The sequence below is a fragment of the Malus domestica genome, chromosome 13, assembly GCF_042453785.1.
Source record: "Malus domestica chromosome 13, GDT2T_hap1".
In the NCBI taxonomy this organism is placed as follows: Eukaryota; Viridiplantae; Streptophyta; class Magnoliopsida; order Rosales; family Rosaceae; genus Malus; species Malus domestica.
In genome coordinates this window covers 32,893,207-32,965,295 of record NC_091673.1, presented here as the reverse complement: position 1 = coordinate 32,965,295, position 72,089 = coordinate 32,893,207, and the positions used below count along the sequence as shown (strand labels likewise).

The following is a 72,089-nucleotide window of genomic DNA, read 5'->3' as shown; positions in this document are numbered from 1 at the left end:
CCAAGGGCAACTCGGGGGTTATGACCCGTCGACATACCAGTGAGTGGGCTTTTGGTTTTCAGTATATAGTATATACTCGATATTTTACCAGAAATATGTGTTTTAAATGATAGTAGCCATAAATGCCATGCATACAAATTATAATTCAAGTATGAATTGGTATGTGATACGTTATATATATAATTGTGGTGCTGTGGACGCTAAGGTAAGCCCAGGTAAGTTATGTTTGGTTATGTTTGGTTATATGAATCATCGATGATTTGATATGTGATTAAATAATGTTGAGCTTATAAAACTATACTTAGGGTGATTGTGATTTAGCCATAGATATGGCACATGCCTGTTTATTATGTCACCTCTTGCACCATATGCTCATATTGGATCCAATTTAGGTGCACAGTCTTGTTGTACAGACCTTAATTATGGTTCCGACTCGTAGGTGACTGGCGATTTATCGCCCAACTATTATGTGAGAATGGTATTTAACATGTTTATATTACACCCATTATTGTCGTATAGACCTGTTTGTTTGGTTCCGACTCTTGTGCAGTATGTTGCCGTATAGGCCATTGTAGTGACTCCGGCTAGAGTAACTTTGAGCTATGAATTCAAACGTATAGATTACCTTAGGGGCTCCAGCTCACATGTTTTATTCCTATGAATTTAATCTTACCTGAATTGCTTACTCTATTATATCTTAGCATCGTATACATATGAAAATGATTATGTGAAGCATGAATTGATATGATTTCGTATATATTTATGTATACGCTTATTTCTTAATTTTGGGAAAAATTATACATGTTTTACAGCGAGGGGTTAGATATGTTGATAAATGAAATGGTTTTGTAAAACATTTGTTTTTGCCCACTCACGTTTTCTGTTTTGCACCCCTCCAGGTTTTAAGTAAGCTTGTTGTTGGTGGCTTAACGACGTCAGCAGTTTTGACCTATCTAAATAATAGTAGGACATTCCTAGTACTGTATAACTAGTACTTGTCTTACTAGACTGCACATAGACTTATTATGTTTGATTAGGAGTGTTTACTGTTGTAACTAACTCCTATCACTTCCTGTTTAGTTGTGCACTCTAGTTATTCAGTTTTTAATTATTCGTATAATTCTTATCTTTATTGCTTCTGCACTGTGCACATGGCTACGTCACTCTCACATGATGGCCAGCATGCCTTGATCTCGGTCGGGGTGTGTCAGTTTGGTATCAGAGCCTATGTTTAGCAGTCCTGTATAATTCTTGAATGTTCTAATCCTTGTGATGTCTTATGTCAGAACTATGTTGCCTCGGATAGAGCTTCGTCAATCAGCTGAATCTAGTTTCCCTGATATTGCTCAATTAGGGGAAGCTATAGTATCTGCCATTCAGTCTGCATTCCATACTCCCCAAAGAACACCTCTTGAGACAGTTTATAACCTGAAGTTGACTCATTTCATTGGAAATGAAGGTCATGAGGGGGCAGAAAAATGGCTTAATCATATTAAGAAGACCGTTCAAGTGATGCAGAGTCAGGGGAATCTTCCTCCTGATAGGTGGGTCGAGACGACTACCTGGTTTTTGGGAGAGTAGCATGCATCCTGGTGGAAACAGGAGTCATACTAGTTGACCCCAGCGGAGATTGCGGACTGGGAAGTATTTAAAGATCTGTTTCGAAAAAGGTTCATTCCTCCTGAGTACATTGATCGTAAGAAACAAGAGTTTACTCATTTGAAGCAAGGAAAGATTGGTGGAAATGTGCCCTAAAACCAATCATATGATGATACTTTACGGACATTTCACATGTTAAACTAATCTAGTTTAACTATAAAGGGCAAACATTATTGTTTGAGCCGTCTCATATAAATGTTATATGCTTAAACGATAAAGTCCAAGGAATATGTGATTGGGAGAATACGATCTAAAGAAGTTAGATTCATGAGACAATTCTTTCGTAGACACATCCTAAATGTTCCTGATCATAGGATTGCCAATTGGGCATTGACAGTCCGTTAAGATCAGTACGTACTGTGTCTTCTCTCAGGGAGAGTGACTAGTCTCGAGTCATTGGTGTGTGTGACATCAAGACAAGTACGTAGGTGCTCAATAGAGAATGAGTTCACTGAACACGATCAATGAAGAGTTCTCATATTCATGTCACATGAGAACTCATAGTTGGGATAATGCAAAGTAGTCCTTTGACCTGAGGCATCATAGATGTCTAATGGTTAGGTCCTTGATCTTTGATCATGTCAAACGGCATTCCATTGGAGTGTCCACGGCATTGTTGGGGTCAAGCTATCTAGTCATGTAAGCATATGAATGTGCAACAAGGGATCTCTAACCTTCAAACCGTTTGAGGGAGAATACTCTATGATATGATTAAGAATCTTTGGCCAAACTATGAATGAGATTTAGGAAAGCGTTCCAAATCACATTCAAGGTAATCATATAAGCACACGAATCACATTGGATAGTAGACATGAATAAATAAACTATCAAACCAAACAATGTGGTCAAGAGTATTGTATTAGAGAAAGACCGTATTGCATTTGTAATCCTAAACTGAATAGGTTCTCCACCTCTTCTGATTAGCTTGGGTAACCATGATATGCTGCTAGGTGTCACTCATGGTTTGTGGAAGCCCTAAACGTGTGTAATCACTAAAGGGAGAATTGAAAGTAAGTTTCAATTCACAATCGATTTGAAAGAGTTTTAATCGCCCACTGCCTCGCTAAAAGGAACCTAATGGATCGTACACCGTGTAAGGTGAAGATTGAAGAAACAATGGAGATGAGTAAGAATGATTAAATGGTTTAATTATTTATTAATGGCAAGGATTAATTAATATGTTAATTAATCAAACGAATAAGTTCGTTAAAGACCTCGGGATAGTTTTTGGACCTTAAGGCCCAATGGGCTTCGAACGTCAAGCCCATTGACTTAAGTTGTATGACAACTTAATGACTAAATATTCACAAAGGCCCAAACAACCCAAATACACCCTAAGGCCGGCCATATTGTTAAGGGTTGTGAACTTGGACTTATTTACAAGTTTGCCACTCAAATGAATAAAGGTATAAATATGACTTTATAGCCAAAATTCATTTAGGGTTTGTTTTGGAGAAAATTGGAGAGAACATGTCTCTCCATTTCTCTCTAAAGAGGCCGGCCCCTTGGAGGGTGCATCTAGCAATCCCACTACTCCAAGGTCACTCATTTCTTCTCCAATCTAACCTTGGTGAAGAGACTTAGAGGTTCTCAATTTTGGGAACTTGGAGAAACCTTTTCATCTATCCAAATCCATAGATTTAAGATGCAAGGAATGAAGGCCCTCTCTTTGGGTGATTAGCCTTTGCTTATGCAAAGAGGAATCTACAAAGGTATAAATCTCAACTCACTTTGTTTTGAGTTGATTCTTGGTTCACCAATCTACTAGGCTTTGAATTTCTTGGTTAATGTTTTGTTTTTAAGTGCATGCAAGCATGGTTCCGCCTTTAATTGTTAATTGCATGCTTATAGATGTTGCTTAAATGAACATGTTTTCACAAAATATTCCTTCAAGTGGTATCAGAGCCTAGGTCTAGTAGTTGGTGAATCCTTTTGGGTTTTGATGTTCATAGTTTTGATTTAAAAGTTGTAATATGTTACAAGCTTTATTCTTGTTTCTTTGAATGTAAATTTTGTTAGAAAATTTGCCATCTCAAATGTTGTAGATGTAGTTCATATGAGCATGAATATTGGAGCTAAAATTTGGTGCCATGCTTTTGGGAAAATTCGGCCAAATCCAAAGGGTGGATTTTTGGGTTCTTGTTTGACTTGTTAAAAGTGTTTTAAGGTGACTTTTGGAACCCCTATGTACCCTAGTTTGGTTAGATGTTATTTCCCTAAAGTTTGAATGGTTTTGGAATGTTTTTGGGTGAAAAATGTTCATGGAAAAATTTTGGGTTTTTCATGAGTGTTCTTCATTGTTCTTGACATTTTTGCCAAGAACATAAGGTTTGATGTTTTGATTCAAAGTTTTGGTTAATTTCATAAAGTCTTTGTTTTGTGTTGGTTGATGTGAATTTTCTATCACCAAAACATTTATTTTGAAAGGTGATAGAAATTGTGATGGGTGTGTAACACTTACACACCTTACACACCTTACACACCACATGCATGTTTTTATGATTCACAACAACCAAATTCCACTTGCAAGGCTTTATGACATTATTGAAAAAATTTCCAAATTTTTGTGGACTTATCTCCACTCCCTTTTTCTCTTCTCCAAAACCGGCCCTCCCTCAAGTGGGAGTACTTTTGGGGCTTCTATGCAATTACATAAAGTTTTAATACTTTTGTGTATTTGCACTTTGGCCCAAAAGTTTACGTTTTTACGTTTAGGTCCAAAAACGCTAAAGGACAAATTGTTTTGCTCCTTTAATGAAGTTTTTACATTGTTTAAATTTTGGGTTCTAGTGTAATTACATGAAGTAGTGGACTTTTGTGTTCTTACAAAGTGACCCCAAAAGTTTATGTTTTCGCAATATTGCCCAAAAAGTTGTGGTTATTGCATGATGGCCCAAATAGTTTGAGAACAAAATTGTTTTGTCGCTTTAAATGAGAATTGGATTTTCATTTCATTTAGCTCCATTTAAATCAATTTTATGGATACAAAAACCAAATGAAAATGTTGCATTCAATTAATTAGTTAAAGTGTTAATTAATTAAAAGGGTGATTATGAACCTAAGCCTACGATAATTGAGCTATGTGATAGGCCGTTTCAAATTTGTTTGAACCATGGGAATGTGTAGATTAGATTTTGGTTGTAATTTGATTTGATCAAATGTTGTAAAAGGGCATAAGCCCTTCTTTACTTTAAGGTAATTTGTTTTATGCAAATGTTGTAATGAGCATAAGCTCACCTTTACTTTGAAGTACTTCTTTCTTGCTTTATTTGATATGCATGAAAATGAAGTAGTTGGGTCCAACGCCCCTAAGACAACACGCCTTAATGTGATTAAACGCGTAACTAAAATCAATCTCCATCCCTAGACCGAGATTCAACACAAGGCTCGTGTTGAATCTAAACAAAGGTTCATAGTCATCCTAAGGCCCTAAGGCAACTATATAGTCCATCAAATGAATGCAAAAGTTTATGTTAGTAGTATCATATACTCTTGCTTTAAAAACCGTTTTATAAGCATAGTGGGAGTATTATATACAACTAAAACAATCAAATGGACCAATAGTTGTAATAGGACCAAAATTGTTTTAATATAGATTAAAATGAATGTTTATATGTGATGAGACCTAAAACCCTCAACCAAACCATTATTAAGTTGATAAGCGTGAGAGTGCTTTGAACACTCTTTCGTGGCCTTCCACCATGGTAGCTCCAATTGTTTATGACTTGTACACCGCCTTCACCCTATCATGGGGGAGTGCAAAGTGCATGCTTATACTCAGGAGGAGTCTATATACATACTTGATGAGGTGAGTGTAGGCAACGAGGATGGCCGATATCATATCATTGTGAGGCTATTCTTGAACCCCTTCATGAACTAAACATGGTGGGAATGACTTAACTAAGTGCAATGGAACCAATATCATATCATTGTGAGGTTACATTCTCTAGAGGCCAAATTAGATGGGTACTTGCAAGAGATGCAAATGAGTAAGTGTACTCTCTCATTATTATTAATGCTAGCCAATATCATATCATTGTGAGGTGGGCTTGGTAGTAGTGAGCCTCCCATACCCTACTAAGAGTTTCATCCAAAACTCTCGAATTCCAATGAGGGATATGGAATTTGCCAAAAATAGTGGGTGGTGCTATTTGATTTAAAGACCCGAATCAAATGGCTTAAAATCAATCAATTTATATTTGTTATGTATTTGTTTACCAATATATTTGCAAACGCTATCCAACACTTGACAAATAAAAGCCGAAAGCTTTAGTTTCCGGACTTGGTACTACAAAACCATAGATTGTCTTTAATGGCTTGTAAATGTACCTAAGTAGTCTCTTCCTCACAATCTTCCTATTGATAATGTATCATTAGAAGAATATGTTAGAAAAAGTCTATCATAAAGAGGACAACACTTTTAATGTCATAATACTTCAAATACAATTTGTTGTATGAAGAAATAGGAGTTGCTTTGAACAACTCTTAGTCAATGCAAACACTTAGTGCTTGTTTCTTTGTTATATGAACAAAGAACTTGAGAAGAAAGCACAAAGGCATGGACACTTAATGTGCCATGATTCTTCACTTACAAATTGTTGTATGAAGAAATGAGAGTTGCCTTGAACAACTCTTGAAAGTTTGTAATTATGTTTAGAACATAATGGTTGGTTGACAAAAATAATCCATCAACATGGACTTATGATGATTTTGAATCATTGAGTGTTGAAGTGATAAACCACTTAACGAGACGGAAACTAGGCAAGGACTTCACCTTTGTTTCCCTATCCTAATGGTTCACTAAGTTTATTGTAAACTATGTAGTGAACAATAACCACAAGCTCTCCAAATTGTTTGATGTGTATAACACAATTGAAAAAGGTTTCAAGAGAGATAGTGGGAGTTTAGGGATCATGACTAATGTAGTCTAAGGTGAAAGTCAAATAAAGAAGATAAAATTAAACTCCAAGGGAACAAACTTTCTTTATGAAAGGATGAACATTGGAAGGGGTATTTGCAAGAAATGTCTTGCAAGTGTCAAGAACACACCTTTCGAAGGTGTTGTAAATTGTTCTTGAATAGTTCAAAACAGTTGGTTCTTCTACTTGAATGCTTGATTCCGTATTAGTAACTATGTTTTACAATCGTTGTAAAAGTGTGGCTAATAAGAAGTAGAAGATTAATGAGAGAAGAGAAAGTACTTCACATTCGAAACGTGAATCAAATGTAGATCTCTGCGAAAGCAGATGGTACTTACTTCCTCATATGAACTACCAAAGAAATTGGAAAAACATAGATTGTCTTTATATTCCAATTTTAAGGAATTTAATTCCGTCACTATAGTAGAGATGGATGAATATTTTGTTTGACAAAACATTGTTCTTTATTAATCAATGATTGGATTATGGTAATCTAATTGATTGTCTCTATAGTAGAGATGATATGGTAGTGTTAACTGTTTAGAATATAATGATGCTTAAAACCCAAAAGGTTGCAAGGTAGTGACTAATCCCAACTAAGTTGTGATACCTCTAAAACATAAGTTACGAGTTGGTGAAAGATGGATGCTTTGGATCGTTAGATCCGGATCCAATGCCTTCTTGTTAAAATTGTAAAGAGGCGAAATGTTCGAATCTTTATTCTTTTGGAAAGAAGAAAGAATCACAAGGTTGTTGAGTTTAATTCACTTAGATGTTAGTGGCACTTGTCCACAACATAATACTACTCATGTTGTATGACGTTCACCGAAGATCACTCTCGGTTGGACTATAGTTTATTTTGAATAAACACAAGTCCGAATACTTTGCAAAAGGTTTCAAAGAATTCAAGAAATGTAAGTTGATGAGTAAGACGTCTAAAGTATTTACATCCTTAGATTTGATCCAAGGAATGGTAACACTTTAGAATAGTTTTCTTGAAAGATATCAAGGAAAATAGCATCATAAGATAATGAATTTCTCCTTGAGGAGAAGAACGAACTCGAATAAGATTTAGTTCGTTAGATGTTATCTATTACCCATATATAGGATATATACTTCTAAAACAATATGATTGTAAATTAGAAGATCTTCCAATATTTTCATGACTCCATAAGATGTAGTTGGAAAGAAAGACAAGTCTCAAGCATGTTAAGATTTGGGGTTGTGTGCTAATAAGCAATATTTGTTTGATAACAATCTTGTGGGATATCCTTAAATTAACTTTTGGATATCGCTTCTATAAACCAACTAACAAATGTTGTTTTGTTGGGTAGTTCATTGTAATCTTACAATGTGATTTGCCTAAGAGCAAATGAACGAGAGATAGAACTCAAAGAATGGGTTCTTTGAGAGACAAGAAAGTAATCAATAAATATAACAACCTAGTTCCTATACCAAAAGCTCCAAGGTAGTCGAGAAGGATTTATAAACCGTCTAAGTTGAATGGTTTGAACTTTATGACTATGTCATAGAGTTGCACCTCTTAATTCGAAAGAAATAAGAATGAAAATCCTTATGACTACATTAAGTGTATATATGATATATACTCAAGGAAATGGTAAAGTACCATTTGACCCGAAATAATGAAACCTTCATAAGCTAATTGGTAGCTTAAGGTAACTACAATCAAAAGGATGGTTGACTTTGAAGAAACCATTTTTTGACGTAGTCTTGGTTTCAATTAATTCGAAGATAGCTAGCTACAACTAAATGGTGATTCAATGTTTCGACATAATATGGGTTTTCGAAACCATTATTAAGATAGTCTTGATAATATATGTCTAAAAACTATGAATCACAAGACATGTAAGTTGTAGAGATCCATCCATCATGAATCTTAGCAAGCTAGTGGGAGCTATAAGCGTCTTATGAGAGAAAGGTCAAATCGTTTGATTTCTCATAAAGATGTAAATGAATCTTTTGTTTACTAGGTTTACAAAAGATTAGTGGGAGTTAATCATATTCCTAAATTTGTATATATATATAAATATATATATGATATATATGAATATATATATGATATATTAATTTTGGAAATGAAAAGAATACTTCTTCGTTAAAGTTATGACTTTAAACATTCTATAACGATAGAATGTATATGGGAGACATAGTCTATATACATGGGATAGAAATCTATAATGATAGATTTTTTAGGATATAATTGGATTATATCAATTCCTAATAATAGACAAAAGATGCTAGGAAGTTTCTCATATGATGATAAACTTAAATTAGAAGGATGACTCTAGTGTGACTAGCAAGTTGCCCTTCTCAAAGGGAACGTGCCCTTTTGACTCCCAAAGAAATAATGCGTAAATAGAATCCTTTATGCATATGCATAAAGGTGATTTATGTATTTCATATTGTATGAAAAACATTGATATGAGTTGTACCTAGAACGGTACAAGACGATATCAGTGCAAGCCTAGGATCAGAACCATGGCAACTGTCAAGTAAGTCCTTAAGTATTTAAGAAATACTAAAGGATAAATTCCTCAAAGATCGAGGAAGAATTAGAGTAACGTAATGGAAGCTTAAATGTATTAGATTATGAATCTAATCCATCATTGGATGTTTCTTCATTATGAATGAAGAGATAATCAAATATCTCTTTATTATGACTAAAGAGATATTTGAATGGAAACATTAAAGTAATGACTTTAGTGTGTTCCATTATGAATGCAAAATATATTGCCATATAGAAGTTTACAACAATGTTGTTTGGATGGGAAAGTTCATTTATAAACTCTCTATTCGGTTCCAACTAGAAAGTGTTTGACACTAATGGGGCGATAGCTCAAGCCAGGGAATCAAGGTCTCATCAAGGTCCGAACTCAAATGAGAGACTGAACCACATGATTAAGAATCATGTATAATGGTGACGTCGATATTCTCAAGGTTGCTTCTATGGATAATGTGGAGCCAAAAATATTCACAAGGCGACACGTGGGTTTTTTGGACAAAAAGGAAAAAAAATACCCTTGCAGTACAACGAGGTTCCTACGCGCAAGCTGCGAGCAACCCTCTTTCAACCAAGACAGAAGTGCCCAAAATAGGTAACAATTCAAAGTCCATCTCATCAAATCCTTTCTACAAGGTAATTCCCAAACACATTCCTTTTAAATTATGTTAATTGGCTAATTAATGGGTTTATTGCCTAATTAACCCATTAATTCTCAATTAAACCATCCATTATATCCAAATAACCACAAAATACAACCAATTCAACCCTAAAACATCACATGGCCGGCCATCCCCTTAAGCTTTCTACCTTCCCTATCTTTTCCCACTTTACTACCCCAATTAAGCTAGCTAATTGATTCTATAACCATCCATTTATTCCCTTTATGTTTAATTAGCAAATTTATCATAATAAATTGGCTAATTAAACCTAAATTAAACCTAAAAACCGTAGCCACCACCTATCCCTATAAATATACTCCCATTCTCACCAAAAAGCTAATTCCAACACTTTGGCAAAAATCCCAAAATTCTCTAAACACTCTTTCTCTCTAAATTCTAACTTTGGCATCGGAGGTTCTTCGGCCAAAGCCCCCCCCCCCCATTCATCGTGGGCGCGTGAGGCTCTTGGCCTTAACCTAAGGTGTTAATTGTTTTGTAGGTGCAAAATCGTCCAAGATCGAGGAGGAAGAAATTTGCATCCACAAATTGGTGCTTTCATTGAGAGTTGAAATCCATACTCGTAGAAGACTCTCGCACAAAAAGGTTTTTGCTTTATTTTTTAGTCCATTTGAATATTTTTCATACGTTCTTATTATTAGAATTTTTTACTTGCAAAGGTTCTTTAATAAAACGTATAAGCAAAATATAATGGCTAGAAATTTAGAAAATTCCACAAATGAAAATTCTAATATACAAGAAATGGGATTGCGGAGATCCATGAGGCAAAATGCGACAATAAGGGGAGCGGCATCACCACCACGAGTTTCCACCATGGGAACCACCGCGGTGGCTACCTCGGTAGCCACCCACGGCGAGGTCCATGGTGCCTTCACCACGGCCACCATGGGAACCACCGCGGTGGCTACTTCGGTAGCCATTCGTGGCGAGGTCCATGGAGCTTTCTCCACGGCCCGAGCCGTGCCATCCAAGGCTCACGGTACCAAGACCACGACCCAAGCCGTGCCATCCAAGTTTACGTGGACCCAAGCCCAAGCCTCGCATTCACATGCACCGCGCATTGAGCAGCCTGCTTTCGTTGAGCAGCCCACTCCCGTGGCCCAGCCTATTCTCGTGACCCAGCCTGCTCCAGATGAGCAGCCCACTCCCGTGGTCCAGCCTGCTCCCGACGAGCAGCCCACTCTCGTGGTCCAGCCTGCTTCCGTCGGGCAGCCCAATCCCGTGGCCCAGCCTGCTCCCGCCAAGCAATTTGCTCTCGCGGCCCAACCTGCTCCCGCCAAGCAACCTGCTCTCGTGGCCCAGCCTGCTCCCGACGAGTAGCCCACTCCCGTGGTCCAGCCTGCTTCCGTCGAGCAGCCCACTCCCGTGGCCCAGCCTGCTCCTGCCAAGCAGCATGCTCTCGTGGCCCAGCTTGCTCCCGACAAGCAGCCCACTCCCGTGGTCCAGCCTGCTTCCGTCGAGCAGCCCACTCTCACGGCCCAACCTGCTCCTGCCAAGCAGCCTGCTCTTGTGACCCAGCCTGCTCCCGACGAGCAGCCCACTCTAAAGGCCCAGACTGCTCCCGTGACTTTCCAAGCAGCCCAAGTCGGCCCAAGACTATCTCAACCATCTGAACCTACCATCGAGCCGGGGGCATTCTCACCACATTTTTTCGCAGATTTGACATTTCCCAACTCAAATCTCGCGCCCGGAGTCTACCATCCTTCCACTGCCCAAAGAGGCGCATTCCTTCCAAGCTCTTCCAATCCAAATGGCGAACAACATTTGTCTCGACAAGTCATAGAGTTGACGAGCGCCCTTGCACAACAGACAACCTTGGTGAATCAACTTTTGCAACGCATCGGGATCCAACGTGCCCCGGACGAGGTATCCCGAAGTAGGACAAGGGCAGACGGACATTTCCAGCAGCGTCCCGGCAAGCAGCCACTCGACCAGCCACGAGCCGAACGTTTGGGCAGTGTACATTCCCGTCTTAGAGCGCGAAGGAGCATGCACTCTCGACTAGGCCCACGGAGGAGCATACATTCACGGTTGGGGTCATACTCCGATAGTCAACATGAGCAACCTTCCGGGCAAAGTGTCTATTTGCAGCTAAGCCCACAAGGAGCGTCCTCCACCTCACATCAGAGTAGGCAGCACGACGGACGGAGAGAAGCAGTCACTCAATCCAGCTCAAGTTCAACCAGCAGCCTGCGAAGAACTCGCTCGCCTACTAGGAACACACCACATGCACTGCATCTGCGGCATAGACGAGCCAAACACATGGAAGAGCAGCCTAGACCAGCAAGTCATGACTGGGGGCAGCCGAGAGCTCCGCTACCCCAACAAAGGCAAATTCAGGAAGAAGTAGAGAGACTCTTGACCAAGCGATTGCATGATTTCCAACGCAACGAGGTCACCGACAAGGCACTACGACGGAACATAACCAACATAAGCAAGTCACCCTTCATAGAGGAGATCGAGCAGGCAGAGCCTCCACGCGAGTTCAGCATGCCACATTTCACATCTTTCAAAGGGGATGAAGACCCGGAAAGACACTTAAAACGTTACCAAAGTGCAATGATCCTTTATTGAAACAACGATGATCTCATGTGCAAGATATTCGCCACCACTCTACAAGGCGAGGCGCAAGATTGGTTCTACACCCTGCCGCCACAATCCATCCAGAATTTCTACGAACTTTCTTTGGTTTTCACCAAAGAATATTCATCTTATCGCTCGATCAAAAAGAAGTCTAACCATTTGTTCGACGTCAAGAAGAACCCAAAGGAGTCGTTTCGCGACTATGTAAGGAGGTTCAAAGTAGAGAAGGCAAAAATAGTCGGATGCAACGACTCGATAGCTAGAGCAGCCTTCCAAAAAGGACTTCCAGCAGACCACTCGCTATTCGGAAAATTGATCATGAAAGAAGATCTAACTCTGGCAGACTCTTTTGCTTTAGCAGAGAAGCATGCACTTTGGGATGAGGCTCGCCAATGCACATTCAAGGACTTGAAGAAGTACCCGACATCACCTCCCTAGAAGCAGCGGAGGACTTATTCGCATGTTTAACGGTATCTAAAGTAGCAATAAGCTCTACCATCATGCGAGAAGAGCTGGAGGCCCGACTACCTGTATTCTACAGTTACCTGCAGTCATCATCATGACGCACTATTCCACCGAATCCAAACCGGCAACGATAAAGTCGTAGACCCTGGCAGATGCAAAGTTTTCCGACGAACGCAACAACTTGGCCCAACGATGCCCCGAAGGCAGTCGAGCACACTTTAGCCGCACATATTCCCTCAATGGAGATTTCTGGCATTCGCATGTCAATGGCGCATCCAACTACAAAGGCTCGCGAGCAGCCGTGGTTCATGGCAACCGACTACTTCACCAAATAGGTGGAAGTAGAGCCCATGACGACCACGATTCAGACGGACATAGAGCGCTTCATATGGAGGAACATCATTTACCGATTTGGCATCCCTTAATCCATCGTCACGAACAACGGTCTGCAATTCGTGGGCAAATATTTGGCGAAGTTCTTCCAAAAATATGGCATCAAGTAGCATATGTCCATGCCGAGATATCCTCAAGGCAATAGGCAGGCCGAAACATCCAAAAAGATGGATCTCATCTGGGAAGGTCCGTACAAGCTCAGCAGAATAGGCGGCAAGAGTAATTATACCCCCGCTACCATGAAACGATAAAAAGATCGAAAAGTAGTGGAGCGCCTACAATCTGAAGAAGTACCATGTGTGACCTCCTACTACATCAAAGCCCGAAGACTCAAGAAGCTCGACGGGCACCACCTCACAAGTCGAGGACTATCCAGTTGTTATGCAGTTCCTACCTTACAGCTAAGTTCTCGTTCGTTTCACTCGTTTTTGAATAAGGAATTCAGAAGTAATCACAACTTGGCTCGGCTGCATGCTTACAACAACTGATCACTCCGGCACTTCAACAGAAGACTGTGCCATTCTTAGGGACCCATCGCAGGAATTACGCCCCCCGAGGGACCAACCATGCTCTCCAGTGCGAGAGGGTAAACCAATTCCCCGATACCCATATGGGTAAACTCTCCAAGACGGGAGGATAAACTTTACACTCCGAATATCCAGACGTGGATGAGCCTGGCTGCCCTAGTATAACTAGATGCACGATGGCTTGCGCCGGGATTCCTAGAAGTAGCCGCAATGGTCTTTTTCAAGGCTTAGCTAACTGAAGGATTTTGGGTCTCTTGGCCTAATCCGTGGGGAACCGGGCCCTAGAGACGGAGAGGGCACATTACGCAGTACATCCAATGGACGGCTGCCCTGGAATCCTAAAGCTGCTACCGAGTGCACTAAGGTAGCCTACGGATTCCGAAAGACTACCTACGGCTTGCCCTTCAAGCAGTAAAGCCGCGCTAGACTTATACAACCGCACATTCTTGTCAAAGGTTAAACAAGCTAGCGCTCATATACGAAGTTTTATCAACTGCCAACATGCTACGTAGTCGATAAGCTTCACCTCTGCCAAGCGCGGAACAACCTACACCAAGTCCTAAAGTGTTGTGATACTTGCTACGCAACCTACGGAATTGAAGAAAGTCAAGGTTAACAGCCTAGTGGTTACGCGGACTTGTCTTCTTCTATAAGTAAGGCATCCGGCTGCCAACCCTATGGCTAACAACTTTGCAAAGTTCTACACCAACACCTACGGCTGCATAGGCTACGCGAGCTTGTCTGCTTATAAAAAAGTAGCATGCCTGCCACTGGTCTATCAAGTCTAAAGGTTAGGGCATGAACAAAAGAAGTGAAGATGAAGAAAAACGAAGGAAAACATGTTTATAAACAACTAACAAAGGCCGAAGGAGTTCAAGCAAAACAAGAGCTACAAGGAAAAACAAAGAAAATCCTAAAGGCTACCTAAAATACTACACTACAGCAGCTTGGACATCCCACGACTACTCGGTCGCCACACCTTCAACAACCGTAACACTCTTAGCAACGGCATCATCCGGCGCTTCACCCCCGGCTGCCCCAGTCTGGGCACTAACTTCTCCAACTACTTCACCAATGGAAGCCTTAAAAGTAAAAGCAAGCAAGTCTTTCGGAGAAATAGAGAAGGTCTTAAAACCTCAAGCCTATCATTCTCACCCTTCAGCTGCTCATTCTTCTTAAGCAGACTAACACAGACGCGCTGCAGCTCATCCACTCCCTTCTTAGCATAAGCAGCGAAACGAAGCTCAGAAATTGCAAGCTTAAGATCTTGAATCTGAGGCGAATCAATCTCAGCAGCAAAGGGAGCAGGCTTTGGCGCCACTTTAGCAACAGAGTCCACCTTACCACTCTTCATAATAGCAAGTCTCTACAAAGGTGAATCGGACTTGGCTCCCAAAGAACGTCCTAGTACAGACTTCGGCACTGGGGGCATGATAAAACCTTTACGCTGAGCAATCTTATCCACAATTGTACTAGCCATTCTCAACATGGAAGACGCCACATGCTATGATCTAGCAGCCTTATTTTTCTTCCTATTAGAAGAAGTCATGTCAATCACATACCTCTCGGTAGCAAGCGGACCCTCATGAGCAGCAGAAGAAGTCTTCAGTTTTTTCTTAACTAGGCATCTCATGAGCAGGCGGGGAAGATCTTTTCTTTCCATCTTCATTCATAGTAAGCTCCATGACAGCGATCAGACGAGCCAATGCATCCGCCTTGATCCTCTTTACCTCATCTTTCTGGAGCAGCCCACATTTCTTTCAGCAAAGAAGACTAAGCAGCCAACGACATTCATGGTACTCAGCAGGGGAGCTCAACCCAGCATTCCAGCAGGCAGAAGGCCTGCATGCCCAACATTCCAGCAGCCCATGAGACCCGCAATCTCCTTATTTCTCTCAATCGCCAGCCTGGCCCGAGTCAGGTCCAAGAGCCCAAAGGACATGAGCCATGCGGCTCGCCTAACACTGTGCCCTAGCGCCATAATCCTCGACCCCAGCTGCACAAGCTGCCCTTGGCTCAAGCCAAGCCAAGCTACTCAAGCAGTGGTCCCTGCCATGACATCTCCTCAGCTCATGCCGAGCCAGCTCCTGGCCCCTGCCAGCCGATGTGCCGCACCACCCCGACGGCTACCCCGCAATAACACTATCCAAGAATAAGGCAAGAAAAATTAAAATTTTCTTACATTGATGCGGCACGAAGAAGACGAAGAAAGCAACGAAAGACGGTCCTTTGCACGGGCAAGATGTACAAGATTGCTAGAGGAGGGGGAACAAATATCCTCTAAGCTATCTCTCTCTTGTAGGGTAGAATAAATCGCTCTCCAAAGTTGATTTAATAACCCACTTAAGGTGGACTTAAATAGGTTTGAGAGAAATTTATTTCCCTTTCCTAGAAGGATCTAATTTCCTATTAAAGAGAGAATCTACATCAAAATAGGAAGCAGTCCTAAGTTTCCTACAGCAAGAAAATCTCTACACCTGCCGCCCTTTTCTGCGAGCAGCCCAACAGGTGTGGGGGCATTTGTGGAGCCAAAAATATTCACAAGGCGACACGTGGGTTTTTTGGACAAAAAGGAAAAAAATACCCTTGCAGTACAACGAGGTTCCTACGCGCAAGCAGCGGGCAACCCTCTTTCAACCAAGACAGAAGTGCCCAAAATAGGTAACAATTCAAAGTCCATCTCATCAAATCCTTTCTACAAGGTAATTCCCAAACACATTCCTTTTAAATTATGTTAATTGGCTAATTAATGGGTTTATTGCCTAATTAACCCATTAATTCTCAATTAAACCATCCATTATATCCAAATAACCACAAAATACAACCAATTCAACCCTAAAACATCACATGGCCGACCATCCCCTTAAGCTTTCTACCTTCCCTATCTTTTCCCACTTTACTACCCCAATTAAGCTAGCTAATTGATTCTATAACCATCCATTTATTCCCTTTATGTTTAATTAGCAAATTTATCATAATAAATTGACTAATTAAACATAAATTAAACCTAAAAACCCTAGCCACCTCCTATCCCTATAAATATACTCCCATTCTGACCAAAAAGCTAATTCCAACACTTTGGCAAAAATCCCAAAATTCTCTAAACACTCTTTCTCTCTAAATTCTAACTTTGGCATCGGAGGTTCTTCGGCCAAAGCCCCCCCCATTCATCGTGGGCGCGTGAGGCTCTTGGCCTTAACCTAAGGTGTTAATTGTTTTGTAGGTGCAAAATCGTCCAAGATCGAGGAGGAAGAAATTTGCATCCACAGATAACATATAGATATCCATTGTCTAGGCCTACTACTCAGCCATTTATGAAATGACTACAGAAGAGGTATCATCACTGATGACCAAGCTGATTGGCTCTAGTGCAAGTGGGAGATTGTTGGAAATGTGCCCTAAAACCAATCATATGATGATACTTTACGGACATTTCACACGTTAAACTAATCTAGTTTAACTATAAAGGGCAAACATTATTGTTTGAGCCGTCTCATATAAATGTTATATGCTTAAACGATAAAGTCCAAGGAATATGTGATTGGGAGAATACGATCTAAAGAAGTTAGATTCATGAGACAATTCTTTCGTAGACACATCCTAAATGTTCCTGATCATAGGATTGCCAATTGGGCATTGACAGTCTGTTAAGATCAGTACGTACTGTGTCTTCTCTCAGGGAGAGTGACTAGTCTCGAGTCATTGGTGTGTGTGACATCAAGACAAGTACGTAGGTGCTCAATAGAGAATGAGTTCATTGAACACGATCAACGAAGAGTTCTCATATTCATGTCACATGAGAACTCATGGTTGGGATAATGCAAAGTAGTCCTTTGACCTGAGGCATCATAGATGTCTAATGGTTAGGTCCTTAATCTTTGATCATGTCAAACGGCATTCCATTGGAGTGTCCACGGCATTGTTGGGGTCAAGCTATCTAGTCATGTAGGCATATGAATGCGCAACAAAGGATCTCTAACCTTCAAACCGTTTGAGGGAGAATACTCTATGATATGATTAAGAATCTTTGGCCAAACTATGAATGAGATTTAGGAAAGCGTTCCAAATCACATTCAAGGTAATCATATAAGCACACGAATCACATTGGATAGTAGACATGAATAAATAAACTATCAAACCAAACAATGTGGTCAAGAGTATTGTATTAGAGAAAGACCGTATTGCATTTGTAATCCTAAACTGAATAGGTTCTCCACCTCTTCTGATTAGCTTGGGTAACCATGATATGCTGCTAGGTGTCACTCATGGTTTGTGGAAGCCCTAAACGTGTGTAATCACTAAAGGGAGAATTGAAAGTAAGTTTCAATTCACAATCGATTTGAAAGAGTTTTAATCGCCCACTGCCTCGCTAAAAGGAACCTAATGGATCGTACACCGTGTAAGGTGAAGATTGAAGAAACAATGGAGATGAGTAAGAATGATTAAATGGTTTAATTATTTATTAATGGCAAGGATTAATTAATATGTTAATTAATCAAACGAATAAGTTCGTTAAAGACCTCGGGATAGTTTTTGGACCTTAAGGCCCAATGGGCTTCGAACGTCAAGCCCATTGACTTAAGTTGTATGACAACTTAATGACTAAATATTCACAAAGGCCCAAACAACCCAAATACACCCTAAGGCCGGCCATATTGTTAAGGGTTGTGAACTTGGACTTATTTACAAGTTTGCCACTCAAATGAATAAAGGTATAAATATGACTTTATAGCCAAAATTCATTTAGGGTTTGTTTTGGAGAAAATTGGAGAGAACATGTCTCTCCATTTCTCTCTAAAGAGGCCGGCCCCTTGGAGGGTGCATCTAGCAATCCCACTACTCCAAGGTCACTCATTTCTTCTCCAATCTAACCTTGGTGAAGAGACTTAGAGGTTCTCAATTTTGGGAACTTGGAGAAACCTTTTCATCTATCCAAATCCATAGATTTAAGATGCAAGGAATGAAGGCCCTCTCTTTGGGTGATTAGCCTTTGCTTATGCAAAGAGGAATCTACAAAGGTATAAATCTCAACTCACTTTGTTTTGAGTTGATTCTTGGTTCACCAATCTACTAGGCTTTGAATTTCTTGGTTAATGTTTTGTTTTTAAGTGCATGCAAGCATGGTTCCGCCTTTAATTGTTAATTGCATGCTTATAGATGTTGCTTAAATGAACATGTTTTCACACAATATTCCTTCAAAGATATCAGCTATTGAGAATTACAAGATGTTTACTGATCTGTCGAGATATGATCCGGAGGTTACTACTAACTCGGTTGAGATGTTCCGCCGTTTCAGATTGGGTGCTAAGAATAAATGGCGTTCCATAGCGACATTGACTCACTGTGCCACTTACCAGGAGTTTTATGAGATTCTACTTAAGATTGAGGACTCATAGAACATGCCTAGTGAAAGTGAGGAGATGACAAATGAAAAGGGCAAGCATTTCAGGGACCCCGCAAGACCTAGAACTTTAAGAGGAGTGGTGGCAGCTCCAGCTCTTCTAATGGATGATTGAGTACTAATATGCAGAGGAGAGGTGGTAGATTTACTAGAGGCACTAGGCTCCAGAGGTAGAGAGATTTTGGTGGTTCAGGTGGATCCAGTGCTCCCTTATGCCGCATATGTAATATTAGGCATTTTGGGGAGTGTAGGAGAGGCAGCAGTGGATGCTTCACTTGTGGTCAGATGGATCATAGGGTTGCTCAATGCCCTCAGAGTCAGCGGAGACCCCAGCAGCCTTCCTTTCCACCACCTGCACCTACCCAGCAAGCTTCAGGATCTGGTGGTTATACTCAGACTGGACGAAGAGGTGCCTACCACTATCAAGGTGACGCTGCTCCCTACATCTCAGGACAGCAGCAGTACTATCAAGATCCTCAGTATCAGAGTGGGTACCCTCAGTATCAGGGAGGATCTATGTCTTATCAGCCACATTCAGCCGGAGGATCTCGGTGGTACCAATGAAGATAGCCCCAACAGGGAGAGATTGCTGCTAGTAGTGTAGGATCTTCGAGGCAGTCAGGTCAGCAGAGGCAGGGACGCGATATTCATGCCAACAGAGGTCGTGGTGGACGACAGCAGAATCAAGGGCGTATCCACAACATGTCACTGCAAGATACCCAGAATAATCCAGATTTAATCATGTGTACGTTAAATATTCTTGGTCATTTTGCTAAAGTATTGATTGATTGTGGTGCTACATATTCTGTTATTTCTCATACATTTGCTCAAGTGACACGACCCCATCCTACACCTTTAGGATATAATTTAGAATTTTCTATGCCTAGAGGGGATAGATGTTTTGTGGATCGGGTATATCCAGGATGTCCAGTGATAGTAGAGGATGTTATTATGTCGGCTAATCTTATGCCGTTGGATATTATGGATTTTGATGTGATTTTGGGCACTGATTGGTTGCACTATAATCATGCCAAGATAGATTGTTATGGAAAGATAGTCACATTTCATTGTCCTGGATTACCTGAAGTTACATTTGTAAGAGAACCTAGTGGGGTGAGACATGGTATTATTTCAGCCATGGAAGCAAAGAGATTGTTGTCAAAAGGTTGTCAGGGATATTTGGCTCATGTGGTATTGAATGATGATGCTCCTAGTAGTGTGGAGGATGTTCGTGTGGTCAGATATTTTTCGGATGTATTCCCTGAGGATTTGCCTGGATTGCCGCTAGGTTGAGATGTGGAGTTTGTTATTGATCTGCTTCCAGGTACGAATCCTATATCCTTGACTCCTTATATAATGGCTCCTGCTGAATTAAGGGAATTGAAAGTCTAGTTGCAAGAGTTAGTGGATAAAGGTTTTATTCAGCCTAGTACTTCACCTTGGGGAGCTCCAGTTTTTTTGTGAGGAAGAAAGATGGAACCTTGAGGCTGTGAATTAATTACAGGCAACTGAATCGGGTAACTATTAAGAACCGTTATCCATTGCCTCGTATAGATGATTTATTTGATCAACTTAGAGGTGCATGTGTATTTTCTAAGATCAATTTGAGGTCAGGTTACTACCAGTTGAAGATTAAAAGAGAGATTTCGGAATTCGAGAATCGGATAGTATGCTTATGCAGGAAAGCAGAATGTATGTGCTGAATAATGTTGAGCTCATAAAACTGCACTTAGGGTGATTGTGATTTAGCCATAAATATGGCACATGCCTGTTTATTATGTCACCTCCCGCACCATATGCTCATATTGGATCCAATTTAGGTGCACAGTCTTGTCGTACAGACCTTAATTATGGTTCCCACTCGTAGGTGACTTGCGATTTATCGCCTAGCTATTATGTGAGAATGGTATTGAGCATGTTTATATTACACCCATTATTGTCGTATAGACCTGTTTGTTTGGTTCCGATTCTTGTGCAGTATGTTGCCATATAGGTCATTGTAGTGACTCCGGCTAGAGTAACTTTGAGCTATGAATTCAGTCGTACAGACTACCTTAGGGGTTCCGGCTCACATGTTATATTCCTATGAATTAAATCTTACCTGAATTGCTTACTCTATTATATCTTGGCATGGCATACATATGAAAATGATTATGTGAAGCATGAATTGATATGATTTCGTATATATTTATGTATATGCTTATTTCTTAATTTTGGGAAAAATTATACATGTTTTACAGCGAGGGGTTAGATATGTTGATAAATGAAATGGTTTTGTAAAACATTTGTTTTTACCCACTCACGTTTTCTGTTTTAAGTAAGCTTGCTGTTGGTGGCTTGAGGACGTCGGCAGTTCTGACCTATCTAAATAATAGTAGGACATTCCTGGTACTGTATAACTAGTACTTGTCCTACTGGACTGCACCTAGACTTATTATGCTCTGATTAGGAGTGTTTACTGTTGTAACTAACTCTTATCACTTCTTGTTTAGTTGTGCACTCTAGTAATTCGGTTTTTAATTATTCGTATAATTCTTATCTCTATTACTTCCGCACTGTGCACATAGCTACGTCACTCTCACATGACGGGCAGCATGCCTTGATCTCAGTTGGGGTGTGTCAAGCCTAGTATTTATAGGTAAGAGATTGAGTCTTATTTTAGAATTCTTAATATGGATCCCGTGATTTGTGGGAGTGATTTTATTTGATTTAAATTTGAGCTAATTATTTAATTTAGCTCTTAACTAAATTATAATTTTTATTAGGAAATTAAACCTTAATTGATATAATTTGATCAAAATAGGATTAATATGACCATTTTTTTTATTTGATTTGATTTAATTTAGACTTGATCAATTAAGGTTAATTCTCTTTTTGACTTGATTTGATTTGTTTAGTGAGGATACCAGATGTCGACACTTGTCACACTTGATAATTCATCCCAACTTTGATGAGTCATTTGCCATGTGTGCAATTTGTGCGACTTATGGTATGTGCCACGTAAGTCCCAACGAGTCAAAATTTAATATGTTGGTGAACATTAGTTTTACCGAAATTTTGGATGTCTATAGATTCTTCACTTACAAATAGTTGTACGAAGAAATGAAAGTTGTCAAAAAACAAATCCTGAAATGTTTGTAATACCAAGATAATCATTAGGGACTGTAGTCCGGTGATACGGACTAACAATGACTTGAGAAACAATTCTCTTAGCTTTAGAGAGTAGAAGCAAAGCTCTCTACTCTTCCAATAATCTGTTTCTCTCTTAGTTTCGCCTCTAGGGTATCGCCTTTGATCTTAAACTTAGGAGTCTACTAAGAACTACGGTGGTTTGATCCATGTGCATTGGTACAAGGTATGTAGGCAATCTAGATGGGCTAGATGCAACTGAATCCTCCTTTTGGTAACATTCTTGTTCGTGATTTGTATAGTGGTTCGTAGGCAAACAACAACGTGATTGTATCATTGCAGTTAGGATTTGCTATTTTGCGGTATATGTGTGGAGAAAACCTAATTTAAGGATGCTTTAAAATGATCTCCTAATGCGTAGTTTGAGGAATTATGAAATAGGGCTTTTCACTCGTTGTCAAAAGTTGAATTGGAGATGTTTATCTAGTATTTAACAAGAAGTGTGAAGGGGTGGACAATTAATTTGGAAGGCTAAAATCACTCCTTGCTGAATTCATACAAACCAATAAGGAAGAATCAATTGAGTAATTGGAATCCCCTTCTTACAATTATATTCAAATTGAATGTTTCCAAATATGGAGTTGGTAGTGTTGTTGGTGCCATCATTAAAAATGATTGGGTGAAATTGATGGTGGTCATGACTGTGACGAAGTTATGGCAGATATTTTTGAATTGCAAAATTTCTTATTGATTGAAGAGAGTCGAGGTGCTGATGGGCACTGAATTGATGAAGCTAATAGGCTGATGGTTTAATTAAATGTAAGTGATTGAAACTATATGGTTCACGACGTTGTAATTTTGTTGCTCATAGATTGAAATTTTTTCTATTTCATGTAATTTTTGTAATTAATGTGTCCATGGAGGAAGCTCCTCCATAAATGGAGGCTTATCTTCTTGAGGTTATATCTGATCCTAATAAGTTTCTCTTAATGTTTTTTCTTTTTTGTTGAAAAAAACGGATAATGCTAGAATGATTCTATTGTGTAATGCTATATTGTGTAACATGATCATACCATATTATCATACCTTTATTATAGGAAGATGACTTATTTGATACACAGGGATTCCGTGCTAATAAAATAAAGATATGTGTAAGTTTTTATTTACATATCGTTGTTTCATTGGCACGGGGGATACCACATGACGATGTACATGTGCTATATAAATTGTTCTCTTATAGAGGTCCCGTACATGATTTTTCACGAATGTGCGAATGAGATTTAATTAGGAGAGCAAAGTTGTATAGAGGTGATAGAACATGTACAAATAACTGTATATTCTTATTATTTTTCTTAATAATTTTGTATGTAAAGTAGAAGACAAAAAGGTAAATCATTTATAATCTAAGAAATTAGTGGGTAGTTAACTTTCCTCTATATCTTTAATTTTTAAATAAATAAAAATTTAAATAAGAAAGAAAGAATAAAAATTATAAGTAAAGAATAAGATGTAGAAATCACTTAGTACTACGGTCTAGTGTATTGTTTTTCATTCGTAACTGAGAGGTCTTAAGTTCAATTCTCGTTAAAGACAAATTTGAACCACATTATTATAGTTAGTTCATTATTATGGTTAATAAGATAGGGTAAATTACACTTTACCACCTCAGATTTGGAGTCGATTTCAATTCCTTACAACATCTTTAAAATATTTCACTTTCATATCTCAAGTACTATTTTATTTCAATATAATACCTCATTTACATTTTCCATCCATTTGTCTGTTAAGAGCTAACGTGGCTGCCACATTTGTGCCACGTGGCAAAAAAATTATTTTTTATTCATTTCAAATATTATAATATTTTTCCCTATTAAAAAAAAAAAAACTCTCTTCTTCCCGTAGCCTTCCCCTTCCCTACAACCCAAACACCCCATCCCACCCCACCCCCCCCCCCCCCCCACCTCCCCCGCAACCCCTAACAACCCTCCCTACCTTCTCACTCCATGGTCGAAGCCCCCGCAACCCCCCACGCCATCACAAACCAGGCCGACGCCATTTCTCACTTCTTCCGAAATCAGATCTCTCCTCTGTCGACTCCAATGGCTTCCCTCACCCAAGCTTCTACTGCCCTTTCCACCTCCTTCATGCCCGCTCTGGTAATTGGATAAAGTTTCCATCTTTCTTTCCCTTGTTTTTTTCATTGTTTTGTGTTTGGGTTTATGGGTGTAGATTTGGATCCTCAGATTGTGGAATTTGTGAATTTGGGTAGATTTGTTGAGCTGAGTTTAGGCAATCGTCTTGCGGTTCGACGACGGTTGGGACTTTCAAGTTCGAGATAGTTTGGCAATAAAAGTGTGGTTGATGCGATTTTTTCTGGGGTTTTTGGATGGGAGCGGGATAGGTCTAGGTGCGAAGGCAGCGGGAGCAGAAAGTTGTCGTGGCGGAGGTTCGTGAAGGAGTTTGAGGAGAGAGGATGAGAGAAGGGGTTAAGGGACGTGAGGTCGTCGACGTGGTCGAATTCGAGGGATTCGGGGTGTGAGCAGTCTAGAGTTAGGGTTGCGGAGGAGGTGGGGGTGGGGTGGGGTGGGATATGGTGTTTGGGTTGCAGGGAAGGGGAAGGCTACGAGAAGAATAATGGGTTTTTTTTTTTTTTTCTTTTTTTCGTAATAGGGAAAAATATTATAATCTTTGAAATGAATAAAAAATTATTTTTTTGTCATGTGGCACAAATGCGGCAGCCACGTCAGCGCAAATGTGGTAGGCACGTCAGCTCTTAAAGGATCAATGGATGAAAAATGTAACAGAGCTATTATATTGAAATAAAATAGTACTTGAGGTATGAAAGTGAAATATTTTAAAAATATTATAAGGAATTGAAATCGACCCTAAACCTAAGAAGGTAAAATGTAATTTAGTTAATATTGTTTGTTAATAAAAAAAAAGAAAAAAAGAAAAACAAGAGGACAATAAGGTGGAATATAGCGTGAAAAACACACAAGCCTTAGCCACTGACTAGTGAGTGTGAGAGCGACTGCGACCAGCGACAGAGCAGACACACAGAGGGAAAGAGAGGGAAAGAGAGGGAAAGAGAGGGAAAGGGGGAGAGAGTTGAGAGCAGCAAAAGATAATAATGTTGATAACGCTCAGAGGAGCCTTTTCTTCTTCTCCGCTTTGCTTCAACAACCCCCATAGCCGTAGCCATAGCCATAGCCGTAGCCATAGCCATAACCACAGCTTCTCTCATCTTACTCCCTCACCCTCTACAGCACTGAAAAGATCGGTCTGCAAAACCAGCTTCTCCGTTCGGAGAAAACCCAACTCCACCACTACATCTTGGAAGCTTGGCGTTCTCTCCAGCCGGTAATTTCTCATTTCCTTCTTCTTTTGACGGAATTCTGGAGTTTTCTCCCACTTGGGCTTTTGGATTTTGGTTTGTAACGCATGTTTTCAGTGACGATTTTATAGTCTCTGTTTGTTTCTTTGTTTGTTTACACTTTTCCATTCTCAAGTGCAGCAGTTAGAATAGCAAGAAATTTAAATTGATGGTTTGGATTAGATAGAATTGGGATTCGAAAATATTGATAGTATTCCCTCTCAATTTGCAACCTCAAGTGCATATTTGACCATTGAATCTTGAAATGCATTCAATCAAAGTGAAAGCTACGCGATACTGTATGAATTCAATTTGTTTTGTGTACAATTTAAAAGAAAAGAAGAAAAAAAGACGGCTTGAAGTATTTCCTAGAACTATAAAGCTGAATTATATAGATATGAAAGTTATCGAGCTGATTTAAGTTATTTTGCAGCTCAGAAGCCTCAGTTTTTGATCCCTTGGGTATAAATTCAGATGTCAATTCTGGTGTAAATGCTACATGGGAAAGTTTCGTAGGCATATTATCACAAACGTTTGAGAGTGCCTCAAGTTCGAAGAAGGAGAAACCCACTTCAGCTAGAGGCTTGGCAGGTTTGTTTCGTAAAGAATAAGTAATATAGCTTAAGATCCTTAGATATTTTCAAGTTGCAGTTAAAATTTGTAGTTTACAGCAGTTGATTAGAATACTTTGACATTCACAGCTGCAATAGAGGACAGTTCCATTGATTTTGGAGACTTCTTTAAAGGCCCATTACCCGGAAAGTTCCTCAAGCTGTTGGCATATCTGGCCTTGTCTCGACTCGGGATATATATACCTCTTGGTGGGGTTAACCGTGAGGCTTTTGTTGGAAATTTGGACGGTAATAGTTTATTGAGCACCTTGGATTCTTTCTCTGGAGGAGGCATTGGAAGACTTGGGATATGTTCACTTGGTATTGTTCCATTCATCAATGCCTCGATTGTCTTCCAGCTTCTTGCACAAATTTATCCCAAGTTGCAGGATCTTCAGAAAAGAGAAGGAGAAGCAGGAAGAAAGAAAATTCTTCGGTATACTCAATATGCTTCAGTTGGGTTTGCCATAGTCCAGGTTAGGGAGTTAGGCCTTTCTTTTCAATTGCTGCACTCATTAATCAAAATGATAATATATGTTTTGATGACAACATTTGGAACTTGCAATCTATTTGCATGTATATCATTGTTTTGCTAGAAGTAATTGAGGATTCAGTTAAATATCTAGGGAAAGAGTTGTATTGATAAGCACTACAACAATAGTAGTTGCTAGTTATGGTGGCAACACAGGAAGTACTGATAGTCAAGGACTCAAGCTAGAATGATGTGGTGATACAAGTGGCATGATGGTGGTGTTGATATCATCCCAGTGATAGTGACAAATGACAATAGTACATAAGTGTTAGGATGAAACGTTGGTATTCATGAAAATATGGTATCGTGAGAACTCAAAGTAAAAGTAATGAAAACTGAGGGTAGTTCGGTGTCTGATGGTTTTGGGTAGTTTTTATTAGGAAAAATGGTGAATACTCTAGATGAATCTGGAATCTAAGTATGCAGTTCACTGTAAGATATTGGGGCAGTCTGGAAGGTTAATATGTGCACCCAGTTCTGAAAATTCCCTTGTGTACATCAAAATATAACTTTTGAATATGCTGTCTGTGCATGACTTTTTAAAAATTATTATTTCTTGAGATATTCTTGCAGTGTGCTTATATCTGCCTCTTTTTTAATGGAAGGCAATTGGCCAAGTATTCTACCTTCGTCCATATGTCAATGACTTCAGTACAGAGTGGGTTATCTCTTCTGTTACCTTATTGACACTTGGCTCAGTATTGACAACTTACATTGGCGAACGAATCACAGACCTAAAACTCGGAAATGGCACATCTCTTTTGATATTCACAAGCATTATCTCATACTTTCCAGCATCCATTGGTAGGACTGTTGCGCAGGCATTTCAGGATGGTAACTATGTTGGACTTGCCACCATAGCTGTCTCCTTCTTTGTATTGGTCCTTGGTATTGTATATGTTCAGGTAAATGCTTCTTTTAATACAAATATCTGCTTTCTGGATGTCGAGAAACATTTGCAATAATCTAAACAAAGGGTTTCAGGAAGCAGAAAGGAAAATTCCACTTAACTATGCCTCAAGATATAACACCAACAGAGGTGGAGGGCTTCAAAGATCTGCTTACCTACCCTTTAAGGTTTGTATTCTTGCTTCTTAATTTTCTGAAGTGGTAGAATTTCAGAGGATTTATGGTCATAATGCTAATGATTAGAAAATACTAATGTGGACATACTTGGAAATATATGTAATTCTTTCCCCGCCAATTCAGAGTGGTTTTGATCACTTAGACCCCCTTATGGGACAGAATCTCTTCGTTCGCCCACAAAGGTCAGCAGAGAGATGTTTTAACTATGTCACCATTCAGCAAATTTATATGTTCTATTACTAGTTCTTGCTTACACATAAGTGTACTCTGTTGGAGAGTCTCCTCAATACCTACTTGGTTACAGTGCCAAGAAATTGGGTATGCCTGTCTTGCAAGTAAGACTACTACCATTTTTTTCTATTTTATTCCCCTCTAGTTGATGAGGGTTCCCTGTCATACAGAAAGAGAAATAATTTTTATATAAGCCTTTCACTGCCTTACAAGCATTCCTCAATGTGATGTTTCTTGTCAAAAGATGGAAATAGAACAACTGGAATGATACCGTATCCATGTTCATGCGTTTTGGTAGTGTTATTCCACTATCACCAAATCTCCAGTCTCAGCAGTAGGTTCTTTTATCACAACTTTTCCCCCTGTAGGAGTATCCTTTCTATGAAATTGCCACTTTATGCATGTTCTGGCCAATTCACTAATTATTTTCTGATCATTAAGATGTGTGCATAGTACATACTCATTTGCATGCAAATGTGTGTTTTGTGATTGAATAACCTTTTTCTAGCAAAAAAACTAAAAAACTCTTTCCACACCTTTGTAGGTTCTGCCTTTTCTTCTGTTTTTATTTTATTTTCTGCTTACTCATGCAGTATTCATGAATAGATGTATGTCGTGCTTATGAATATAGGTGCACACCTCAACTCAGGAAACAAAGTATAGGAAGGTGATTAGAAAAGTTTCATTTTACTATTCTGCAACATCTAGGTTTATTTCATATGTTTTATAATATCATCGTGCATTCTGTATTGGTATAGCCTTTATGATGAACTGAGCCTGCCTCTGGTGTACTCACTATCCTTTAGTATCCTTGATATTAGGTCAAGTGATTTTCTGTAGATAATTGTTGTTACCTTTGGCTTCTAGTGTTACCGAATACATCATATTCTTCTCTTTCTGATATTTCCATTTCTTTTCCAGCACCCTAGTTTCAAGTATTCTATATGTAAGATCTTTGCCAGTAACAAAGTTCCCTTTCCATTTTATGAACATCACTAACCAGTGCTATGGTTGCTTCTCAAAAGTGCTCTCCTTTTTTTTGTTCAGCTTATGTTAATGATGATTTATTTTGAATACTGCTTATATTGACGCTAATTTATAGATACACTTTTTCCGTCCTTATGCCCAATCATTTTTTCCCCTAATATGTAGCTTATCTAAATAATTCAACTAAGCAGGTGAATAGTTCTGGAGTTATGCCAATAATATTTTCTACATCATCATTAGCTCTTCCTGGTACTATAGCACGCTTCACCGGTTTAGCTGCATTGAAGAACGCTGCAGTGGCTTTAAATCCAGGGGGTAAGAAGCTGCAATTTTTAGTGGTAATAGGTGTTGGAGTTGGACATAAAAGTTGAAAAGAATAACAACTATGTATTGGCTTATATACTTATACACTATCTTCATTTCAACCTGCATGATTGAGCTTGAAAACCTGCCACATTTTTTCCATTATTCACCTGTATATACATCTAGTGCATCATCAAACATATTTTATCGTCAAAGTCTTCTGCTTTGAATTTGACAATCTTCTTGATAATTAACTACAGATTTCTTATTCGTTGTCAATATTAAGTGATGACTGGACTTGGGCTTTTAGTTATTTTGCTTTTTGGTTTTGGTTTTATTATGGTTATCTAGAGATCCTATGGAGTTTTGAGATGAAATTAGATTTTTTGTCATTTAAATTATCATTAATTTCCTTGGGGAAGTTGTAACGATAGTATCGATTACAGATGTAGGTTAATAAATTGAATGACAGAAGAGGAATAGTTCCATCGTCTAATTAGCACTTATATTCCATTTTTAGCATTTGGAACATCTGTTATACTAAATGTTTCCAGTTAACTTTTTGTAGGTTCTTTCTATCTCCCCACCAACATCCTTTTAATAGCCTTCTTCAACTACTACTACACTTTCCTACAGTTGGATCCTGACGATGTAAGTGAACAGTTGAAGCGCCAAGGTGCATCAATACCACTTGTACGACCGGGTAAAAGTACGGCTGCATTTCTTAAGACAGTAAGTTTCTTCTTTGTCAAAGAAATATGTGGCTGATTATTTGCATTACTACCATGGATGTGTTTAATCAGTCAGTTTGATGCTCAATTAGCCATAAAACTCTTTTGTAGAGTTAATTGTGATGGGTGCATAAATCGGCATGTTTCCTTGGTTTGTCAAGTAGCATCGAATTTAATAAGTAGCGAATTGCCATCGAACAATCAACCTGTGATGCTAAGAGTGAATATTAATAGCATCTTCCTGTCTTAAGTGTCCATTTTGTTGCCAACTGTATCAAGTTTGAAAAGGTTATTATGAATGACTCATGCAGCTTTCTTTATATTGGTTTTACTTTTTCAGAGATTGGTTATGATTTCCAAATAGAAGTATCCAGTATTAAGTTATCGCTTAAATGTCTTAGCTATTTCCCTTCGTGAGTTTTCTTGAATGTCCAACGAGAATAGATTGGAGTCGGTTCTGTTGACCCTTGAAATTACAAAGCCTACGTGGCGTGCAATGCTGAGTAATTATGAGCTAACTACGTAATTCGTGTGAATGAGAGCGTGCCAACTCTCAGCTGAGCTCAGTCGCACAAGTAGAATAGATGTGGCGGTGGTGGTGTTGAATGCAACTGTACTCGAGCGATTATGGTAGAGGAACACATTTCGACCTTGGGTTCTAGAACCTAAAGACAAGGTTTCCTAGATCATTGTGAAGCTTAGGATGGCCTACATCATCTTCGGTCACCTCAACTATATTCGTGAAAATATAGGTGCGCCAAATCGGTATAAGGCTGTAAGGACACAAGTATTCAAAAGAGATGAGCGTTTTTATGGTGAACGTAGTTCGGCCGTCTAAATGCTGAATTGCGAAAGTGCACCGGAGAGTAACCAATCATAGAACACTGCACTTCGCTGGGAAGCTGATGAAGTGACCTCTTTCGATGCAAAAAGTTCGAAACTCTACCAGCCGAGACTTGGATAGATAACCAACTAACTAGAAGCTGTGCTGTTCACTTGTCCGAACTGAAAGTGCTCCTAAAGCGCCTAGTTCTATGACTCTAGTGCTATTCACTTATTTGAACTAAAGATGTCCCCGGTTGCAAACACAATGTTGTTCACTTATCCAAACTGAAGATGTATTGGCAGGAGGGTTAGGATAGTTAGTGTTTTTCCTAGGGATGTGAGAAGGGGCTCTCTACGTTGCAAAACCTCTTGTATTTATAGGGATGAATTCCGTGATGGCCAAGTCTACCGGATGACATAATTATGATAATATTCTGATTCTTCGGCATATTTACTGAATATACACATAATTATTCCGGGTTGAAATATTCTGATTCTTCGGCATATTTACTGAATATACACATAATTATTCCGGGTTGAAACTCTATTGCCTCCAAGTCTCGTCATCTTCGACCAGGACTTTGAGGCTAGATTGATCATGTGATTGATTCGAACCTTTATCTGGAAACAAATCATGATCCTCAATATTTTTCTCATACAACAACTTAGAGTATATGGACCGAGTGCGTGCTGGGTCCAAACAGGTCCATATTGCCAAAAATAAAAAAACTAAATGAGGTTGATTGGTGCATCTGTTTTTCCCCTTTCCAGTAACTTTAATTTATGTCTTGAGCGGTGAGGATGTGGAAAAAAAAAAGCTTAATTTCAACAGACGGAACTTAAGATATTTGGGGTTACCTCTCTCTTATTTAGTATAATAAAGACATCTGATACTATGCATTTGTTTTTATTCACGGTAATGCCAACTTGTATATTCATGGCTTTCAAGGTTGATTCACAAAGCATTTTTATATGCATCATGCTGATCCAGTGAACTTCCTTTTACTTTTATTGGGTTGCAATCCAACTTTCCATTGAAGAGTATTGCAAAATAGTATATTGCTTCCAAGTTCTTTCCATTATATCGCTTTTTTCCGTATATGCACGGTATTCTTGATATTCATTAGACATGGAGTCCTTGATACGTATTTCTGGTTACCCTCTCATATATTTATGACTTCAAGGATTGATTCACAACATAGCATATTGTTTTTAAGTTCTCTCTATCATATTCCATTTTCTTACTTTTTCTTCTTCTGTGGATCTCCGTCAGAAAGCATGAACTTAGTATTAAATGTTAGATCTTTTCGTCTTAAAATTGAAATGAATTATTAATGTCTTTCGATGGTTGGAGGCAGGTTCTAAGTCGAATATCAGTGCTTGGTTCAGCCTTCCTGGCAATCCTGGCTGCTGGTCCTTCAGTAATTGAACAAGTGACGCACCTCACTGCATTTCGTGGATTCGCAGGCACATCTGTTCTCATCCTTGTTGGTTGTGCAACTGACACAGCAAGAAAAGTTGAAGCAGAGATAATATCTCAGAAGTACAAGAACATAGAGTTCTATAACATCGATAAGTATGGCCCGTAATGCATGACAGATTAAAAACTTAGCCTGCTGTACAAAGGATGTGTATGCAAAGGAAACGAGTAGGGACGAGGGGATGTGGTTTGGCATGAATAGAGTTTCATCTGTTAGACATGTACGAGTTGAGATACTAGAGATCGATTGAGGCTTGTACGTATGCTGCACCGCATCCACCAATTTTCTTGTAATAATTGAACAAGACGTTTGGAAATTCAAAGGGAAGCCGAAATGAATTTGTAATGCTCAGGTTCTTACCGTCAAAACTTAAAAGCACGGCTGATTTAGAGGTGGAAAAAAAACCGAAAATTCCAAACCGAATCGAAAAAATCCCGAAACCAAATCGAAAAAATCTTAAACCGAAAATCTCGAAAATTTTGGTACCCAATACCGAATTGAACTGAAATTAAAATATATATATATATATATATGTATTATTTAATTTTAAATATATATTTAGAATTGGAACAGCCATTCGATTTTGTTGAGATTTATTCTCAACTGTTGATTCCAAATAAACCCTCACTCAAAAGTCTCAGACTCTCAGTCACTCTCTCTCGACCTCACGTCACCTCACCCTCCTCGTAGTCCTTGACCTCACCCTCACTCCATCACTCTCTCTCTCGACCTCACCTCACCCTCACTCGGTCACTCTCTCTCATGACCTCACTTCCTCACCCTCCTTGCTGATTTCTCTCGATCTCTCTCCTCCTTATTTGCCGTCTTCGAATCCGGCCACACCCACATCACACAAGTGGATCACCTCTCTCTGGACTGACCTATCACCTCTCTGATCTCTCTCTCTCTCTCTCAACTTCTCATCCCTCACTGTGCACCGATTCTCGATCAAATCAGGTAAATTTTGGAATTAATTTAGGGTTCGAAATCTAGATTAGGGTTTGTGAAATTTGTTCATGTTTTGGATTGGATGTTCATGATTCCAGCCCTAATTTAATTTCTATATTTATGTTTACCATTAGGTTAGGGTTTATGAATTTTTTTTCCTATTTAGGAATGCTATTACTGGAATTTGCAAGGTAAAGTTTTCTGGGTTTTTACTTTGTTGCTCCAAAAGGGTCTTAGAAAGTCTAATTCTTTAATACATTTGTGTGGGTTTTGTTCAATTGGTGGGTTGTAAATCTCTTATTGATAACATCTAAATTTTCATTTTTAATCCAAGGGTTTTGCAGCTCCACATTTTGATGTGCTTTCTGCTCTACTTTGTTTATTTTTCATGAAAGTTTTGTATATTTTTCATAATAATAATTTTTGTTGCTTCTTCTGGCTTTGCATCATCTAATTTTTGATTTCAGTAAATGGAAAACCAGAAAGTAAAAAAAGCATGTTTTGATGCTTTTTGCCTTCAAATTTTGGGGCTTTGTAAGGTAAATTTGTTAATTTTTTTCTCGTTTCTAAGATTGTAGTATTTGTATTTGCAGGACCTCTCCTGGAAGGTTTCATATTTGTTAATTTTTTTCTCATTTCTAAGATTGTAGTATTTGTATTTGCAGGACCTCTCCTAGAAGGTTTCATCCTTTGGAATTCTACTTTGGTGGTTTTAGGGTTTTCTCTCTCTCTCTCTCTCTCTCTCTCTCTCTCTCTCTCTCTCTTTCCCTATATATATATATGTATGTATGTATGTATGTATGTTTAGATATATTATTATACAGGGTGTGTGTGTGTGAGACTTATAAAGCTAACTCTTAGTTAAAGGATTTGAGTTTAACTTCTAGGTGAACATAAATTTATAACTCTTTTTCTTTTTATTCAGATTACATCTACCATTTGAGTTCATATTTGGTAATCTGGGTTTTGTTTTCTGAGGTTTTTTTCATTTGGTTAACACTTACAAATTACAAATAGGAATTTTGATTTGAAACCGGTTTGAGTTAGTTATAGTTTGGTTTGTGGAAGATTAGCTTTAAAACCCACCAAAAGATGTAACTGATTAAAAGCCCAAAAGCCGAATATGTCAAGTTTCAACCCAATAGCCCTAAAGCCCAAATTTAAAATCTAATCCCAATTTGTCCCGAAATCCCGAAAATATTTCAGGATTCCCGAAAATTTGGTTTGGCATTGGTCTTGAAATTCCCGTCTTGAAAAATTTCGGTTTGAGATTCGGGATAGTGTTTTCGGTTCGGTATCCCATATCGAAGCAGCCCTAGTTGATTATGGTTTTCTTTATAAAATTTGCCAATTTTAGATAACATTTTAAAAACAAATTATTCAAGATTCCAAATGAAAGAAAGAAAGACTAATGGAGTGAGAAAGGGAAAGACGTCGGTGGTGGACGGTGGTGGTCGATGGTGTGACGTTGGAGAGAAAGGGACCGAAGAAGAGAAACAGATGCAGTGGTCTATGATGCTGATGGTGAGTGACTGGATGCTTGAAAAAAATTGGGCAAACATTTGATTTGACACCCGCCCCCGTTCTTTTTTATTGGCAAAATCTCACTCCCATTCTCGAATTGGGGGGAAATTAAAACGAAAATGAGCACAATCAATATTTTAGATTGTTGAAGTGGCTAGACGAATTCCCCAGTGTTCTATGGGCAATACCTCACTACCAAACGATGAGCAACTAGTGAAGCTCCAATCTCCTTGGCATTCGGTTTAGAGGCGATAATCTCTCCCGACGTCATCGTCTTGAGAATCAGCATTATACTACCAAGTTCAGAGCAGAACAAGAAGAAAATGGCCTCCAGCCTAGACTTAGTAGAGGAAGAACATGTGAAGTTTGCCACCCCATCGCAGTTTACCAACAACTCCTCTCTAGTTATAACAAAAGGGCGAAAATCCTGCAGTTCCAGCCAAGAGATCTAATCCAAGAAAAGTTTTCATCTCTGCCCTTAGGGAAGGCTCTAAAAAAAGGAATCCCGCATTTTGTCACCATAACCTGGACTCGTGCAGGCCTATTGAAGTTCGATGTCCCAAGCAGATCGAGGAACAAGACCTCACAAGTCGAGAATTATTTAATTTGTTTTGCAGTTCCTACCTTTTAGCAGAGTTTGATATTCTTTTATTTTCGATGAAGGTTTGAAGAGTTATCTACAGCTTGCCTCAACTACATGCTCACAACAGCCCCCATAATCTCTAATGTGAGAGGGTAAACTAATTCTCAGACACCCTTTTGGGGTATGCTCTCCTTCTGGGAGAGGTAAGCTGCTTGAATATCTAGGCATGGATGGGCCTGACTACCTTGGTGTAATTGGGTGCACAACGACCTACGCCAATATTCTCGTAATTAACCATAATAGTCTTCATCAAGACTTGGCTAATTGAAGAATTTCAACCCCCTTGGCTTAATTTGTTGAGACTCGGGTCTATCTACCAGAAGAGGAGTAATGTGTTCCCTGAACCTCTGCCCACGAAGATCCATACAACTGCATGCCTTCGATGTGATTGCCCACAAAGATTCATACAAATGCATGCTTTTGTTGTGACTAGTTAGCAATCTTCGTGTTCATATAAGAATTTATCAGCTGTTGACATGCTACGCAACCTATAGGTCATATGTACAACAAAATGCAGGACAACTCTTTCAGTAACTGCTTATGAATTTCTAAACAATTACACAGTTCTACTGTGGTAAGTTAGCGATTTTCATGTTTACACTAGTCCTTAACACATGCTACTAGCTCACAACCCATTGGATTGGTTAGATAAAGTGCATTGCATTCCTTGAATTATTTCCCATAATTTTTTTTTTTTTTTTTTTCGGTAAAAAAAAAAAATTATTTCCCATAAAATTCCAAACGAGTGCATACTTATGATGTGATTAGTTAGCGAATTTTGTGTCCAAATGATCTTTATTATATTGTGATTAGGCTACGCAGCTCAAAGGATCGCATACTTGAAGACCAGCTAAGCAGCATATGGTCAGGGCGAAACCGCTCACAACAAGCTCAGCTGCTTAACGCCTTAAGAAGCCAAGACTCACGACCATAGAAGTTACATGGACTCGTTTGATTACTTCAAAAGTAGTGTGCCCAATCGCTAGTCCTATTGCTAAAAGTTTGCAAGTTTTTAAGCTGGAGGTCACGACAATAGAGATTACGTGGACTCGTTTGCTTACTTCAAAAGTAGCGTGCGCAGTTGCCGGTCCTACGGTTAAAAGTTCTACAAGTTTCTAAGATGAAGCTCACAACCATAGAGTCTACGTGGACTCATTTGCTCACTTTAGAAGCAGCATGTCTAGCCGCTGACCTTATAGCTAAAAGCTTTGCAAGTTTCTAAGTTGAAACTCTAGGGCATAGAAGTGAGTTCCTGGGATCTTCTCCTTAAGTTGAAGCAGTGCGTCCAAGAAAAGTTACTAAAACATTTAACCAAAACACACGTCTAAAGTGACTTCTTGCGATCATTTGCTTCTTTTGAAGCAGCATGCCCAGCCAAGGGTCTTATGACTAAATTTTTTGCAAGAGGCTTCAAAAAAGCAAAGTTACGAAGATGAAGTAAAGCGAAGAAAACAGTTTATTAAATTTCTAGTAAATTGATAAACTGGCTCAAATGATGTTGAAGTCCAACAAAGGCTAAACAAAATGAGAAAAGTCTAAATGAAAAAGAAAAGCTTCTAAGTCAAACAAAAAGACTACTGCAGCAACTCTGATGACTCTGTTCTTCAGCCGTTAGCTCACATTCTGCACCTGCGTCGCTTTTAGACTTTTCTTTTACTGCCTCAACTGTGGCAGCACGATCCTTGACTATTCCATCAGTGACAGGCTTGAAAGAGAACTCGAGCAGGTATTTAGAAGAGATGGAAAAGGTCACGAAGTCATTTTCAGTACACTCATAGTCTAACGACCAACCCTAAAGATGACCAACATAACCAACTTATCCAAGTTGGCTTGCGGCTGAGACAAAGCACTTGTGACCTACCTTCTTCTGCTTTAGCTGATCATTCTCCTCAACCAAGCCAGTATGGGTATCCTACAGCTCCTCAAACTCATTTTTTCAGGTTTTTGCTAGTAGACAGCACACCTAGTAGCTCAATTTCCTTGGAATTAAGCTCACTAGAAACCTTCTAGAAACAACTGATCTAGTTGGAAAAAAGGATGAGTTCTTGATCCTCGGCTAAACTTATAAGAACAAAGCTCCAATTTGACTCCTAATCTTCAGCAGATTGAGGTGGATATCTTTCCGTGTAACTTTCAGCAGCTCTTTAGACACAGCGAGCTTAGCCTTCATATTTTCAACTTGTTGAAGAATTGCTTCCAATTGTGTAAAAGTACGGGTAGAAACATTGGACCCTATAAGATCGACAAGCTTAAACTCTAGTTTTCAATTTTTGTTGCAGCTAAACGAGCTTTGACTATCATTATCACCTCAGCCTATTTTGTAGCATGAACTACCTCTTGGTTAAGACACATAGCCTCAAAAACCAAGATCAAAGTCTTATCCATACAGGCAAGCAGGGAGACTCTCATGTCTTCAGCATGATGTTTTGTAAAGGAACTCGAGCATACCATCTTCCGAGTAAACAATATGGTTCTTAGGTAGGTTAGCCTAGAATAACAAACAAACCTTAGGGAACTCTCCAGGAATAATATCGGAGGATTCTTTACAACTGCTCTGGGAGCAGTTTCCTCCTTCCCAGCAAGCGGAGCAGGTGCGGCAACGGAATGAGAAGCAGGCATAGACACCTCTTTAACAAATAATTCCACATTCTCGTTCCTCATAATGGCGAGCCTCTCGGATGCCGAACCAGACTTTGGCTTATTCTCTACCTGTGACTCACGAGGAGGTAGCGAAGACCTCAGTTTTTACCCTTACTAGAAACAGGTTTGATAATGGTGATCAAATGGGTAAATGCGTCTTCCTTGATTTGCTTGATCTACTTGATCAGATGGGTAAACGCATCTTCCTTGATCTTCAAGAGAATAGGGGTAAGCAGCTTGCGTCGAGAGAATAGGGGTACTCAGCAGGAATACCTAGGGTGACGTAAACCTTCTTCATATCAGGCATGGTCTTTGGACTTGAGCCGAATTCCGAATCTACATAAGGAAAATAAAACATTCAATAATTCAAAGTCAAGAGAAGCACAGCAAGAATTCCAAGCAGACCAAGAATGGAGTAGTTCACTTACCATCAATAAATTCAGTTGGGGCGCGCAGCTCATGAGAAGAGTCGGACTCCTACTCTCCATTTATCTCCAAGATATCCCTGACCCAATCATGGTTACGTTTGCTTGAGGAGTCGAACAACTTGTGTCGAGATCTCCGCTGCCCCACGCCATCCTTTGGATCGATCTAAAAAAAGTACCAGAACTCATTGATGGTCAAGCCCAAATCAAAGAATTTGCTTAGGATCGAGAACACCACCATTACACGAACTGCATTAAGGAAGCATTGAGAATTAGTGCATTTCATGGGGTATATCACCTCTTGAAAGAAGCGCGATATGGGAAAAATAAACCTTAACACAAAATATTACGGGTTGAACTTGATGGCTTTCTTTCCTGCCTTGGCAGCCTCGGTACATGATTCGTGACTATTTCCTTACTTCACTTGTTTCACATTGACTTCAGAAGGACATGCCTGTATGCCTTAAGAAAGCCTCGAGTTAGCTCCTTAGAGCCTATGTTAACATGGGTAGCCTTGAAGTGGCCCATTTCGTTAGAAGATCCACCTTGACGATACTTAGGCATGAAGATACTATTAGTCTTGTAGCCAAAGGGAGACATCTTGAAGAAATCTTGGACAAAAGGTTCAAGAAAAAACCTTCATGAAATTGCTTAAGGAGAGAGAAGAAAATTTATATTTATGGCCCAAGGAACCCAGCGCTTGGCCCCACAGCCCAAGACGAATGGCAGTTAAGGGGCATCTTGTGCCCCTTTCATCTAGGCTAGATTAGCAGACAATCTAGCCTCCTTCCTTCATTCTTCAGACCCAAGATCATAGGTGCCCAACACCTAAGCCCTAGTCCCCACAGCCCGTTTCAGTTAGATACCTTGTAGGCCCATGTTTGTGCCCTTCTAACACCTCATCTCTCACACTCAGCATAACAGCACAACGGGTCCAAGCCCGCACCTCTCTTTCTGCTTCTTCCTCTAGACCAACAAGGTAGGCTAGCGACACTTTTTTCTCTTATGAACCCAGTGGCCCCAGGCCATTCTTTCTGCCTTTCCCTCTGGACCAACAAGGTAGGCTTGCGGCCCACCTTTTTCTCTTGTAAACCTAGTGTCCCCAGGCCACACTCTCTTTTCTCCCATGTCTAGCCAACGCCCGACCCATGTCACAAAGGGGCTAGAACCCAACTCTTAGCCCCTACCAGTTGTGCATTTGGTCTCATCCAACTGCTTGCTGAGCCCAGGGCTCGCACTTGTAGCATCGTGGCCTCAGCTAAGCTAATCTTTGTCACATAGCTTGATACTTTCGGCTGACTGCTGAGCCAACCCTCCATAAAGTTGAGCCAAGTGACCTACCACGAAGTTGAGCCCATTGCGGCTCCCTGAAGAAAAGATGAAGGAAAGTTTTTAATTTTTCTTACATTGGTGCAGCACGAAGAAGAAGACAATGAAGATGATCAACTATTTGCAAGGGTAAGCAAAGAAAAAAACTAGGGAAGATGGTACAATTCCTTTGGTTTTCTCTCTTTGTTGTTGGGATAAAATTTCCTATCTCTTTGTTGTTGGGATAAAATTTCCTATCTAAATTTATTTAACTCTTTACTTAAGGTAGACTTAAATAAGTTCTAAAGGCAGTTGGTTTCGCTTTCCAAGAAGACTTCAAATCTAAGTCAAAGCTTATAATCTAAGGTGAATTAGGAAACAACTTTTGGCTTACCAATTTTGACTTCTACACCTTCTGTCATTTTTTACATATAGTACAACAGGTGTGGGGGCATTTGTGGAGAAAAAAATAATTTAAAAAATCCTGGAGTTATGTGAACTTTTTCCTGACTATGACATCATCAAGCTCTCCTGCCCATGGAAATGAACGTCAACGACATTAAAGATATGATTCACTACTAAATATTATCTTTAATATTCTCTTGATTGAAGATCAACTCAAACAATAAACGATTTCCAATCATATCCAATCAAGGATATTTCTATGATAATCCCAAGATAGTATGTAACAATTAATATCATTGGGGTTATTCTTTCCTCATCCACCTTACACAGGATTGACCTTGGCCAATGAGATGCTACCATGTGCAGGGCAAAACCCTACACTTACCTCCCTAGAAATACATCATCTCCACCAGTTTTTGGTAAGCTTTTGCTGCGCACTTAAGCTCTAAACTCTATCTTTTAAAAGAAATTAACTTAGGCATTTGTGTAACCATGATTTTTCATGTTCGGAGTAAGGTGGGTTGAAATGTGAATACCTTAGAAGTCTTGTCATGGACTTCATAACCGCTGATGTGGAGTTGACTAAACGGGTTAGTGATGCTAACATCATCCTGTTCTAGAATTAGTAGGCGAAGTCAAACAACTTCGCTAAGATTAACTATGCTTGGTCTGCAAGATTCGGGAACCTGATCTGCAAGAAATTAGTAGGTTTCTTATAATCTTCGAGTCCATACAATCTAAAGGTTAGCATGTGTCGCAATTAATCACACTCATAAAAGGATGCAATATCTACTTCTTAGATATCTTCTGGGATTCTCCCAGTTTAATAAGGATTCTACTATCCTAAAAGGTCATATCCTCGATTGGTATAAGTACACCCTTCTCGGGCTCATCTCTAGTACCACAATCTTTGCGCACCTATTCTCTTGCCTATTGATTAAGTCTTAATATTGCCTACTAACTTGACCGTCGAAGAGCCTTTAACCGGCACACACGCCTTCCATATTTGGCTTACTCATGGTTGTGTGTTTTATTATAGGTAAACAAGCTTGAACACCATCACCTCTTACGGCGGTACACAAATTTGGTTCCAACAATTGTTGCTTTCATTGAGAGTGAACTCATATTCCTCCTGACCAAATTACTTTACCACAGACATTAACACAAAAGAAAGGTCTGTCAATGCCAATGTTAACCAGACGTCTGACAACATCCCGACCTCTGATGCTTCCATCGCACAGGTCAAGGATAACCTTGTCCCAAACATTACCACTTCTCTAGGAGCAAGTAATCTGACCCCTGATGCTGCAACCACCTTAGGGAGCAGAGAGACTCTGTTTGTAAGGCCCCTTACTACTATTGATCATGTATTGGATACTTTGTTAAAAAACAACTCTAATGTTGATAAGTTGCACCATTCCTATACTGTTTCTCGAGCAGAGAATCGCGCAAACTTCACGGATGTATAGAAGATGATGAAAACCCTGGATAACTCCAACAAACTTCATTCTTGTCCTAAACCAAGAGAATCCTAAAGGGTACCTAAGAGTAGCTATTGCACCCTTTTAGGAGTTATGATTACTTGTAGCGCACGCCAGTTCCTAGATTGTAGGAACTCCAAGACTTAAAGGATTTGAGATGTCCATATCTGGGTTACATTGCATGTCTTGTAGAACAAGCATGGTCATTTAGCGACATCGCTAGGACTCCGTCTATTGCCCTAGAACAGGATGATTGTGGCACCGCTGCTCGCTTGATATAGCTCCGCTCAGAGTTGATAAGTCCATGACCGAACTTACGAGGCAGCAGTATTCGGATTAGCTTTACTCTGAACCTGGAAAATCATGGTCCCATAATTGCCCCTAACTATGCATCTAAGAGGCAACCTATTTCACTTGGATTGTTACCCAAACCCATGCCTTTCGGTGTAAGTTGGAATACATATTGTTCAGTCTTCTATTTCATGTGTTGATCCGACTCTTGGCGTTAAAATGGAGATGTTTAGGATAAAGTTGGTAATGGTGAGATTTTGCATTTGAATTGTGTAAATGAAAAAAAAAAGAAATCTTCTTTGATATTTTGTATTGATGTTTTAGCTGTCAGATTCACCGATCCCAAAGTAAGTTGGTATGTATTCAACAACTATTTGATTTGAAATGCCTTCTTAAATACTTATTGCATCCTTATCCCTATTCCTTCACCAGATCCCTAATTTCTTCATTTATCCACAATCATATTGATCATTTCACCTTCAACCTACACTTATTTCCTCCATACTTTCTAAAAATTTCTCATTTTTAACAAAAACATGACTGCTACTTCGTCTGTTTATTTGGCTCCCCATAACCTACTATGGTTAGGGTTCGCAACAAAGAAGAGGAGATAGCATTTCTCGCAAATTGCAACCACTTACTGAACGGATGCAAGGTTTGGGGGAAAGATAACCATTACGTAACTAGCGACCTCTTTAAGCCTTTAGACCCCAATAGTCCTTAACACCAAAATCCATCCTTACTACTATATAGTTTGGACTAAAATTCCCTCTATCACTGCTATTCAAGGAACTTTTCATTTTCTTCTAGATTCGCCTTTGCAACCTTACACATTCATTGATACACATTGTTTATTGCTTTGAACGCCTAAATGATTGGTACAAAGTTGAATTAGATATATCAGAATATCTCATCCTCTATACAATGCGAAGGAGTACTAACACTCGATACTATTTCCAATCTCGGTTTAATCTCTGATAGTCTTCTTACATTATTGATTTGCTTGGGCAAGACAAAGATTGGTATAGAGGTATCCTTCTTGTTGACGAAAATTAGGAAGAAGATATATCTGGGACGAGGGTCCCCAACAAACAAAGTATCAATGTTGATTGCAAAATCAACATCAAGGACCTTGGCCTGTGTTACCCTGAGCTCATTTAATAGAGCCTTCTGTATCATCCTCGCCGCACATCAGAGTTGGAAGTGGCTCATTGCACATAGGAGAGAGAAAGACTGCATGGGAGAGATCAATGACCTTTGCTCCAACTATCCCATCCAGATCTGAAGTGGGTTGAGGCTAAAATTTTCAAGGTGCATCTAAGAATACAAAAGATGCCATCGAGGCTGAGATAAACAAGAAGAGGAAGAAATTAGAGGAGGTTGTTCCAGAGAAAAGTCGAAGAAATTAAGCAAGACAGTGAAGAAGGGTTGCAAGGTTTTTGGTGAAAAGTTTAACACTTTCTGAAAGATTTTGGAATTTCTAAGGAATCAAATGAAAATATCTGAGGGTATTTAAGGAAGATATTTCTGAATCACCTTGCCGTTGAAAATGAATAGTCATACCTCGAGATCAGTAAATCAGGCAGCTAAATTTAACTAGAGAAAGCAACAGACAAAACTTTATTTTATACACATACATAATAATTGAGTTAATCCTCATCATTGTGATATTGAAGGCATGATTCACGATGTAGTGCGCTTGAATACCGAAAGCCTCAATGTTCAGGATGCTCACAAGAAATGAAGCTGAGATGCCACGTGTCTGAAGAAATAAAACAGTACGTGTAAAGCCCAAAATACCACATCCTCAAAGTGAAAAGAATATACGCTCACTCCTTGGAGCAAAACTCGGAGTGAGTAGAAGGCCAAGCCTACCCCCCAAAGGGGATTGATCTAATCAGGTGATTCAAGGTATGATCAAATATAATCGACTTAACCTCCAGAGTGAGTCAGTCCACTCCGAAATACAGACTCGGCCAACTATCTCCATCCAGGTACTAAATTGTACAGTACCTTCTAGATCAGTGAAGTGTCACACTACAAGTCTTGCCTACTTGCTCCCCCACACCACAATGGAGAAGAGAAAAATAGTATTTTTTGATGTGGCGTCCGTATGTCAAAGCGGTCTCTTCACCGACCTCTTTTATTCCCTACCACTCAGAAGAATGTCGGGTAACATGGACCAACTCTGTAGGGCTTATAAATACATCTAATGACTCCTCAGCAAAGGTAAGACATTTATAGCCCAAAAATAAATTTTATCTCTTTCCTTCTACCACTGCTAACTTAAGCATCGGGGCCTTCATGCCAGGAATCACCTTCCTCGATGCTTGGACTTGCGGTGTTTACCTGTTTTTGGCTTGCTCAAGTTTCATTCCTCGATTGTTGGAAATCGGCTCCAACAGTTAGGTGCTTCCATTAAGAGTTTACATTCATATTCCCTCGTAAACAGTGTTATCCCCTCATAGTCGATTCCTTCCCAGCCTCTGAAGTGCAGATCATCACCCTCGTGATCGAGCCCTTGCCTACTGACCACGTGCCTCTTGTGTCGATGGCGGAATATGTTCTGTGTCCGCATTCCCTCAGCCACTGTAGCGAAGCATGCTCGAAAAGATTAGCTCAGAGGTAGAAAACCTTCAACCTAACCATGCGTCATTCGCTTGTGATGTTGAAAGGGGTTTATTGCAACTGGAATTTATCCCATATCACGACACTGTTGGTATCCCAATCACTGGGATGAGGTATTAAACACCTTGGAAGGTCTGACCTCGAAGTCATTCCCAACTTCTATCCATGCCCCAACAATTATCGAAACCCCTATAAGGGCGAGGAATGCCTATTTGGAGCCACTTCTATTCTTGTAATCTCGATATGTGTGGAGTCTAAAAACCAAGGCCCCCTTTGTTAACCCAAGGCGACTGAAGTTTGACCTCAATGGCCCAAGCCAGGCACATTTGGAGGGCAGCACGTAATAGTGTTACGAAGACGATCCTCTCTCCAATGCACCACCAGAAAAATTCATGCAGCCGAGAGTGAGGTACTTCAAAGGGGACTTCGACTCTTTGAGCCACATAATGTCATATCGGAACACTATGGCTTTGTATAGCCATAGTGACTCCTTGATGTGCAAAATGCTCTCTGCCACACTTGAAGGAAATGCCATTAAGTGGTATGCTGGACTCCTATCTGGATCCATCACAGACATCAAAACTCTGAGTGACAAGTTCATGAAGGCATTCTCCATATACAGGGTGGTGAAGTGTGGGACGAACACCTTATTCCTGATTCATCAAAGGGACGACGAGAGCCTCACAGACTATTAAACAGTGCATATTGAGTTCACAGAGGTAGACAAACTCAATGATTGCATGGCCATCATCGCGTTCAAGAAGGGATTCCTCATCGAGTTCGAGCTTAATCTCAAGCTCCACAAACCCAAGTACGAGTACATCACCCTCGCCAAGTGCTTTGACAAGGCAGAAGAAATATTTGCTTGGGATGCGAAGTATCGGCATAATGGAAAACCATCCAAGTTTGGTCCTCTCCCCAGTATTGTGGTTACTAGGCAAGAAGATGAATAAACCTCGGTAAGAGCGTAGTGGAGGAAAAAATGGGCGCCCAAGGCACATGGACCACATGGAACCACGCGAAGAGCCTCTTAGGGATTTTTCTTCCTCTATTCTGCTAAACACTTCTCTCAACAATATCTTTGGATAGGATTAGGGAAAAACCCTTTTTTAAGAAGTTGCGCCTAATGGTGAATTCGAATCCAAACTCCAAGGAGTATTGCAACTATCACAAGGCCTATAGGTAGTCACACAACAAGGAACTACATAAACCTCAAATAGTTCATTGAGGATTTGCTCAATCGTGATCATTGCTGGGAATTTGTGGTTGATGAGGCAAATAAAGGTAAACAAGGCAACACTTAAGAAATAGCTCAGACGGACAAAAATGATGGAGAAGAGAGTCCTGTAAAGAGGCCCACGCTCTATATTAATTGCATTTATGGGGCACATGAATACGTGGGGATTTCGCATAAAGAACAAATGATCGCCTGCAAGAAGCCAAAGATGGTGGCCTCTGTCAACAAACCATTCCCCATTGATGGCAACATAATAATGTTCTCGAATCTAGACTTGGAGCGAGTGTGCACTCAACACGACGATGTCCCTTTCATCACTTTGCAGATTACGCATACGAGGGTGAGTCACATGTTGGTTGATGGGGAAGCTAGCGTTAATCTGGTTTTCAAGGATATTGTAGAGCACATGGGATTACTCAACGACATCACAAAGACTTAATCAATCCTCATGGCTTCTAAAAGAACACTTGTCCAAACCCTAGGACTCTTAAATTGCCGGTCGTCGTCAATCCCTATAGTCCTATGATCAACTTTCAAGTTTTAATCTCATCTGCAAGCCCAATCGGATGGAGGTGCCTACTCTGACCATTAATTTTGCATAGAAATAAAAAACTGGGGGTCCTTTAAGGAACATCAGGGAATTCAACATTGATCTCGACCCCTAGGGTGAGGGTAAGCCGGAGTCTAAGGCGGATGAGGACATCGAGTATATAATTCTCGATCTAGAAATGCCAAAGCTCACGGCCAAAATCAGAGCCAAGCTCTCGGCGTAGGAGAAAGAGCTTTTTACAAGATTTTTACATGATAGTCAACTCGGCATAAGATATGTCGGGGATTGTGATAGGATTAAAGGCACACCACGAAGTAGCATGCAAATGTCCTATTTATTTTCCTTATTAACGCTAGGATTTTTCAATTGTAGCATATGAAACTAAGAGTCTTTCTTGCAGAAGATTGTTTTACCTAACTACTTAAAATTTCACAAAAACTGGGCTATTCCTCTTGCTCATTTGTATCTTTCCTAGTTCTTTTTTGCATCCTAGGCTACTCAAAAAATTCTTTTCCACTCCTTAAATTCATAACATTCATATGCTGTGCATTTGGATTCACCACGGTTTGGCTAGGCAACCTTACTGGTTGTTGTTGATGCCCCTTCAAACTTGCTAGTTGACTCATTTGTTGCTCAATGTTTTCAATTGCTTTGTTCATTTTCTGTTGATGATATTGAGTAGAGTTAGCTAAAGTAGCAATTAAATTCTCAAGACACTTACTTGGAGCTTGTTGTTGTTAAGGCTGATATGGTGCTTGCGGTCTTGCTTGAAATAAGCCAGGTAGATGATTATATTTGTTGGGAGCTGATTGTTGCCCGTATTCTTGATTGTTCCACTTCAAGTGTGGATGATCGTGCCACCCCGCATTATAAGTGGTGGAGTATCGATCATACTTTTGCCTTTGTTGCCCTTGAAATCCTCCTAACACATTATCTTGCTTAAAACCACCTTGATCCATCAACGAAGGGCACATGTCAGTGGCATGTCCTATCATTGAACATACACCACACACTTGTTTTGGAGCCACCATAACGTTTTGCACATGATTAGTCAAGTTAGCTAATTGTAATTCAATACCAGAATATTATTAGCACTTGCCTCACTAACTTTCTTAAGAGATAGTTCATCTCTCCCTCCAAATTGTGAAGTGTTGCCAGTTATGCTCTTTAGCAATGCTTTAGCATTAGTTGGTGTCTTATCCATGAATGCTCCTCCACTTGATCCTTCAAGCATTACACGATCTGCGCCACACAATCCTTTATAAGAGTATTGTATGAGAAAATGCTCTTAAATCTGATAAGTAGGACAAGATGCAACCATGTGCGTGAATCATTCATAGTAATCTCCAAAGGGCTCTCTATGTTGTTGCCGGATTACACATATATCTTTCCTTATTCTTGCAGCTTTTGTGGCCGGAAAATATTGCTCCAAGAATGTTTGCTTCACTTGGTTCCATGTGTTCATTAATTCATAAGGTAAATTGTAAAGCCACTCTTTAGCCTTAGCTTCTAATGTAAATGGGAATGCCCGCAACTTGACTTGCTCCTTATCCACATTTGTTGGTCTCATTCTTGAGTATACACGTGAAACTCCGTGAGATGCTTGTTGGCATCCTCTGTTGAGAAGCCATGGAACTTAGGCATGGAGTGAATCATGCCGAACTTGAGCTTAAATCCTCCTTCTGCATTTGGATAAGTGATCAACAATAGTTGTTGATCCATATTTGGAGTTGCCAACTTGTAGGATTTAACTCCATATACTTAACTGAAAGACCTAATCACTATCATGAAAGCATTAGAGTGATACATGAAGAAGACATGGTTAGTTGCATAAGGAATCCTTCTACTCACTCAAGACCTTTATATTCTTATGGTAATAGAACCCTATGCTCACAGAATCTATTCTTGATTATTATCCCATTGTATCAAGTTCAGCAGAAAAGGGTTAGTGGATGGCAGTTGCATCCCAAACATTTCGAATGTGTTTCCATAATTATAGGATGTTAGTTTTCCATGTATCAAACTCTTATTGAAGTTGTATTATCCATATGTAATTCCACCTTTATTACAAGTTAAGTCAACATAGGATTCCTACATTCTCCCACATGGACGCTAACTAGTTGTGGTTTCAAAATTTTATGTACTACATAACTTCATCCACTATTCTTATAAATGATATGAGATGTTTTAGCCACAGTTCTTTCATAGTTGTTTCAAATAGGGCTATGAACTTAGCTTCCATAGTTGAAGTATCTAATGTTTTTTGTTTGGCACTTCTCCATGAAACAACTGCACCAACAAGAAAGAATATGTGCCCACTCGTTGATTGTTTATCATCCACACAACCTGCAAAGTCTGAATCAGCACATCCTTTAAGTTCCAAGTCTTATACTCTTTTGTATGTCAACATGAATGATTTAGTCCTTTGTAAATACATCAACACTTTCTTTGTTGCAATCCATTGTTGTTCTCTTGGATTTGTTTGGTATCTACTCAATACACTTATTGCAAAGGCTAGGTCAGGCCTCATGCAAACCTGAGCATACATTATACTTCCAATCAATGATTAATAGGAGCATATTTATGCGACTTAGTTAGCTTGTTTTCTTGCATTTTCATGGTTAGTTTCTACTTATTATAGTGTTTTAAGCTATTTTCGTGTGTTTGTAGGTTCAAATGACAAAGTTGGCAAGAAAGTGCAATTTGGAGCATTTTGGAGCAGTTTTGGGCATCAAATGGATAGCTTATGAATGGAGCAAGATAGATGGACAAATTTGAAGTTAAAAGGCTAGGAATGTGATAAAAAGATGAAGAAATCAATCCAAGACAAAGAAGATAAGGAATCAGCTCGAAAGAAGGAGTCATTATCCAAAACCTTATCCAACCTTATCTTATCCAAACTAACCTTATCTTATCTTATCCTTTCCTAATCTAGCATTATCCAATCTTATCTTATCCAAATTAGTTTGTGCCTTAATTCCAGCCATTTATAAGGGATAATTATGCATTTAAAATACATATTTCAGATTTTAGAAGCCTTATCTCCTCTCCCTACAAAAGTGGTGCCCCAACCCCTTCTAGAATCCCTTTTCCTAGTTGTACCGCACCCTATATCCTTGTTCTTGATGGTTTTTGTTGTGTAATCCTAATTCCCCTTGGTTTCTGATTGTTTTAACCCATTCCACTTGAGTTTTGGTTACATAAACCTTGTCCCACTTTGATTTCAGGAACATATCCTAATCCTTAGGGATTGTGCCATGGGTTATAGCCTATAAATACATCCTTTCTGTCACAATTCAAACCACCACCCTCTACCATAGTTTTCTACATCATTCACCACACACAACTCATTGTGCCGTAGCTTTGCAAGGAGATAGGAGAGAGGAGCCCTTTGCCGTGCCTTGTCATTCACATTGGATTACTGAAGCGTTCTTAGGTGTTTTCTATCTTTTACTTTCAATGTCTAATTTAATGTTATCTTCAGTTTCTAAAGACATGTGGAACTAATTTCTTTATAGTTAGAGGTGAATTTGAAGCCATGATTATATGCTTTGTATGAATTGATTACATCTAGTTATTGTTTCTTGAGTCTTGAATGTGGTTTGCTTATCTGAGTTATTAAAACTTGTTTATGTGTGTTAATTGAGGGTCGACACTTAATTTGCATGCATGAATTTGATGCTAGAGTATAAGGGAGTTTCACCTAATCGTTATGAACTTATATTCACAAGTAGTGGAGGTTGCTAGTTACGATCGTGTTAAGTGAATCCTTGGCAGGAGTATCATGCTTTTCATAGTTACGAATGCCTCGTCAATGCTTATGATTTTCAAAGAACTTAATGACCTTTAATATGCTTTCTATCATGCTTTTCATAGTTAAGGGACTTGAGAAGGATAATTTGGTTGTGATGCGTATCCCGTCCAATTCAATGAAATAAGGAAAATCTGATGGTTAATTTGTGCTGTCACGGTTAATTTGGGGTGTTGTCATTCATGGTTTAAAGGAACAATACTGGAAATTGGTTTATGTTTGCATATGTCATGTGTGGAGCAGGATCCTTTAACTGGCCTTTCACCCTTTTAAAATCACCAAATTCGTTTTATTAAAGTGTTTTATGCAAAGTTTCTGTTTTAAGTTTTAAATTCATCAAAAACAATCCCCCATTCATTAAGTCTTGTTAGTTGAGTCATAGTTTGTTTTCTTTTAGTCTTTTGAGTCAAGTTAAGTTTTATTTTCGTCCAACACACTTGTTAGGTCTAGAATTGAGTCTTTTTTATTGTTTGTTACTGTTTTGAGTCAGTTTTGGGTCTATAGAGTCTAGTTTAGTGTTTTTGAGTCTTATTTGTGTTGATTAGCATCCCTAGTTAATACCCGGTCTAGAACGATCCCTACTTACATCTTTACTACAATTGTGAACAATAGGGTTTAATTTGTGTGTCGAGTTAATTTTCACATCAATGATGCATAAGGCTTTGATGTCATACTAAGTTTTTCCAAGTCATTTTTACAACATTGTGACTTGTTCAATCTATCTCCCTTTCCTATAGGCACTTCACCACTTGAGCAATCTTGCATCTTGAACAATTAGTGCCTTATCAATGTACGACTTTTGAGAAATTCCAAGTAACCCTTTTGATCTATCTCTTGTGATTTCTATCCTAAGAACAAAAGAAGCATTTCCCATATCTTTCATCTCAAATGTTTTAGATAGCAAGGCTTTTGTCTCAATCAACAAATTGATACAGTTACTAGCAAGGAGAATATCATCTACATATAAGTTAAGGAAAATGTACCTAGAACCACACACTTTCAAGTATATGCAATCATCAATCTTGTTTTTAGTAAATCCAAAAGCAGTCACCTTCTCGTCAAACTTTAAGAACCATTGTCGGGACACTTGCTTCAATCCATATATGGATTTGTTCAACTTACACACCATTTTCTCTTACTCTTCTTTTATGAACCAAGTGGTTGTTCGATATACATGTCCTCCAAATCTCCATTAAGAAATGTCGTTTTCACATCCATTTGGTGAAGCTCTAAGTCATAATGTGCAACCAATGCAAGAATGATTCTGAGATTGTCTTCAGTTGACACTGGAGAAAAAGTTTCTAAATAATCAATTCCCTCAGCTTGTGTAAAACACTTTGCTACTAGTTGCGCCTTATATCTTTTAGTTTTGCCAGATGAATTTTTCTTTGTCTTAAAGATCCACTTGCTTCCAATAGCCCTCACATATTAAGGTGCATTAACCAAAGTCCAACCCCATTAACCTGCATGGAATTCATTTCTTCCAACATTGCATTCTTCCATAATTCTTGTAGACATGTAAATTTCATTGCATACAAATGATACGGCACAAAGCTCCACGTGGCATATGACTCATCACGAATACACAAGTCATCAATGACATGTGGCACAAATCAAGCAAAGGAAGCTCAAACCTTCCCCAAAATTTCGCAAAAGGGGGAATCTCTCCTTAAAATCGGCAAAGGGCCCAAATTGCTCTTAAAACCGGAAAGAAAACTAAGGTATCTTCACAAAACAAGCAAGAATTGAAGATTGCTCACAAAATAGGCAAGAAGGTCTTATAATTCGGCCAAGCAAGGGAAAGTGGCTGAAATTAAGACACAAAACATGCCTAAATTCTCCCATGGATGAATCAAGACACAAATCAAAGCCAAATCCATCTAAAGGCAAGCTTTGAGAAGTCTATAAATACAAGGTCCTCAGACAAGCATAAAGGTTGAAATTTTCTACATTCAAGGCTGAAATTATCACAAAAGGAGAACCTCTGCCAAATCTTTGAAGACTAATAAGCTGCCAAAACTCTCTTTGAAAAACATACAACCAAAGCCGAAGCTTTCTTTCGACAAAGTCGAAGCATTCCCTTAAAGAATCAATAAGCACTTGTGTCATTTCCTTCCAGACTTTGTTGTAAGCTAAAAACTTGTAACGACATTCATTTTAAGATCAAGTTACCAAGACCTTTGAATCAACGAAATCCTACATCAACACTACCATTGCTGCAGCCCTAAACCTGAGGTGAAGACCATCCAAGCATCATTTCAACCTTAAAACTTGAAGCAAATCATTCAATCGTTCATCCTAGATTAAGTCATCGCGACCCTTGGATTGACAACCTACGCATCTACATGAAATTTGAAGGACTGAATCAGAGCAAAGTTGTAAACATAGATTGTAACCTACAAATTCAGTCAATACAAATCTACTTTGTACATGTGTTCTTGTTTCATTCGTTACAAAATTTTCTTGTTTACAATTCTGATTTGCTCAAATTGCATGGCTTGATCGAAAGTCATTGGATCAATTATGTCTTCATTTATCCCAATCTCCTGGAGATACACTAAGTAATCATCAGGGATAGCTAACCTTCTTGTTCTCGATGGCAATAGTCTTCTCTCAACAATGGCTTGACGATCAATAAATTGTTTTCTACTTTGTGATGAGTATCCGTCTGTTTCCGTAGTGACATTTTCATATATTGGTTGAACAAAATTATAAGTTGGAAGTCAATCATTGGTTGTGGCTGATTTGTGGTTTTTAGATTGCCATGCACATGCACGCCATCCATGAAGGATGATTTTGTGAAAACATGTTCATTTAAGCAACATCAATAAGCATGCAATTAACAATTAAATGCGGAATCATGCTAGCATGCACTTAAAAACAAAACATTAACCATGAAATTCAAAGCCTAGTAGATTGGTGAACCAAAACTCAACTCAAAACAAAGTGAGTTGAAATTTATACCTTTGTAGATTCCTCTTTGCATAAGCAAAGGCTAATCACCCAAAGAGAGGGCCTTCATTCCTTGCATCTTAAATCTATGGATTTGGATGGATGAATAGGTTTCTCCAAGTTCCCAAAATAGGGAACCTCTAAGTCTCTTCACCAAGGAGAGATTGGAGAATAAATGAGTGACCTTGGAGTAGTGGGATTGCAAGATGCACCCCCAAGGTGGCCGGCCTCTTTAGAGAGAAATGGAGAGACATGTTCTCTCCAATTTTCTCCAAAACAAACCCTAATGAATTTTAGGCTATAAAGTCATATCTATACCTTTATTCATTTGAGTGGCAAACTTGTAAATAAGTCCAAGTTCACTACCCTTAGCATCATGGCCGGCCCTAGGGTATTTTTGGGCTAATTAGGCCTTTGTGAATCATTATTCATTAAGTTGTCATACAACTTAAGTCAATGGGCTTGACGTTCGAAGCCCATTGGGCCTTAATGTCCAAAACTATCCCGAGGTCTTTAACGAACTTATTCGTTTGATTAATTAACATATTAATTAATCCTTGCCATAAATAAATGATTAAACCATTTAATCATTCTTACTCATCTCCATTGTTTCTTCAATCTCCACCTTACACGGTGTGCGATCCATTAGGTTCCTTTTAGCGAGGCAGTGGGCGATTAAAACCATTTTATATCGATTGTGAATTGAAACTTACTTTCAATTCTCCCTTTAGTGATTACACACGTTTAGGGCTTCCACAAACCATGAGTGACACCTTGCAGCATATCATGGTTACCCAAGCTAATCAGAAGAGGTAGAGAAAACCTATTCAGTTTGAGATTACAAATGCAATACGGTCTTTCTCTAATACAATACTCTTGACCACATTGTTTGGTTTGATAGTTTATTTATTCATGTCTACTATCCAATGTGATTCGTGTGCTTATATGATTACCTTGAATGTGATTTAGAACGACTTTTCTAAATCTCATTCATACTCTGGCCAGAGATTCTAAATCATATCATAGAGTATTCTCCCTCAAACAGTTTGAAGGTTAGAGATCCCTTGTTGCGCATTCACTTGCCTCCATGGCTAAGTGGCTTAACCCCAACGATGCCATGGACACCCCGATGGGGTGACTTTGACATAATCAAAGATCAAGGACTTAACCACAAGACAACTGTGATGCCTCAGGTCAAAGGACTACTTTGCATTATCCCAACCATGAGTTCTCATGTGACATGAGTATGAGAACTCTTCGTTGATCGCGTTCAGTGAACTCATTCTCTACTGAGCACCTACGTACTTGTCTTGATGTCACACACACCAATGACTCGAGACTAGTCACTCTCCCTGAGAGAAGACATAGCACGTACCGATCTTGACGGACTGTCAATGCCTAATTGGCAATCCTATGATCAGGAACATTTAGGATGTGTCTATGAAAGAATGGTCTCATGAATCTAACTTCATTAGATTACATTCTCCCAATCATATATTCCTTGGACTTTATCGTTTAAGCATATAACATTTATATGAGACAGCTCAAACAATAATCTATGCCCTTTATATTAAACTAGATTAGTTTAACATGTGAAATGTCCGTAAAGTATCATCACATGATTGGTTTTAGGGCACATTTCCAACAATTTCCCACTTGCACTAGAGCCAATCAGCTTGGTCATCAGTGATGATACCTCTTCTGTAGTCATTTCATAAATGGCTGAATAGTAGGCCTAGACAATGGATATCTATATGTTATCCATAGAAGCAACCTTGAGAATAACGACGTCACCATTATACATGATTCTCAATCATGTGGTTCGGTCTCTCATATGAGTTCGGATCTTGATGAGACCTTGATTCCCTGGCTTGAGCTATCGCCCCATTAGTGTCATACACTTTCTGGTTGGAACCGAATAGAGAGTTCATAAATGAACTTTCCCATCCAAACAACATTGTTGTAAGCTTCTTTATGGCAATATATATTTTGCATTCATAATGGAACACACTAAATTCATTACATTAATGTTTCCATCCAAATATCTCTTTAGTCATAATAAAGAGATATCTGTTTATCTCTTCATTCATAATGAAGAAACATCCAATGATGGATTAGATTCATAATCTAATACATTTACGCTTCCATTACGTTACTCTAATTCTTCCTCGATCTTTGAGGAATTTATCCTTTAGTATTTCTTAAATACTTAAGGACTCACTTGATAGTTGCCATGGTTCTGATCCTGGGCTTGCACTGATATCGTCTTGTACCGTTCTAGGTACAACTCATATCAATGTTTTTCATACAATATGAAATACATAAATCACCTTTGTGCGTATGCATAAAGGATTCTATTTACGCATTATTTCTTTGGGAGTCAAAGGGGCACGTTCCCTTTGAGAAGGGCAACTTGCTAGTCACACTAGAGTCGTCCTTCTAATTGAAGTTTATCATCATATGAGAAACTTCCTAGCAACTTTTGTCTATTATTAGGGATTGATATAATCAAATTATATCCTAAAATCTATCAGTATAGATTTCCATCCCATGTATATAGACTATGTCTCCCATATTCATTCTATCTTTATAGAATGTTTAAAGTCATAACTTTAACGAAGAAATATTCTTTTCATTTCCAAAATTAATATATCATATATACATTCATATATATCACATATATATTTATATATATATATATATATATATATAAATTTAGGAATATGATTAACTCCCACTAATCTTTTGTAAACCTAGTAAACAAAAGATTCATTTACATCTTTATGAGAAAGCAAACGATTTGACCTTTCTCTCATAAGACGCTTATAGCTCCCACTAGCTTGCTAAGATCCATGATGGATGGATCTCTACAACTTACATGTCTTGTGATTCATAGTTTTAGACATATATTATCAAGACTATCTTAATAATGGTTTCGAAAACCCAAATTATGTCCAAACATTGAATCACCATTTAGTTGTAGCTAGCAATCTTCGAATTAATTGAAACTAAGACTACGTCAAAGATGGTTCCTTCAAAGTCAACCATTCTCTTTGATTGTAGTCCCCTTAAGCTACCAATTAGCTATGAAGGTTTCATTATTTCGAGTCAAATGGTACTTTACCATTTCCTTGAGTATATATCATATATACACTCAATGTAGTCATAAGGATTTTCATTCTTATTTCTTTCGAATTAAGAGGTGCAACTCTATGACATAGTCATAAAGTTCAAACCATTCAACTGAGACGGTTTATAAATCCTTCTCAACTACCTTGGAGCTTTTGGTATAGGAACTAGGTTGTTTATATTTGTTGATTATCATCTTGTCTCTCAAAGAACCCATTCTTTGAGTTCTATCTCTAGTTCATTTGCTTTTAGGCAAATCACATTGTAGGATTACAATGAACTACTCAACAAAACAACATTTGTTAGTTGGTTTATAGAAGCGATATCCAAAAGTTAATTTAAGGATATCCCACAAGATTGTTATCAAACAAATATTGTTTATTAGCACACAACCCCAAATCTTAACATGTTTTAAGATTTGTCTTTCTTTCCAACTACATCTTATGGAGTCATGAAAATATTGGAAGATCTTCTCATTGACAATCATATTGTTTTAGAAGTATATATTCTATATATGGGTAATAGATAACATCTAACGAACTAAATCTTATTCGAGTTCGTTCTTCTCCTAATGGAGAAATACATTATCTTATGATGCTTATTTCCTTGATATCTTTCAAGGAAACTGTTCTAAAGTGTTACCTTATCTTGGATCAAATCTAAGGAGGTAAATACTTTAGACGTCTTACTCATCAACTTACATTACTTGAATTCTTTGAAACATTTTGCAAAGTATTCGGACTTGTGTTTATTCAAAATAAACTATAGTTCAACCGAGAGTGATCTTCGGTGAATGTCATCCAACATGAGTAGTATTATGTTGTGGACAAGTGCCACTAACATCTAAGTGAATTAACCTCAACAACTTTGTGATTCTTTCTTCTTTCCAAAAGAATAAAGATTCAAACATTTCGCCTCTATACAATTTTAACAAGAAGGTATTGGATCCGGATCTAACGATCCAAAGCGTCCATCTATGACCAACTCGTAATTTATGTTTTAGAGGTATCACAACTTTAGTTGGGATTAGTCACTACCTTGCAACCTTTTGGGTTTTAAGCATCATTATTTTCTAAACAGTTAACACTACCATATTATCTCTACTATAGAGATAATTAATTAGATTACCATAATCCAATCATTGATTAATAAAGAACATTGTTTTGTCAAACAAAACATTTATCCATTTCACATAGTGACGGAATTTAGTTCCTTAAAATTTGGAATATAAAGACAATCTATGTTTTTCCAATTTCTTTGGTAGTTCATATGAGGAAGTAAGTACCATCTGCTTTCGCAGAGATCTACATTTGATTCACGTTTCGAATGTGAAGTACTTTCTCTTCTCTCATTAATCTTCTACTTCTTATTAGTCACACTTTTACAACGATTGTAAAACATAGTTACTAATACGGAATCAAGCATTCAAGTAGAAGAACCAACTGTTTTGAACTATTCAAGAACAATTTACAACACCTTCGAAAGGTGTGTTCTTGACACTTACAAGACATTTCTTGCAAATACCCTTTCCAATGTCCATCCTTTCATAAAGAAAGTTTGTTCCCTTGGAGTTAATTTTATCTTCTTCATTTGACTTCTCCTTTGACTACAATAGTCATGGTCCCTAAACTCCCACTATCTCTCTTGAAACTTATTTCAATTGTGTTATACACATCAAACATTTTTGGAGAGCATGTGGTTATTGTTCACTACATAGTTTACAATAAACTTAGTGAACCATAAGGATAGGGACACAAAGGTGAAGTCCTTGGCTAGTTTCCGTCTCATTAAGTGGTTTATCACTTCAACACTTAATGATTCAAAATCATTATAAGTCCATGTTAATGGACTATTTTTGTCAACCAACCATTATGTTCTAAACATAATTACAAACCTTCAAGAGTTGTACAAGGCAACTCTCATTTCTTCATACAACAATTTGTAAGTGAAGAATCATGGCACATAAAGTGTCCATGCCTTTGTGCTTTCTTCTCAAGTTCTTTGTTCATTTTTCAAAGAAACAAGCACTAGTGTTTGCATTGACTAAGGGTTGTTCAAAGCAACTATTATTTCTTCATACAACAATTTGTAAGTGAAGAACTAATAACACTAAAAGTGTCCTTGTCATTATGCTAATCTTCGTAAGTTCCTTTGTTCATTTAACAAAGGATTAAGCATTGGTTGTTTGTGTTGTCCTCTTCATGATAGACCTTTCTAACATGTTCTTCCAATGATACATTATCATTAGGAAGATTGTGAGGATGAGACTACTTAAGTACATATACAATCCATTTAAGACAATCTTTGGGATTGTGTTACCAAGTCCGGAAACTAAAGCATTCGGCTTTTCTTTGTCAAGTTTTGGATAGCGTTTGCAAATATATTGGTAAACAAATACATAACGAATATAAATTGATTGATTTTAAGCCATTTGATTCGGGTCTTTAAATCAAATAGCACCACCCACTATTTTTGGCAAATTCCATATCCCTCATTGGAATTCGAGAGTTTTGGATGAAACTCCTAGTAGGTTATGGGAGGCTCACTATTACCAAGCCCACCTCACGATGATACGATGTTTGGCTAGCAACAATAATAATGAGAGAGTACGCTTACTCATTTGCAACTAATGCAAGTACCCATCTTATTTGGCCTCTAGAGAACGTAACCTCACAATGATATGATGTTGGCTCCATTGCACTTAGTTAAGTCATTCCCACCATGCTTAGTTCGTGAAGGGGTTCAAGAATAGCCTCACGATGATACGATGTCGGCCATCCTCGTTGCCTACACTCACCTCATCATATGTGTATGGATTCCTCCTGAGTATAAGCATGCACTTTGTACTCCCCCATGATAGGGTGAAGCCGGTGTACAAGTCATAAACGATTGGATCCCACCACGGTGGAAGGCCTACGAAAGAGTGTTTAAAGCACTCTCACGCTTATCAACTTAATAATGGTTTGGTTGAGGGTTTTAGGTCTCATCACATATAAACATACATTTTAATCTCTATTAAAACTATTTTGGTCCTATTACAACTATTGGTCCATATGATTGTTTTTAGTTGTATATAATACTCCCACTATGCTTTATAAAACGGTTTTTAAAGCAAGATTATATGATACTACTAACATAACCTTTGCATTCATTTGATGGACTATATAGTTGCCTTAGGGCCTTAGGATGATTATGAACCTTTGTTTAGATTCAACACGAGCCTTGTGTTGAATCTCGGTCTAGGAATGGTGATTGATTTTAGTTACGCGTTTAATCACATTAAGGCGTGTTGTCTTAGGGGCGTTGGACCCAACTACTTCATTTTCATGCATATCATATAAAGCAAGAAAGAAGTACTTCAAAGTAAAGGTGAGCTTATGCTCATTACAACATTTGCATAAAACAAATTACCTTAAAGTAAAGAAGGGCTTATGCCCTTTTACAACATTTGATCAAATCAAATTACAACCAAAATCTAATCTACACATTCCCATGGTTCAAACAAATTTGAAACGGCCTTTCACATAGCTCAATTATATTAGGCTTAGGTTCATAATCACCCTTTAATTAATTAACACTTTAACTAATTAAATTGAATGCAACATTTTCATTTGGTTTTTGTATCCATAAAATCGATTTAAATGGAGCTAAACAAAATGAAAATCCAATTCTCATTTAAAGAGACAAAACAATTTTGTTCTCTACTTAATTTGGGCCATAAAGCAATAACCACAACATTTGGGCTATCTTGCAATTAACCTCAACTTTTGGGCTATATTGCAAAACTTTTGGGGTCACTTTGTAAAGACACAAAAGTCCACTACATGTAATTACAATAGAACCCAAAATTTAATCAATGTAAAAACTTCATTAAAGGAGCAAAACAATTTGTCCTTTAGCGTTTTTGGACCTAAACGTAAAAACGTAAACTTTTGGGCCAAAGTGCAAATACACAAAAGTATCAAAACTTTATGTAATTGCATAAAAGGCCCCAAAAGTACCCCCACTAGGGGGTGGCCGGTTTTGGAAGAGGATAGAGTGATGTGTGTGTTGATTTGTGAGTTTTAGACATAAAGCAACAAGTGGTGCAAGTGGTGTGTGTGAAAGGAAATTAATCCTTACACACCCATCACCATTTCCATCACCATTTCCATCACCATTCAAATAAATATCTTATGCAATAAATCATTTGAAAAACATAAAACATAAACTTTATGAAATAAATCAAAACTTTGAATCAAAACACAAACCTTTTTGTTCTTGGCAAAAATGTCAAGAACAATGAAGAACATTCATGAAAAACCCAAAATTTTTCCATGAACTTTTTCCACCCAAAAACATTCCAAAACCATTCAAACTTTAGGGAAATAACATCTAACCAAACTAGGGTACATAGGGGTTCCAAAAGTCACTTGAAAACACTTTTAACAAGTCAAACAAGAACCCAAAAATCCACCCTTTGGATTTGGCCGAATTTTCCCAAAGTCATGGCACCAAATTTTAGCTCCAATATTCATGCTCATATGAACTACATCTACAACATTTGAGATGGCAAATTTTCTAACAAAATTTTCATTCAAAGAAACAAGAATAAAGCTTGTAACAATTACAACTTTTAAATCACAAACTATGAACCACAAAACCCAAAAGGATTCATCAACTACTAGACCTAGGCTCTGATACCACTTGAAGGATGATTTTGTGAAAACATGTTCATTTAAGCAACATCAATAAGCATGCAATTAACAATTAAAGGCGGAATCATGCTAGCATGCACTTAAAAACAAAACATTAACCATGAAATTCAAAGCCTAGCAGATTGGTGAACCAAAACTCAACTCAAAACAAAGTGAGTTGAAATTTATACCTTTGTAGATTCCTCTTTGCATAAGCAAAGGCTAATCACCCAAAGAGAGGGCCTTCATTCCTTGCATCTTAAATCTATGGATTTGGATGGATGAATAGGTTTCTCCAAGTTCCCAAAATAGGGAACCTCTAAGTCTCTTCACCAAGGAGAGATTGGAGAATAAATGAGTGACCTTGGAGTAGTGGGATTGCAAGATGCACCCCCAAGGTGGCCGGCCTCTTTAGAGAGAAATGGAGAGACATGTTCTCTCCAATTTTCTCCAAAACAAACCCTAATGAATTTTAGGCTATAAAGTCATATTTATACCTTTATTCATTTGAGTGGCAAACTTGTAAATAAGTCCAAGTTCACTACCCTTAGCATCATGGCCGGCCCTAGGGTATTTTTGGGCTAATTAGGCCTTTGTGAATCATTATTCATTAAGTTGTCATACAACTTAAGTCAATGGGCTTGACGTTCGAAGCCCATTGGGCCTTAATGTCCAAAACTATCCCGAGGTCTTTAACGAACTTATTCGTTTGATTAATTAACATATTAATTAATCCTTGCCATAAATAAATGATTAAACCATTTAATCATTCTTACTCATCTCCATTGTTTCTTCAATCTCCACCTTACACGGTGTACGATCCATTAGGTTCCCTTTAGCGAGGCAGTGGGCGATTAAAACCATTTTATATCGATTGTGAATTGAAACTTACTTTCAATTCTCCCTTTAGTGATTACACACGTTTAGGGCTTCCACAAACCATGAGTGACACCTTGCAGCATATCATGGTTACCCAAGCTAATCAGAAGAGGTAGAGAAAACCTATTCAGGTTGGGATTACAAATGCAATACGGTCTTTCTCTAATACAATACTCTTGACCACATTGTTTGGTTTGATAGTTTATTTATTCATGTCTACTATCCAATGTGATTCGTGTGCTTATATGATTACCTTGAATGTGATTTAGAACGACTTTTCTAAATCTCATTCATACTCTGGCCAGAGATTCTAAATCATATCATAGAGTATTCTCCCTCAAACAGTTTGAAGGTTAGAGATCCCTTGTTGCGCATTCACTTGCCTCCATGGCTAAGTGGCTTAACCCCAACGATGCCATGGACACCGTGATGGGGTGACTTTGACATAATCAAAGATCAAGGACTTAACCACAAGACAACTGTGATGCCTCAGGTCAAAGGACTACTTTGCATTATCCCAACCATGAGTTCTCATGTGACATGAGTATGAGAACTCTTCGTTGATCGCGTTCAGTGAACTCATTCTCTACTGAGCACCTACGTACTTGTCTTGATGTCACACACACCAATGACTCGAGACTAGTCACTCTCCCTGAGAGAAGACATAGCACGTACCGATCTTGACGGACTGTCAATGCCCAATTGGCAATCCTATGATCAGGAACATTTAGGATGTGTCTATGAAAGAATGGTCTCATGAATCTAACTTCATTAGATTACATTCTCCCAATCACATATTCCTTGGACTTTATCGTTTAAGCATATAACATTTATATGAGACAGCTCAAACAATAATCTATGCCCTTTATATTAAACTAGATTAGTTTAACATGTGAAATGTCCGTAAAGTATCATCACATGATTGGTTTTAGGGCACATTTCCAACAATCCATTGCTTCATTATCAAATAAAATCTCAATTCTTTTATCTGGCAACGCATCACCTATTTCCTCAAACCTTGAGCTTTCTCTATCGGTGTCTGACTCTTGAATCTTATCACCATCTTTTATAAACTTAGCCAGACTAGTTTCGATAATTTTGTTAGGAAGGCTTGGAGTGTAAAACCTAAATCCCTTGGACCTTTCAGGGAATCCCACAACATTACACGTTATGGTTCTTAAGTCTAATTTCTTCTCCATGGGACTATACATCCTAGCTTCTGTTGCACAACCCCAAATATGCAAATGGTTAAGACTCGGTTTGCGTCCCGTCCATAGTTCATATGGAGTCTTCAATATTACCTTTATGGGAACACAGTTCAAAATATGAATCGCCATTTTAAGAGCTTCCCCCTACAGAAATTGAGGAAGCTTTGTTCGTGACATCATGCTTCGAACCATTTCTTTAAGAGTCCTATTTCTCCTTTCCGCCACACCATTTTGCTGTGGTGTGCCCGGATTCGTATACGGAGCAATTATTCCACATTTTTCAAAGAACAAAGCCAATGGCCCTTTAGCTTGACCTGTCTCAAAATACCTGCCATAGTATTCTTTTCCTCTATCTGACCTTAACACTTTAATGGACAAATTTAATTGGTTCTCTACTCCAGTTTTAAAAGTTTTAAAACTGTTTGTACCATACTTGACCAATCCCGAAACTACTGAGCATCGGTCAACGTTATACCATCAAGGACCCAGAAGAGTTTCCCTCCAACCAGGAGGCCAATCACAGCACGACACGTGTCGACATCAGAAGCCAATCATAGCGCGACACGTGTCAACATCAGAAGCCAATCACAACACGACACGTGTCAATGTCAGAATGAAACTAGAAACTCTCTTCTATAAATAGAGATCATTCTCTCATAATATTTCCTAATGTCATTTGTACTAAATCATTCACTTGTACTCACTAAAGGAGAGCTTGAATCTCTGTACTTGTGTAAACCCTTCACAATTAATGAGAACTCCTCTACTCCGTGGATGTAGCCAATCTGGGTGAACCACGTACATCTTGTGTTTGCTTCCCTGTCTCTATCCATTTACATACTTATCCACACCAGTGACCGGAGCAATCTAGCGAAGGTCACAAACTTAACACTTTCTGTTGTACCAAAGTCCCCGCTGATTTTGTGCATCAACAAAAACAATCCATGACTGAAGATTTCTTAGAGATTAAATAGAGGTATGTGTACCATGAATAGTCATCGATAAATATCAAAAAGTATACATTTCCACAAAGAGTTTTAGTGGGAAAAGGTCCATAGACATCCGTATGGATGATCTAAAAGCTTTTGACTTCTAATCGAACCTTTCTTTTTCAAATTTGTCAATTTCCCTTTGCAACAATTAATACAATTCACTAAGCCATTGAAATTCAATTTTGGAAAAATTTAATCTTTAACCAGACGGTCCATTCTAGCCCTAGAGATATGGCTAGGTCTTCTATGCCAAAGCATAGAACTTTATTTTAAAAACAATCTCTTTCTAGGCATTGAAGCCGTGACATTCATACAATCCATCTCATTTAAAATAGTACAAAACACTTGCCAAAGATCACTCATTAAGAGACAAATTCCAAGCACATTTGATGGTTTCTTTTTCAAGAAAATTTTAAGATTTTCATTGTCACCAACAAAAGCAAAGCCAGATTTCACAAGTTGAGAAGTAGAAATTAAACTCCTTATAGAAGGTATATAAAGAAAATTACATAATTCATAAATAAAACCACTAGAAAGCCCAAGTTTGAGGTCACCTACTGCTTCCATTTCAACTTTATTCCCTAAACTTGAAAATCTTCACTTCTTGTAGTATTTCTTCTTATAAACCCCTATAATGAATTGGTGATATAAACCGAACAACCAGTGTCAAACCACCAAGAATTTGGAGGGATTTCGACAAGATGAGTTTCAAAACAAACGAAAATTTTTACAAAAGTTTTATCTTTCTTATTTTTCCAAATCTTTCATTTCTCACAGTCCTTCTTCATGTGACCAAGTTTCTTGCAAAGGTAGCACTTAATATTGTCCATGTCCTTATGTGCCACAGGTCCCTTTGAGGAGGATGCATACATGGTAGCAGTAGTATAATTAGGGTCAGGCTTAAAGACCTTACCAGGATAATATGCAGCTCTTTTTCCTTTGTCAACATCATGGTCTAAAATATCCATAATATCCCGATATTTCCATCGAAATTTCCATGTTTTTGGACTACCGATATTTTTTTTGACTACCGATATTTCTAATATCATCGATATTTTAGACCTTGCTAAGTCACTCTTGTATCTTACCATGCAATGTATAAAGTGTAAAATATTGTACTAATTCATTATATATAAATGATTATGGTGTGTTTAAATTTCTTTCATTAATTACAACATATTTTCTACACTCACAATGTTTGTCAGCTCGCTATATAATCAACTTAAATCAGTTATATCTATCATGCAATGCATTTCCTACCAATTGTTTTGTGATAAACTAATAGATAATTGACTAAATAAACATCCTGCAAAGTTTCAATAAAAATTTCCGTGGTTTTTATTCAATTTTTATCGATATCGATAATATCCCGATATTTCCATCGAAATTTCCGTGTTTTTGGACTACCGATATTTCCGATATCATCGATATTTTACAGCATGCACCAAGTTTACGATGCCATAAATCTTATTCCTCCTGATTCTTGCTTCCTCTTGAGCACAAATGGAGATCAACTCATCAGTGCCCACTTCTCCTTCTATGTGTCGTAGATGTCTTCAACTGATCAAATTTTGGAGGTAGAGAATTGAGCGCCATGCAAACAATGAAGGCATCATCAACTGGAACTTCCAAATCTTTTAGCTTTGCAACAATCTCCACCAGCTTGAGAATATGCTCCCCCACACTCTTATTCTCATCAAGTTTGAGAATGGTGAGTGTAGTCATCAAATCATCCATTTCTGCCTTCTCCAACTCTCTGAACTTCGCTCCTACTGCATCTAGAAAGTCTTTCGCTTGGTCACAAGCTGTGATTTCACCCATGACTGTCTCACCCATTGTTCTTTTCATCACCATCAAGGACATTCTGTTGGCTTTCTCCCATTTTTCAAGCCTTTGATCAATAGTTGATTTTTCATCCAATGGTGTTGGTTCATCCTCTCTTAAAGCCAAATCGAGATCCATCAGTCCCAGCAAGATCTCAATGTCTTGCTTCCATTTCGTGAAATTCCCTCCATTCAAAGGTTTAATAGAGGATAGGTTCATAGCCAAGGTATTCACTAAATAAGACATGTAAACATTAAAATCGTTCAAACGCATGCTTATATCATACCTTTAGGTAAAACTATAAGCATCCATTCATTCTTTATTGTACACCCGCCATTACAGGATCTTTTCACGCAATTATATCAAGTCTTTGGACAAGTATATGGCTTGATCAATATGATGTTATACACTGATCAAAACTTCAACAATTCATACATTCTTTCTTCGGGCAAGAATGTTGACATTCAATAAGTTTTCATCACCTATGCATATAAAATCAAGAAAACAATTAAAAGAACATGAAATGCATGATCTCACAACAACATTGTATGAGAAACACAAATATGATTAGGAGCAATAAAAACACTAATTAGACAAGAAATAGAAAACAATAGATAAATAGGTAATTAGAAATAACAATATACGGAGGCATGATGCGTAAAATAAGTTAACACACAAATTAACCCTCTTTTTGACAATTGTAGTATAGATGTAAGTAGGGTATCGTTCTAGGCCGGGGATTAGGAGGGATTGCTAATCTATTCTAAATTAATTTAAAAATATTAAACAAGACTCAAGGACACAAAACTAGGCTAAAAACTCTAATAACTCGAAACACACTTAGAATGACTCAAAATAATGAAAACAATCAAATTAGACACTAGGAACTGAAATGGACGGAAATTGAATTAAAAGACTAACAACAATGAAAACTAACTAAATAATATAATTTAATAATGGGGGGGGGGGTTTGGTTTTTACGAGAAGTAAATTAAACTTAAATAAATTACAGAATTGACAAAAGCATGAAATTAAGGTGAAAGGATAGATGACGGACTAGCTAGAGGGTTCTTCTCCACACATGACACATATGCAACCTAAATTGATTTTCAGTTGTTCTTTCAATAAATTGTAAATCTCAACGCCCCAAATTAACCGTGAATTGCACTAATTAACCCTCAGTTTTTCCACAAGTTATTGGGTTGGATGATTGCATACGACAACCCAAAACATTCCCTACAAGTTCCCTACATGAATTGCATAATAGAGATACAAGCAAGAATCATTAAGTTCTATGAAAAACATAAGCATTGACGAGGCACTCGTTACTATGATTTGCATGAAACTTATGCCAAGAATTTACTTAACGTGATTGTGACTAGCAACCTTCACTACTTGTGAATATAAGTTCATAACGATTAGGTGAAACTCCCTTATATTCCAGCGTCAAATTCATGCATGTAAATTAAGTATGCATTCTTAATCGACATACAAAAATAAGCTATCAATCAAGCAGTTAAGCAAATTAAATCACAACTCAGAAATCACAACTGAAGGTAATTAATTCATATTACAAATATATTCATGGCTTTGAATTAACCTCTAGCCAAAATAAATTTAGTTACACATTATTACAACAGAAATAAAATATAAGTTTGGAAAGATTTAACCGAGAGAGAAGGCCGTTTGCTGCTTCTGTCTGTCCGTGCCTTTTCTGATTAAAGCTGCCCAAGGCAGCTTTGCTGCTTTCTTCACTGGCGCCCTCCTGTATCTCCTCACGTCTCTTGTTCCGCCGACCTCTGACCTGCCCTCTGCTTCTGTTTTTATTCTTTCCGCGCGCTGCTTTCCGTTTCTCACGCTGCCTAAGGCAGCTTCCTGCTTCTCTCGCTGCAAAAACCCCCTCGTTTTTGCTGCCCCCCACTCCCTTATATTTCCTTTTTTATTCTTCTCTATTACTCCATGTCTCCCACTTCTTTATTTTCTTATTCTCTTTTCTCTGCTTGTGTTGTCCGTGTCTTTGAACCCCTGCGAGCTGCCTTTCTTTCTCTCCCTGCATCTACATCTTTATTTTCTGCTTTTTCTCGTCCTCTGCCCGTGTGGACCGTGCTTCTCTCTCTTCACAACATGAATCATGATGATGTTTCAAACATCATCATGACTTATCATTATTATTTTTTTTTAATTTAATTTAAAAGCTGATCTACACAGACAGTTTTGACGAATTTATTACATAAAATTTCACTTGTTCTATTTTTATTTTCTTTGCGTAACAAATCCTATAAACACAAAAATAACGTAAATAGCTCAAAAATATAAGGAACTAACTAAGAAAAGACGAGTGAATTCGAAGTAAAAATATATATAAATATGATCCGATCAAATACCCCCACACTTAACTTTTGCTAGTACTCGAGCAAAACAAAGAAAACAAGAACAAGAAGTAACAAGAAAAACATTAGCTTCCCCCTATGTGACCCTCATAGAATTTCATTCGAGAACACAAATCAACAAGAACCATAGCTAGCACCAAACAAACTAATCCAAGTTCATCTTCCTTATTCAAATATTAGCAGTAATCTTTGATCATCCTTGAAGTGTAGTGTGTGAGATAGCTATGCTAATGCAATTTCAAAATTTTTATATTTTTAAAATCATCATATGCAAACTAGCAACCTTCTCACGGGATATACACTCAATCACACATGTGTTTAGTTTAAATGTGTTTCGCTCAAAGAATCAAATGTGAAAGTTCTACCATAAGCTTGCATAAAGATCATTTCTCCACATTCATAATTGCAAAACTTAAATCAAGAGGACTTTTATTGGATGTAATGAGGTTTAGGGAGAGGGTTATTGAAATGAAAGAATAGGTAAACACAAGTTCCAAGCTACATTGCAAGCAATTCTTTTGTTTAGATTTATAAGAACTCAAGCTCTCCAGCAATTCTTCTAGCACCTCCAACCACACCCTTAAACTGAAACTTTAAAAACTTTTTATTTTCTTTGTATACAATGTTTCTTTTTCTTTTTCTTTTCTCTTTTTTTTTTTTTTTTTTTTTTTTTTTTTTTTTTTCTAATAAACACATAACTAAATACAAACATGAAATACCCCCACACTTATTCTTTTGCCAAACACCTTCAAAGTACTTCACAAACATTTCTCATAAGACAATCTCACATTGCTCACTAGCTTGCTTGGAAAGGGTAAGGAAAAAAATGTTTCAGGTATAAGGGTAGACATATCTGGTGATAAGAAATAAAAGGCTCAACATACACGGCTCAAATTGACAATCTAATGATATCATTTTTATTTGGGAAACATGGTTATTTGGGCCATAGTGGTAAACCTAATGCCTCTATCATTTCCAAGTTCATGCAATCAATGACAAACATTTCGAAAGATCATTCCGCAAGTTCTAGAGATATATCTCACATAAGTTCATCACACATGAAAAAAAAATAGGAGTGTATGAAAAATGCACGCACTTTCAATAGGCTCAAAAACTCACATAGGATGTATATGGTCACTAAATTCACATATGAAGCTTTAAGTTATGCTTTAGTTTCACATCAACAAGGCTATGTGCATTTGGTTTTTCAAAGATGATCAAACATGTACAAAACTAACAAGAGAATTAGGAATTTCACAAAACACATGTTAACTAAGTTCTTGATGGTCATGGTTCAAATTTGATCCAATTATATCATTGGGTCGGGAAACTAACAAAAATCTAATTCAAAACAATAAGGGAAACAAGACAATATTTTTGGATTTTTAAATTTTCCGATTTTTCTTAACTTGACATTTTTTTTTTAAAGAAAACAAAACTAATTAAGAAAACAAAAAGCAACAACACGGAAATAAATGAAATTCTAGAGATGTCTACCCCCACACTTAAACTGGACATTGTCCCCAATGTCAGAAAACACTATAATGCAAATAAAAATAAAAATAAATAAATAATAAGAAACAAAATAAAGCAATTGGACTGAAAACTTCCCTAGTTTGCAGTAAAATCAAGCGATGACCCCCCAAGCTAACATTCTGCAATCAACTTCAAGGGTGGAAATAACCAAAAGTTCCTGCAAAGAAAAGAAATAATTCAGTTAAGTAACGCAAGAAAATGTAAAATTGAAAATCACGATAAAAGACAATGAATAGAACTGATAAGTGATCATTGGTCGTGCTTGTTGACTTTCCACAGCTTTCCTCTTGAACGGGGTGACACTTAGCTTTTTACTTGCAAGTGATGATTTGATGATATTGTACGGCGAGGCTTTGCTCTTTAGCAATGTTGCAATTCCTTATTTGTTCTCCAAGCAGATGTGGCAGCTTCTCTAGTTCTTCATCTCAGACTCCTTCCGCTGGGATGATTGTGCAAGCTGCATTCTTCTCTGCTTGTTTCTTCTGCACGACGGTCAGGCACGAGGTAAAGGTGTTGGTCTGTTTCTTTCTTCAATCTTTCCAAGTGCCCACCTCTTGCTCTCTTTCTCCTTGTCCTTAGTTGAGGATGAATCAGCACGTTGTCTCCACATGCTTCGAGGTATCATCTTCACTTCCGTTATACGTGAGAGATGAAGCGGAAACACAAGATGATGAGTACTCGAGAGCAGGTGTTGGCTGGAGAAAGGACAGGGAGAAAGCATGATATGAGATACTCGTGCTCTCAACCTTTATGATATGAAATACTTGTGCTCTGGATGGGTTGTTTGCAGGGGTATCCCAGGGGATGAAAAATACAGAGTGACTTGAGAGGGTTTGTTGGAAAGCCATTTCAGAGATGAAGAAGTGCTGAGAGGGTGTGCCTTTGCTGTGGAAGGCGAAGGTAGATACTTATAGGACTTTTCTTCACAACCGGAAATATGCCCTCACTCATTGTCGGCAGCCGGTGGATGGATGAATAGTACAAATTACGCGCTTTCTGACAAAGCTGCCCGTAATTTCCGCAAAGCTGCCAGTTGCATGTGACGAGTGACGACACGTCTGGACAAATTGATCTTTTGAAATCCGGGGTTCGGCTCGTGGTTTCTGAGTAAGCCCAACTTTTAAGAAATGAAACGCCTCTTTTGAGAAAAGAATCCGACTTTTGACCAAGGAGCCCCGACTCTTCGATTTGCGAGAGGACGCTTCTTCGATTTCTGAGGAGCGCCTCTTTGATTTCTTCTTTTTATAGAGGCGTTAATTTTGTTCCACAACACACTTGAGCTCCCTCCTGTAAACACTCCCTTCTTGCACTTCCAAAATCTTAATCTGTCCGATCTCTTTTTTCTTTACCATTCTGAAAAATGTCTGGCCCTTCCGATCGTCGTTTTGACTTGAACATTGGTGAAGAGGCAGCTCCGCCTTCACCAGACAACATATGGCGCCCATCTTTCATATCCCCTACTGGTCCTCTTACCGTTGGGGATTCGGTGATGAAAAATGACATGACCGCTGCGGTGGTGGCCCGGAACCTTGTCACCCCCAGAGATAACAGACTGCTCGCTAGACGGTCTGATGAATTGGCGGTTAAGGAGTCTCTGGCTCTTAGCGTGCAGTGTGCGGGTTCTGTGTCCAACATGGCCCAACGCCTATTTGCTCGAACCCGTCACGTTGAATCGTTGGTGGCTGAAATACAGAGTCTCAAAGAGGAGATTAGAGGACTCAAGCATGAAAATAAACAATTGCACAAGCTTGCACACAATTATGCCACAAACATGAAGAGGAAAATTGACCAGCTGCAGGAAAATGATGGTCAGATTTTACTTGATCACCGAAGGTTTGTGGGTTTGTTCCAACCGCATCTGCCTTCGTCTTTTGGGGCGGCACCGCGTAGTGAAGCTCCAACTGATCAACCTCCGATACCTCCTCCTTCGGTGGCCCCACCGACTGCTGAAGCTCCGCCGACTACTGAAGCACCACCTGACCAATGAATGCTATTAGTTTACACATCATTGTAAAATATTTATATATATATATATATATATATATATATTTTTTTTTTTTTAAGTGTTTTTTTTTTTTTTTTTTTTTTTTTTTTTAAGTATGTAAATTAATGTAAAAGGACTTTGTTTAACCTTCCCCCACACTTAAACTAAATAACACAAACTCACAGAAATCA

At 38.4% G+C, this 72,089-nt stretch overlaps 2 protein-coding genes and 1 long non-coding RNA gene across 3 annotated transcripts in view; 2 read left to right on the top strand and 1 right to left on the bottom strand.

Annotated features, from left to right (window-relative positions):
- Positions 1-25,253: 25,253 nt before the first annotated feature.
- Positions 25,254-32,782, top strand: LOC114820485 (preprotein translocase subunit SCY1, chloroplastic). Its single transcript, XM_029091220.2, has 8 exons — positions 25,254-25,637; positions 26,084-26,241; positions 26,352-26,737; positions 27,399-27,698; positions 27,778-27,870; positions 29,289-29,412; positions 29,969-30,132; positions 32,315-32,782. Exons 1-8 carry the CDS (start codon positions 25,408-25,410, stop codon positions 32,543-32,545), a joined length of 1,686 nt encoding a protein of 561 aa, XP_028947053.1. The 5' UTR covers positions 25,254-25,407; the 3' UTR covers positions 32,546-32,782.
- Positions 32,783-33,111: 329 nt separating this feature from the next.
- On the top strand, positions 33,112-50,056 carry LOC114820339 (uncharacterized). The gene is made up of 4 exons (XR_011575035.1): positions 33,112-33,394; positions 33,853-33,924; positions 34,051-34,102; positions 49,188-50,056. It is a non-coding gene; the product is annotated as an uncharacterized lncRNA (long non-coding RNA).
- A 15,626-nt stretch (positions 50,057-65,682) lies between these two features.
- The window catches only part of LOC108174540 (uncharacterized), a 7,248-nt gene continuing 841 nt past the window's right edge, over positions 65,683-72,089 (bottom strand). Inside the window, exon 2 of the mRNA XM_017335619.2 lies at positions 65,683-66,221. Within this exon, the coding sequence (XP_017191108.2) occupies positions 65,683-66,221 (539 nt within the window). The remainder of the gene's footprint in view (positions 66,222-72,089) is intronic.

What these genes read in the sequence shown, in the direction of transcription:
- LOC114820485 (XM_029091220.2), top strand. Translation starts at nt 25,408, where the DNA reads ATGTTGATAACGCTCAGAGGAGCCTTTTCTTCTTCTCCGCTTTGCTTC. An exon ending in CTTGGCGTTCTCTCCAGCCG is followed by an intron (nt 25,638 to 26,083) that starts GTAATTTCTCAT and finishes GTTATTTTGCAG; the next exon opens with CTCAGAAGCCTCAGTTTTTG. An exon ending in CTGCTTACCTACCCTTTAAG is followed by an intron (nt 27,871 to 29,288) that starts GTTTGTATTCTT and finishes TCAACTAAGCAG; the next exon opens with GTGAATAGTTCTGGAGTTAT.